The sequence below is a fragment of the Piliocolobus tephrosceles genome, chromosome 3 (assembly GCF_002776525.5).
Source record: "Piliocolobus tephrosceles isolate RC106 chromosome 3, ASM277652v3, whole genome shotgun sequence".
Classification (NCBI taxonomy): domain Eukaryota; kingdom Metazoa; phylum Chordata; class Mammalia; order Primates; family Cercopithecidae; genus Piliocolobus; species Piliocolobus tephrosceles.
Genome location: NC_045436.1, coordinates 95,456,099 through 95,528,187, shown reverse-complemented (window position 1 = coordinate 95,528,187; position 72,089 = coordinate 95,456,099).

Sequence of the window (72,089 nt, the reverse complement as noted above, 5' to 3'; positions counted from 1 at the left end):
TTAAAGACTTAATTGTAAAACCCAAAACCATAAAAACCCTAAAACCCTAAAAATCTCAGCAATACTATTGAGGACATAGGTATGGGCAAAGACTCAGTGACAAAAACACCAAAAGCAATTGCAACAAAAGCCAAAAATGACAAACGGGATCTAATTAAACTAAGGAGCACAGCAAAAGAAACTAACATCAGAGTGAACAGGCAACTTACAGAGTGGAAGAAGATTTTTGCAATCTAGCCATCTGACAAAGGTCTAATATCCAGAATCTACAAAGAAACTTAAATAAATTTTCAGCTATAACAAGTCCTCTGTGTCAAAGTCCTGAAACCCTGAAGTGTGTGATGACGACATCTGCTTTGTAGCAGCCCAGAGTCCCCTGAACTTTCTCAGTTTGTAGAAATAGTCCCCTTCACATTGCTAGAGAATAGTGTTCCCCATACTCTTGCTTCTTAATGGTGACTGATACAGAGACCTCTGCCTTGCAAGGCAGATTCTTCTCAGAATCTGCTCCAAATAATCCTCCTGTTAGCAGACCAAGTCTTACATATTTTCACTGGAGAGATTAGTACCTAATCATGGAAAAAAAGGATTATACCTCAAGAAGCTATAGAAACTATTAATACCAGCAATAATACAATGCATAAGACTAGATTTTGAGGATATAAACCCAAAAGAACAAGAAAACAGGAGTCAACAAAGGACAGTTTATTAATATGGAAATAAGATATGGTTATTTCATAGGATTTAACACTTCAATAATAACACAGAAACATTGTTAACACATCCCTAGGTTATCTCTTAGAAGCTTTGTGAAAAGCAAAGTTTCATGTTAAGTGAATAAAATGACCAGAATAGCTGTGGCACATTGTAAAGGGAGAAAACAAAGGCTCCGAGATTGAGCATACTAGGAAGTATAACTATTACTGGAGACTCATTATAGAATAATAGTGTCACTAGAGAGTCTGATAAGCACTCTATTTTATAAGACTGTAAGAAATATTCTAGAATCCTATTGCTAAGCATACATCCAAAGAATATAAATTATTCTACCAAAAAGACACATGTACCCATATGTCCATCACAGTACTATTCATCACAGGAGAGACATGAAATCAACCTAGGTGCCCATCAATGATTGAATGGATAAAGAAAATACAGTACATATACACCACAGAATGGTCCACTATGTAGCCATAAGAAAAGAATAAAACCATGTCATTTGCAGAAACATGAACAGCTAGAGGCCATTAAGCAAATTAAAGCAGGAACAAAAAAGTAAATGTCACATGTTCTCACATACAAGTGAGAGTTAAACATTGAGCACAGATGAACACAAAGATGAGAATAATCAATACTGGGGACTACTAGAAGAAAGAGGGAGAAAGGCTGGCAAGGGTTAAGTAACTATTAGGTACCAAGTGTGCTCAGTATTTGCATGACAGGACCAATCATACCCCAAACTTCAGCATCACAAAATATAGCCAGGTGACCAACCTTTATATCTATCCCCAAATCTGTAAAAAGTTGAACTTATAAAAAATAAACAATTAAAATGAGAATAATACTTTTTAAAATGTGCCAGAGTTCTTTGAAATTTCTGTGGCTGTCATCTGAAAGCCAGAAGTGACAATTGAATATACTATTATGAAACTAGCCACTTTGTGAACAATACAAACAAAGACTCCTAAATAACTGGATCTAGGTATTAATTCTTAACTTTTAGAGGTCAGTTGTTAAACTTATTGTAAAGAAGAGAGATATCAGAATGGTGGCTAGAAGTCCTGAACTCAGAAAGCTATGGTTATAATAATAGAATAGTGCCCCTAAAGACAGGCTCGATAACCATCCAGCAATAATGCTGGTCAATTTACACAACCAAAAATAATTAAACATGAATAAACATAAGGCTAGTGGTAGTTTTATGCAGTTTCTAGATCTAAGCTAGTAATTATACCCAGAACACACTGACTATCCGGGACCCATCAACTAACAGAGAGACCAAACTTCAGGAATCAAAAATACTTGGTAAGGATAAATCTGCCCTTCCCCCAAGAGAATTATGATCATTTATTTATGTAACTTACATGATGAAAAAGGAAATACACAGATATTTCAGGCTCCAAGAGAATATTGACATTCAAATAAAAACCTGACACATCATCATAACCACACTTAGAGTCAGGACGTATCTGGGCCAAGGAATAAATGAGTTTCTGTCAGTTCATGTGTTCACCAGAACAAAGAACCACTCTGTAGTTATTTTCCCAGTCCATGAACGTATAATTGGAATGAACTTACCTTACAGTGGGCAGAACCACCAGTGTCAGCTCCTGGAACTACCTTCCAACCTCCAGATAAGATAGTAAATTGCAAGCAATATCACATATGGATATGATGAAAAAGATAAATTCCACTCTAAAAGATCTGCATATATAGGATGCTAGTTTCATTTATATCACCATTTATCAGTCTGTTCTTTAGAAAATCTGAATGGATCATGCAGAATGTTGTTAGAGGATCTAAAACTAAAGCAAGTAGTAGCAGAACCAAATTCTGATTATTTTTTACATGTCATATTTTTGTCAATGCAAGGATATACTGCCTAAGTTCCATGGTACGTGTGATGGTTAATACTGAGTGGCAACTTGATTGAATTGAAGGATGCAAAGGGTTGTTCCTGGGTGTGTCTGTGAGGGTGTTGCCAAAGGAGACTAAGATTTGAGTCAGTGGGCTGAGAAAGGCAGATCCATCCTTAATCTGGGTGGGCACAATCTAATCAGCTGCCTTCACAACCAGACTAAAAATCAGGCAGAAGAACATGGAAAGATCAGAGTGGCTTAGCCTCCCAGGCTACATCTTTCTCTTGTGCTGGATGCTTCTTGCCCTTGGACATAGGACTCCAAGTTTTTCAGCTTTGGGACTTGGACAAGCTTCCTTGCTCCTCAGTTTGAAGATACTTATTGCGGGATCTTGCGATGGTGTGAGTTAATACTCCTCAGTAAACTCCCCTTTACATATACATCTATCCTATTAGTTCTGTCCCTCTAGAGAACTCTGACTAATACAGTATGTTACCATTAATCTGACTAATTTTTCCACACAAGAAAATGTCTGATTTTTATTCAAAATTTTATTTATTTTATGTAATATGCTTTCTTCATTATTTATTAGAAATGTTTGGTAATAATTAGTAGTTTTTGTGAATGCAGTGAATAAAAAATTCGATTCCATTACATATTATAACTCTTGGAATTTAAACAAGAAATATACTATCTTGGGATCTTCTGTTTACCTTACTGACATTTGTTTTTGATCGAATAATCATGTTTACATTAATTATTTGATGTCCTTAACAATCAAATCAATTGATTTGCTTATAATTTTGCAAAATAATGATGCTTTCTGTCCCTTCTGTCCAATTGTATAAATTTTGTTTATGTAATTTCAATTAGTTAGAATTTCAATACAATATAGAGTTGCAATTATGATAGACATCCTTGATTTTTGTGCCCTTTAATAAAATATTCTAATATTTCATCATTAGTTATATATTTTCAAGTAAATATCGTCTATCAAATTACAGCAAAATTATTTGTTTCCATATTCCTACATTATTGTGAGTTAAATTTTATCAGAACGGATTGCCTTTAGTAATGTATAAATTTGTACATATGTATATACACATATACACATATACACACATACATATATACACATATATACACACATATATATACACACACACATATATATACATACACACACACATTTTTTTCGTTTTTGAGATGGAGTCTTGCTCTGTCACCAGGTTGGAGAGCAGTGGCGCGATCTCGGCTCACCACCACCTCTGCCTCCCAGGTTCAAACGATTCTCCTGCCTCAGCCTCCCCAGTAGCTGAACTACAGGAGCACGCCACCATGACCAGCTAATTTTTTTGTATTTTCAGTAGAGACAGGGTTTCACCATGTTGACCAGGATGTCTTGATCTCCTGACCTTGTGATCTGCCCACTGCAGCCTCCCAAAGTTCTGGGATTACAGGTGTGAGCCACCACGCCCGGCCTAAATATATTTTTTCAATTTTTTTTTTTTTTTTTTTTGGAACAGCGTCTCACTCTGTCGCCCAGGCTGGACCAGATCCACCTCCCGGGTTCACATCATTCTCCTGCCTCAGCCTCCCGAGTAGCACTACAGATGCCCACCATCACGCCTGGCTAATTTTTTGTATTTTCAGTAGAGACGGGGTTTCACTGTGTTAGCCAGGATGGTCTCGATCTCCTGACCTCACGATCCGCCCTCCTTAAGCCTCCTAAAATGCTAGGATTACAGGCATGAGCCACGGGGCCTGGCCTCAAAATCTGAGCAGACCATGGTTGATTTAAAAATTGCCATTTTTTTTTTATTGTGGCAGTATTTTTAATATTTATTCATTTAATGTACTGATAAATTTGGTTGCTGTTATTATATTTAGAAGGTTTGTATCTGCTTTCATGAGTATGATTAGTCTATTATACTTCAATTTGTAACATATGTTTACTTATTTCTATCTTTAAATAAATCCATTGTGAAACTCTCTTATCTTTCCTGTGCTTTACAAAAATTATACAATTTAGTAAATATCTATTTTAGAAAGATTTGGTGAAATGTGAACCTAAGTACTTTGGATCTGTTGATTTATTAGGCAAAGACATTTAGACTATTCTCTCAGTTTCTGTGATCTTATTTGTATATTGGTCTGTTATTATTTTACTAAAAAACATCCTTTTTAACTATATTTTAATTCAATAATAAAATTTAACATATTCTATCTTACTGTGGGGGATGGGGAACAGAGGCTTGCTCTGTGACCCAGGCTGGAGTGCACTGGCACAATCACAGCTCCCCAAGTCTCAACCTCCCAGGCTCAAGTGATCCTGCCTGCTCATACTTCTGAGTAGCTGGAACTACGCTTGTGCGCCACCATGTTGGAACAATTTTTTGTAGAGATGGGGGTCTTATGATGTTGCTCAAGCTGGTCTTGAACTGCTGGGCTCAAGTGATCCTCCTCCCCTAGCGTCCCTAAGCGCTGGGATCACGGATGTGAGAAACTGCACCCGGCCAGTTTTTAAATTTGAGTTTGTTTGTTGTTGCTGTTGTTTAAGTAGGTATGCTGTTTTAGTGTGTTCATACTGCTTTAACAAAATATCTTAGACTGAGTAATTCACGAAGAACAGAAATGTACTTCCTACAGTTTTGAAGCTGGGAAGTTCAAGATCAAGTTGCCAGCAGATTCAGTGTCAGGTGAGGGCTTCTCTCTCTGCTTGGAAGATGGTGCCTTGTAACTACATCCTCAGGGGAAAAGTCAGGTCACTTCAACCTCTTTTGTAAGGACACTAATCGCATTCATGAGGACTGCTGTCATGACTTAGGCACCCTTTAAAGGCTCCACTTCTTATGACTACCATATTGGTAAGTAAAGTTCAACATATGAATTTGGGGAGGACACAATACACCATTGCGTATGCATAGATATAAAAAGGTATATACATAACAATGAACATGTTCATTTCTTTTGTGTCTTCACCTCAGTATCTATAATTGCTCTGTAGGGACTACAATTAGTCAATTCATTCATTGTATACAAAGGTTTTTGAAGTGAACAAAACTTCATACATTCCCTTTTTATTATGTTGAATCATATCCATCTATGATGCCCAAAATGTTAATCAGATAGTATTATATATTAACCTAGATGGAAAGTTGAATATTACCTCAAATTATATTTTAGATAAAATAATGGTAATAATATTATTATATTTAATACTATATTAATATAATATATTAATATATTAATAATATCTATAATGCAATAATTTGTTATAATTATTGTATTGTAAAATGTAATCTATTTCACCTTTTTCTAATAGAAATTATTTTTTAAGTTAAGAAGTAAAAAATCTAAATATCACAGTCGTCAATGTCTTACCTTCATTTTAACTAAGAGATATTTATTTGAAATAGTTTTGGTTTGAGTTTTAAGGTAGGAGCATTATTAGTAGTTGCAAGGGATGGTTTTCACCTATCCATGTATCTATTCTTAGGTAAATAGCTCATATCTTTATGTTTCTGTAGGCATATATTTGTGTATATATATATGTGTGCATGTATGTATATATGTATTCAGTATTCCAAAATTAAATTAAATATATACATATTTAATTATATTTAAATAACTAAATGTTATTTAATTAAAATTTGATTATTTTAATTATTTTTATGAATAATATGAAAATAAGTTAAATATATACATATTTAATTTAATTTTGGCAGTACTGAAATACATATACACACACAAAATATTTATTTCTAAAATTAAACTAATCCAGTTCTGAAGTGTGTATATACACATACATGAATACACATATATACATATATATGCATATATATATTCCTTCTCTTAACTATTGAGAGATGAGTATTAAAATCAGCTATTATTAATTTTACATGTGTAGTTTGCTTCAGATCTAACAGTTTTTGTTCACTAATTAAAAGAAAGAAAAGATGGAAAATTTAAAAAGGAGGAGAATAGTTGAATAATAACATCCAGTAACCCAAAACAATTGACAAATATAGAATATTTAACACAATGACTACAAATGCCTATGATTTTCAATCATAAAGAAATTCTCCAGGTCAAAACATATTCTAGGCCATAAAATACATCTCAAAAATAATTAAAATCAAATAAAATATGTTCTCTGATGACAAAAAATTATATTAATTTAGAATTCACAGCAGAAAGAATTCTGTGAGACATCCCAAACTACAAAAAAATAAACAGCACATAACCCATTCATCAAAGAAAAATCCTGAGTTATTAGAAAATAGTTTTCAACAACAAAAAGTAAAACTTCATATCAAAATTTGTGGAATGAAGTTGAAACAGTCCTTACAAGTAATTTTATATGACAGAAAAAGAATGGTTTCAAATCAGTAATCTAGGGAAAAAAAAACAAAAACAAATAAATCTAAAGCAATCTGAAAAATTTATAAATTTTCCAAAGTCTCATGGGCAAACGAGAATATTCAACTTCATTTGAAATTGTTAATACAGAATTATTCAATTATATGGCCAATGGGGCTACTATCTGTATTAGTTTTCTATTGCTGCTGTATAAAATTTCCACAGACTTATGATTTACAGTGACACAACTTTGTCATCTTACACTTCTGTAAATTTTAAGTCTGATATCGGCTTCATTGGGGTAGAGTAACAATTAGTTAGCAGGGCTAAATTCCATTCTTGGAGATAGAGGGAAGAATCTATTACCGTATCTTTTCTACTGTCTAATTGTTGACCTCATTTTTTAGTTTTAAGACTCCTTCTTCCATCTTTACGGCCAGCAATATTGCATCTTTTTCTGACTATTCTCTGTTTCATATAGCCCTCTGATTATCTGTTCTGCTTTTGAAAGGAACTTCTGGTTGCATGGGGCCTATCCAGGTAGTCGAAGATAATCTCCCTGCTACAAAATCAGCAAATTAGCAAATTTAAAACATCTGCAATTTTCTTTTCCCTTTGTCCTGTAAGGTAACATATTTACAGATGAAGATCTTAAAGAGAGCATTATTCTGATTATTACACTCATCAGCAAACATTACTCTCTTCTACATGGAGGAGTACATTTTCCTACTCTATTAATGTTGGGTTTTGTCATGTGATTTCCTTTGGCCAATAGAATGTGGGCAACAGTAACAGATTGCCAAATCTGGATTTATCCTTGTCTCTAAGAGCATTTGAACTCCGTTAAAAGATCATTTGTCTGCACCTCGAATCAGAGGAACCACAGCCAACCTAAAGACCCAAAAATGCAAATACTTAGTTTCAAGTTAGTTTTTTATGCAGCAAAGGCTTACTAAGTACATATTAATTGGAGCCCCAAAGCATGATGCCCCATTTTGCCATTGCCAACTGGGAACTATAGCAGAGGAACTATCTCGTACAACTCTGCAAGACACATGTCATTCACAAGATATTCTGCATGAGTGAGATTTCCAGAGCAGTGCACTTGGTGGGCCTGAACTATTAGTAATTTTATATGTTCTGGGAAAAGCTGAATAGACAATAAAACCTGAGAGAAGTAAGCATTTCATTTCATTTAATCTTCCAGTTTGTAAATCCATCTCTGCCAGCTCTTTGAGAACCACAAATCTATGGACTACTCCAGTTGTAGAACCTGTCCGTATGAGTTCTCTGAGACATTTGCTTGCTTATAGGGCCTTTTTGCATCCTACGTATTTTCTTATCGAGTAATATTTAAAACACATACATGCACACACATATGCACACACAAAGAAAGAAAATGGTCTTAAAGTTCTTTATTCTATGAGCTCCTTGTGTCTTGGAGTTCCAAAAGCTGAATTAAGTGGATGTTTTGTTGTTGGTGATGATTTATTTGCTTATTTGTATTCTGTTAGTTTCCTCTGTCTCCTGAACATAACAACACTCATTTCATTCACAACTCAACACTCTCCATATGAGCCTATGTTTGTTTGTATTCTACCCAAAATACAATTCTTGCTATTCCTCATGCATTTTTATCTCCAGTAGGATTCCAAGAATTCTTTGAATCAGTGTCCCAGTGGATGTTTCAGCTTTTTATGAATCCTCCTTTCTAGCAGTGCATACCATCAACTGTCAAGCTGAAAAATCAGCTTTAGCAGAAAACTCAAATTTAAGTTTCTGTTGTAAATATTTCCAAAGTCTGTGCCTATATTTACACTGAAGATCAATGGACTCTATGCCTTGTGCTGTTCTCTGTCAGCATTTGCATTTTCCAGGCTTCAAATAATTTATATCTGCTTCTAAGTGCTCATTCCTGTTATTCCTCTATTCCTTTTAAGCAGGTCGACTTAAATTGTTCAAAGTTTTATCTACTTTTAAAAATAAGTTTGGTATATTTTTCAACAGAGAGAACCAAAATGTTCCCTACACTTCAGTGCCATTCCATTATCCCTTGATATTTCTTGAATTGTTAAAGGTTCTAATTTGTTCGTAAATGTTAATTTGGAATCTTTTCCAACAAAGAGAATAACTCAGTTTTTTACATTTGAGTGTCATTATTCTTTGATATTTTCTTTAGCCTTTGGCCAGACCTTTATTGTTTTATCTTAGTATACTCACATATATATAAAGCATATATATATGAGTATATATTTGAGTATATACTCATATATATAAGTATATGTATATTTCATATATGAGTATATATTTTATATATATGAGTATATATTTTATATATATATATAACTTTTTTGCAAATTTCCCTCTATAAGGTATCAGTGCCAATGGTTCTGAACCTGCCAGTTTTTTTGTTGCTTAAACGTATCTGTTGACTCTCACTTTCTTATTTATAGTTACTTATCCAGAATATATCTTCCCAGCATCTAATCAAGGTCTAGGAGGAAGTTTTTGCAGTCACATTTATGTAGCTATATCTCTGTATCTTCTTTTACAAAATAAATACATTCTCCTGACACAGACACTCACATACTCAAAATGCTGTTATTCTGAAGATTCCCTGAATGTATGTACTTTCTTGTCTCCAGAAACTGTGCCATTCTCTGAAATTCCAGGACTTTTCCATCAAATTATTTCAAATCCTATATAATAACCTACAATAGCAGTGCAAATATAGGAGAGAATCCTCAATTGCTCTTACAATCAACTTACTCTCTACCAGTTTCAGAGCACATCTCTTAATTGATTTTCTTGATACAGCTTTCCTCCCGGTAAGCAATTCTAGTCGGATCACTAAGGTCTCTACTTGGTTAAACAATGTTGAGTCTCAGTGGTCCCTTTGACCTAATAATAGCCACAATATGCAGTGTTTTCTAGTCTCACCTTTAGCAGCAATTATAAATTTTTTTATATTCTTTTAACTTTTATATATCTCTAGATACTGAATTTTTAACCTTTTCTCTAAAGAAACCCCCTTTTTTCCCTCCAGTGTTTTCTCCTGTTCAATCTGTGTGTGTGTGTGTGTGTGTGAGCGCGTATTTCTCATTTGTTTTTTATTTTGTTATTCTTATTCCCTTAACTTCGGACTGCCTCTATTTGACTTGTTTTTTGAGAGGATTCTCTCTGAGTCTCAAATCAAATCTGTCACCCTTAGACAGATTTTTCTAGCACAAATCACTATAGTGGTATTTAATAAGAGGCAATATATTTTTCATTTACATTTTAATTCTCCTCATGTGATTTAATGAAGAGATCAAATCTGGAAATTTTCTTTGAATTAAGTTAGATTATTATGCAGTATCCTCTGATAAGCTGCATAGAATGCACTAAACATTGAGGTACCAGACACAAACAAACACCGTCCTCAACAATGGAAAATGTTCACAGCCAAGCAGATAAGAGGACAAACAGATGGATACATTATCATAGTCATGGTGAAAAATTAACCAAGACACCTGTAAGGAAAACTCATCTTTCTAGAGAAATGAAAAGTTGAGATTGTAAAAAATATAATAATTGAATTAAAAAGTTTGTAAAATGAACTGAAAATAGGAATAATTGTCCAAATAAATGGATATGTGGATGGTCATTAGTAGTGGATTATTCTTGCTTTGCTGACCATGATTTCACCCTTCCTTGTCACAATGCCCTGAAGTTTCTCTACTATTCTCAGTCTTTGTGGCTCAGATCGGTTTCTAGCCAACAACAAGCCTGAATCTCGAACTAAAATGATTGATCATTCATGGATATGTGATCCCTAATTTGCCTAGTCTAGGTAAATACAGAAAGGTCTGACAGATTCTTCCCATCATTTTTACAGGTATCTCGTCACTTCAAAAAATGGCATGATGTGAAAATGGAATGGAAGTCAGAATAAAAAAATACTTTTATAATAAAATCAGTTAAGTGTCCATTTTCAGCAGTTTCTGATAAAAGCAAAATCTAACCTGAACTTTTCAATTAGGTGAACCAATAAAAGCTATTTTATCTTGGTATTTCTGCCCCTTGCAACTTAGTGAATCCCTAGAGCCTCCAAGATAAAATTCCTTTAAGAAGTTGTGCAAGAGAGGGGTGTAGCATCAGATTTCCATGGAAACAAACAAACAAACAAACAAACAAACAAACAAACTGCATCCTGGTGTTGAACAGGCCCTGTCAGAAGCTTGTCTGCTATAATAATCTTTGGCTCCATTTCTTCTATAGTGGTCTCATTCTCAGGAGATCTTTCCTGACATTGTGACACCAAGAGTATATCAAAGAGATTTGTTTCCAAAGGAAAGACATCTTATTTTTCCCCTCAATAATTTTGGGATAAAGCTTCAGGGTTTTGGCTTTGTGTGTATAAAAACTGTTATTATATCAAGAGACTGTGCTGTTATGGTCATTGAAGCCAGGAGCATACACCTGACAATTGTTATACAGTTGAAACGTAACTCTAGTCAGGCTCCAGTCAAGGAGGAGTGTCTTCTCAGAAAAAAACTGAATGTCATTAATAAAATAAGTAAGAGTAGAGACTAGGCAGAAGAAAAATTATAGGTACTAGAGTTAGTCTGTCTTTCTCCAGCATCCATGTACATCCTTCTTCTCCATAGATGCATTTTCAAAGATTGCATCACTGATATCATGCAATTGCACCATTTCCAACCAAATATTCATTCACCCTATATAAAAAAAGAAATAATGACTTAACTAGCTATTAAATCCCTTTATAATTTCAGAGCATCTACATAATATAAATTTCTCAGTGAAATATTTAATATGGTTTCTTCTAGTATATAAATATAAGGCTATAATATGAATACACTTACTCCAATACACTCATCACAAATTAGAAGCATGAGAACAACATAATCACAATTAATGAAAGGTTAAAACTCCTATTGCAAATGAAAAAAGGTGAACAACTATTAGCAAGTTGGAAACAGGCATGAAGCCTTTAATTTTAAAATGTATTGTAAAAATTAAATGAATATCATACTTTAGCAGCATTTGATATCATTGATTACTTATCAAACCTTTTTTGTTTTTAATTTATTCTGAGGATTCAATTTTTTGGGGATTTCCTTCTCCCTCACTAGCCACACCTTCCTGATAACTTTTGTTCTTCATCTGCCATACCCACATGTTACCAGTGAAGTCCCTCTAAGCGTAGTTCTTTTTCCGCTTCTCTTTACTCTCTACATTTACTCCTTTGGTGCTTTGAGGATTTCCTTTTGAATCACTCAGTAAGGTCTTTAATTATTATCTATAGAAGAGCAACACTCAAATTTCTATCTCCAACTGTGACCTGTCCCTTAAAATGCCAAGCATATATACAACGGCTTTTTCAAAATCTCCTCTTGCATATGTAATATTTTTCTCAAACTTCATGTTCCTAAGTTGTTTTTCCTATTTTATCTCTCAAGGCTGTTCTTCCTGCATTCTTTCCTATCTCAATAGTAAATAATTTCTTTTAGATACTAAAACCAAATATTTGGGCTCCTTTCTTTCTTTTTTATACCATAGCCAATGCATCAACTTGACATATTGGCTCTACCTTCAAAATTTATCTCAAATATGGATGCTTCTCACCAACCAACCACTGCTACCCTGGTATAAGTCATTCTCCATCTTTGTCTACATATAATTAATTCTCCATAATGCAGGTAAAATGACCTTGATGGAATAATTTAGTTCACATTCCCATTCTGATCAAAATCCACCAGTAGCATTATACATCAGTGAGAATAAATGCATATCCTAGGGCAGAAAGTTTGTTTGTCTCACTTCCAGCTCCCTCTCTGAGCTAGTCTTCTGCCATGGTTATTAAGTTAACACTCTACTTCTGCCTCACAGCCTACTTGCTGCTTTTCAAAATGATCACATAGCATTTTCTTTTGCCACTGACTTGAGTGTTCTTCCCTTCACATATTCTCATTGACTCACTTGTACATTAGGTTCAGGTGTCTGCTAAACTTAGATGTCACCTTATCAGAGGAGGAAGCTTAGATGTCACCTTATCAGAGGAGCCTTTCTCGGCTTCCCTATAAAAAAGAGAAGTTCCTAATACTGCAGTCCTAGCGTTCTCTACTTCTATAACCCTGATTTATTTTGCTTGATAGCACTTGTTATCATCTGCAATATATATATTTGTGCATAATAGTTATAACTCTGTAAAAATATAAGCTCCTTTGAAGTGAGAATTTTTATTTGTGTTTTGATCATTGATGTATCTTTAGCATATCAAATATGTATCTACATGTAATAGGTTTTTAATAAATGCATTACATTAATAATTGAATGGTGACCCTCCAAAATAATTAAATCAAAATAAGGAAGTTAAACTCATTCTCAGTATTATTTTTCTACATTGTATCAGGAGTTCTAGCAATTAAATATATTATCAAATAAAAATAAAGCATAAATATTAGAACTATTATATTTTAAATTCTTATTATGTACATATTTTATCTGTCAAAAGATCCACAACTACAAACTGAAAGATTGTTAGAAATAATAAGCAAGCTAAAAACTGTAGATGCCTAATACATTGCAATTAATGGGCTTAAAACTGTTGTTTCTCAATCAACACCCTTTGCCATGTAACTCTGTAGTTCTTGCAGCTCTTAAGGTAGAGTATGTTATTCCACTTCTGTTTGGTTTTAGCCATGCGAGTTACTTTGCATAACAGAACATTATCAGAATTTACTCAAGCAGGGGCTTGAAAAACATTTGTAATATTGGGCATGTTCTCCCTGCACTCATTTCTGCCATATCAATGAGAAGAAACTCTCCTAAGCGAGTTGACTATGAAAGGCTGAGGATGGGAAGGAGAAGATGCATTCCTAGAGAAGTCAATTCTACTTTAGCTGACTTCCAGCCAGGCTCAGATGTGTGAGTGAGACTAGATAAGATCAACAGAAGTGCCTGGCTGGATTCAGTCTAGGTCAACTGACCTCAGGCCAAAATGTAGCCTCTTGATCTAAATAAATGCTTATACAGATCACTGTATGCTGCTGATACTTTGTGGTTATTCATTCTGCATTATTGTTGTGACCATAGGAAACCTAAATTTACAATAGTCTCAATAAACAAAAATCAATAATGTGTTTTACACAAGCCGTAACTACACTAAACCATCTAACAATAGCTATGTGAACAATGAATTGTCCACAAAATATCCCCAAGTATACATATTTACTATGTTTGTATAGAATGCCACAAGAGCTTTTAGTGAACACAAAAATGAATATAAACATGTTCATGCCTAGAAAAACTCAATGATATAGCACTTTGGTTCTTCTCTAGTTAATATACACATTAGAAAACAGAATCTGTATTACAATGTCAACATTATTAGTCAAGTAATTTGAAAAGCAGATTCTAAAGTGAATATTAAAGAATAAATGCCCAAAATGAAGCAAGTCAATTTGGAAAAGGATTTAAGGAAATATAACAGGGTATATTTGCACAAGATTAAATAAATATATCAATTGTATCAAAAGGAACATTTGAAAATTTACTCAAGTATGTAAAAGATGTTGTTACAGGATAATGGCTGATTTTCAGGTAACGGGGACTGAGAAATAATTCAAATAGGGCTGAGACAATTTTTCAAAAAAATAAGTGTCATTCTTAGAGCATTCACAAAAATATGTACCATTAAAATTAATCTATCACTCTAAAATGTAAGATAATATGTTTTATAATTTTAAACAAATCTTTTAAAATAAAACATGAACATCAAGAGCACAAAGATAAAGATGAATATAATTTATACTTCTTGATTAAATATTTCTGATTAGCAGAAATACTATAAGTAAATTTACAGGCAAATTACTGACCCATGATTCTACATGCAATGTATGTCACAAAGGAATAATATTTGAAATAAGAACCCCAATAAATTGATATGAAAAAGTCTAATAATTCAATATAAATATTTGTGGCATATGTGAAAATCAGTGATAGTGGAAACGTGAATCATCCGTAAATATACCGACAATATTCTTACTCTCATCATTAATAATGGAAATACAAAAGTAACCGCAATTTAATAGTATTCTTTAATTATCCTCCTGAGAAATATCAAGAAATTGAATAATTTCCACAGTGTGTAAGGGTATAAAATATAGGTATGTTTTTGTATTTTTTGTCATAATATAAACTTGCATAGGCATTTCCTTAGAACAAGTTGAAAGTATGTGATAGAATTTAAAATATTCTTATTTAAATCCATGCTCTGGTTAAATAAATAAATACATACATACATATAATTAGAAAAACACACACACACAAATAAGAAGTATTTTCTCACAATTTTAGTTTGCAACCCCATGGAGAGGATTGACTTTAACTGTCTGTGATGCTTAAATTTTCCCGGTCAACTTCAGTGGGCCACAGGTGCTTGGATTGAACACAATTTCTGAGTGTGTCTGTGAGGGTGTTTGGATGATATTAGCATTCAAATGGTGAACTCAGAAAGCAGACGGTCTTACCCAATGTAGCTGGGCATTATTCAATCCATTGAGCGCCTCAATGGAATAATAACAAACAAACAAAACAGAGAAAGCAGAAATTTTCAGCCTTACTTTTGGAGCTGGGACTCCTTACCTCATCTTCTCCTGCCCTCAGACTGGGATTTACACAATCAGTTCCCCTGTTTCTCTGGTCTTTAAATTCAAATTTAATTATGCCATTGCCTTTCTCTCTGGAGAGCCATGACTAATAAAATATCCTTCAGTGTAGGATTAGTTACTTCATGTTTCACACTAACTATAAAATACTATCCTGGTTATGACAAGGCAAGTGACTCCAGGATTTACTTGTGTAGAAATATTTCTGAAATAGGTTCATATAAGAAAAATGTTTCAGAATAATACATGCAGAATACTGCTGTTTGTATAAAGCAGCACATAAAATAACAAGTAAAGCAAAGTGTATATGCAAACATTTAGCATATGTATATTTTAATACACAAATGCATAAATTTATAGAAAAGAGGTTAGGAGAATACAATCGTATTGGTAGGTAACCTTTGAGAAGGAGGCTATTGGGGGAAAGGAAGAAGAAAAGGTGAAAATGTCACAATTTGTGCTCTATCGTAAATGAAAAATTTGCAATTTGATTGCCAGGCTATTCAGGAAGTTTGAGCTTTGTGGAAGAAAAGGAGTGAAGGCAAATAAATATACATTAATATTCTAAATTTTTGAGGTGATATAAATTATGATTAATGCAATAAATAATTAGAAATGAAGCATATTTATATTCTATTCACAAGAGTCAGGAGATAAAACAGTAAAGAAAAATTATATAATCAGAGATTAATTAAATGCAAAAAAATTTATGTAGTTAAAAATTTTAAGGACAAAAATGTTAGAGGGAAAGATATTTCATATTGACAAAATTTTAAAAAATCCATTTAAAATGAAAATGATAGTAATGATTTCAAGTACCTAATAATATTCTTTCAAAATATATATTAAATATAGAAAAAAATTGCAAAAAAATGAACAAATGCAAAATACTATTAGGACTCTTTAACATACTGTTTTCAGTGGTTATAGAATGTTTATAGAAGACAAGCTATTGACTTAAGAGATGTATACACATCCTATTAAATAATAATACACTATTTTCAAATGCAAATGCAACACTCTCTACTACTATCTTCTCCTAGACCAAAGAGCCTAAATCAACAAATTATTCAAAGTTGGTATTACCTAAGCTACATTCACTGATTCAGTGCAATTTAATTGTCATAGGCCCAGTGACGCATCAAGGTGGAGTTGATTTCTTGGCCCTATTCTGTATTAGAGGCACTTATAAAGGTGTCTGTGGCCGGGCGTGGTAACTCACACCTGCAATCCCAGCACTTTGGGAGGCTAAGGTGGGTGGATCACGAGGTCAGGAGTTGAAGACCAGCCTGGCCAAGATGGTGAAACCTCGTCTCTACTAAAAATACAAAAAAAAATTAGCTGGGTGTGGTGGCACGCACCTGTAATCCCAGCTACTTGGGAGGCTGCAGCAGAGAATTGCTTAAACCCAGGAGGTGGAGGTTGCGGTGAGCTGAGGTCATGCCACTGCACTCCAGTCTGGGTGACAGAGTGAGACTCTGTTTCAGTTAAAAAAAAAAAAAAAAACAACAACAAAAATGTATCTGTATCCCTGTAACAAGCAAGCTAATAGAAAAACGTATCTCAGTAGTACTCAGTCTAGGTCAAATCAAGGCATTGGGGAAAGTTAGAAGATGCAGTAGAGATAATGTATATAAAAAACAAAAAAAGTTTTAGATGTTTAAATATTTTTGTATTTTCCTCAGCATATAATTGTGTATTCTGGGAATTACTATTTAAAAATGAAGAAATTTAAAATCTGAAGCTATTTCACATTAAGATTTTCTCTAGGGATTTAGATAAAAAAATATATAGTTGAAAGAAATCTCTACTGAAAAACAGGAAAGTTTAGATTTGATGACTTACAAATAAGCAACTCTTCAGTTTCTCAATAATGTGAAAATAATGAGCTGTATAGTGTTTGCTTCTTTTTCAATCTGATATCAATATAAGAGAATTCAAACAATAGAGCAAAAGATAAAATATTTTTTGCAGCACACTAAAAAGATAAATATAACATGTAAAAAAGTGCAGAAATAAAAAGGGTCATTCCATCAATAAAGAAAAGATTAATCCATTAATTTTTCAATGGATTAGAAAAAATAAAACATAAGATATTGTAGTATCATTTTATTATACCATAAAATCAGTTAACATTTTATTTAATATTACTAAGAGACTAATATCAAGTTACAGCAGGTGTTTAGAAGTGAAATACTCTGCCATGATAGAAGCAGAGATCTATTTTTTCAACTATAGAGCATATTTTGTTTATATGAAATTAATTTTAAGTAAGTTACATTATTTAAACATTGAATCAATGATAATGTGAGACATAGAAAGTCTGAAAAACTTCTTCAAAAATTATGTTTGGATGTTATTTAGAGATGCAATTATTATTCTAGAAATTATTTTTCAGCTTTTATAGTAAGTCAAAATAAATTATCTAAATAAACTTTCAGAAACACTGTCTTAAGTACTCTAACACTCTAAAATATACTACAAATGTTGTTTCCTGAGGTAATTTACTTACCTGAAACTGCTATTATTCCAACATAAAAACAAGCACTCCCAAAATAAAACAAGATGACGTGAAGGACTAATAATAAAAAGATTAGCAACTTATTTTTGTCAATTATAAAGCATAAAAAATAAGTGACACACGTTAGCATTAAAGTATTTTAAAAGAAGTTATAGTTGTAAACATCAACATGGACTATTTGAAAACATGTTCTCCCAAGTGGAAATATAATCATCTGAATTATGTATTCAATATGAAAGCAATTAAATATACCAATACTAACGGTTAAAATGTATGAAAAAATTAAGGAAAGGTGACTGTTGAGACTTAATACATTGACATGTGTGTGTGTAGTGTGTGTGTGTGAGTGTGTGTGTGTGTATGCTTTTTTTATAGGCCTTTTTAGAACATTTTTAGGCTCATAACAAAATTGAGAAAAAGGTATAGACATATACCGTATACCTCCTGCCCCAACACATGCTTAGTATTTCCCATTACCAACATGTCATACCAGAGTGGTACATTTGTTATAACTGATGAGCCAACATTGATACATCATCAACCAAAGCCCATAGTTCGTAATAGAGTTCACTCTTGGTGTTGTGCATTCTATGGGTTTCAATGATGACATGTTTCCACCATTATAGTATCATATAGAGTAGTTTTACTGCCCTAAAAATCCTCTGTGCTACACTATTGTCAGATTTTTACAAATTAAATTCAACAGTGATCAGTAGATAGTTTAAAATACAGCCAGACTTACCTTCTTGGATATATATACACATATATATCCAACTATATATATCTCCAACTACACATATATGTATATATATCCAACTATATATAATTATATATATTCATTATTAAATAAGAAAATAATCACAAAAATGAGTACAAATTAGACACAAACGTCTGATAAATGAAAAACCCAAGGAACGTGAAAATTGATTATAAATACAGAAGTAGAATTCTAGATTTTCATTGTGTCTGTGAGTTCAAATTTCTTTTCAGCCTCAACACCTGTATGATTTGGAGTTTTGTTCATTTCTGCCTTTACTCATTTACTTGATGTATAATGGTCTAAAATAGTGATTTTAATTTGCATTTCCTTGAAAGTTAATGAAGTTGAGCAAACTTTCTAATGCTTTAGTCATTTTAACCTCTTCTTTTCTGTGCCTGTGAAATATTTTGCACATTTTTTTTCTGTTGGTTTACTTGAATTATTCTTATTTACTTTGCAGGGGTAAACATACAATTGATTAATTGTGTTACCTGTAATCAGCACAGACCAAAATATTAGATAAAAATCTCGGAAATAATCAATTAATAAATTGCAAGTTGCACTCCTGTTCTGCATATTGTGATGAAATCTTCTACTGTACCTGTCTGTCTACTGTCTACCTCTCTATTAATCACTTAGCCTTCTTGGTTGTTGGATTCACTGTCAGAGTATCACAGTGCTTGCATTCAAGTAAACCTTATTTTACTTTCCAATATATTATTATAACTGTTCTATTTTATTAATGAGTTACTGTTTTTAATCTCTTACTGTGCCTACTTCGTAAGTCAAACTTTATTGTAAGTATGTATGTAGAGAAAAAAAGAGTACATGTGAGGTTCAGTACTACTCAGTTTCAGGCATCCACCAGGGATCTTCAAACATATGCCCCACTAATAAACAGTATTATTGTATAAATTTTTTCTCTTATATATTGAAAAGATCTTTTCTCACCATAAATATTTTATTTTTACTCTTTAAGATTTATCTTTCCTGATTTCCAGAAATTGTCATTTTTAATATAGTCTGGATTATAATGTTTTTTCTTTAATGGTTAGTGCTTTTTTGTCATTTAGTAAATATTTGCCTATCCCATATAGGTTCTCATATAAAAAAGCTTCATTGTTTTTTCTTTCCTTTTTAGATCTACAATCCATCTGAAATTATTTTTTTCATATAGTGTGAGTTGGAGTTCAAAATTCATTTTTAATATGGATATCCAATTAAACTAACACCATTTGTTGAAAACCATTTATTTCTCTGTTGCATGATAGAGTCCTCTTTGTCATAAATCACATAATCATATTTGCATGAATATGTTTCTGGAATTTCTGTTGTATCCATTGGACTGACTCTTCCAATGGATTATTCATTTTAGTTATCTAAGAATTGTTGATATTTAGCAGTATGTTCACCTAATATTTTATGGGAACAATTATTAGGATGCAGCTTGATAATGTTCTCAGAATGAACACAAATTAGTAACTAGCAATATGTAAAATAAACATTACGCAAATTTCAGAAACTCCCTCATTCATCTTTCCAATTAGGATTCCTGCCCAAAATTTCACAGTATCCTGACATCTAGAGGCACTTGGATAAAATCATGTAGTATGTACTTGTCTATCTTTGGCTTCTTTTATTCGACATTTTTGGTGTGTGAGATTTGTTATGCTATAGTATAAAGTGGCATTCAGTTTGTTTTCACTGCTGTATTTTATTGCATCATATGTTTATGCTGGAATGTTTGCATTCATTCTACTTTAGAAGAGAATTCGAGTTGTTTCTTTTTAGTCTGAAGCTGTAATGAATAGGTGTGCTATTTTTCTTCACTTCCAGAACAAACTAACAAATTTTGTGGATTGAAAAACAAATCAGTTATCTCACAGTTCTGTAAGTCAGAAATTCAGGTTGGCTCATTCGGTTCCTTTGTCCCAAGTCTTATAAGACTGAATTCAAGATGACAGCCAGCTGGGCAATATCTGGTGGTCCTGGGATAGAAGCTGCCTCTAGACAAACGCAGTTTGTGGGCAGAATTCAGTCCCTTGCTTGTGGGGCTGAGTTCCTTTTTCCTTGCAGGCTTTCAGCCTGAGGCTTCTCTCATCTCCTTGAGATAATCCACATTTTTGTCAGGTTGTCACTTCCAGCTTCAAACCAGCAGGAGCACATTAAGTTCTTGTTACGCTTTTAACTGCTCTTTCATTTATGCCACATTTTTTCTCCTTCAGCTGGAGAAAGTTCTCTGCTTTTAAGGATTTATGTGATTAGATTAGCCCACCCAGATAATCTAAGATGATCTCTTTACTTTAAAGTCTTTAACGTTGATGATATCTGCAAAGCCTCTTTATCACAAGATAATTATCACAAGATAATTATAGCTTTTTAGAATAAAGAATGGGTATCTTGTGGGGCCAGAGTAGGGAAACACCATCCTGCTTGTCACAATACTGCTACTCAGAGCCTTGTTGTAGATGGTTTTGTGAAGACACATAGGCACTTTAGTTAGCAAATCCATTGGGATATATGTTTTAGCCATAGACTATCAAATTGAGTAGGTACTGCCAAATGGTTTTTCAAAGTTTGTACAATCTACCATTGTATAACATTTCTGATTATTCTATTTTCTCATTAATAAAAACGCTTTCTATCTTTTCGATTTTAGCCGTTCTAGTAGTATGCAGTATTTCACATTGTGGTTTTAATGAAGATTGTAATGATAATTAAAAGATTGATGAGCTTCTAATAGGTTTCTTATCTATTTGGGTTTCTTTTGTAAATTATCTGTTCAAGTCTCTTGCTAACTTTTAAATTTTAAATTTTATTCCATTAATTTAGATGATTTATTGGTATCCTGTCTATTCATATTTTGGGGGAAATACATGAGGGAAATCATTTTTCAATCAACAACCTACCTTTTCATTCCTTTTTGATATCTTTGAATAAACAAATTTTTAAATATTTTACATAGTACATAGTATCTTCTGGTATTATTAATTATTACATTTTTGCTCATGAAACTTCTGATAATGTTAGTGTTCATAAAGTTATTTTCTATATTGTGTTGTAATAACCTTACTATTTTATTTTTCACAGAGACCTATAGTGAATCTGGAATTTATATGTATATGACATGTCATATAAATCCATATTCATTTTCTCCTACATAATAACCAATTGACCCAGCAAAATCTATTGTGAAGATTATCCTCATTCAAATATACTAAAGTGTCAATTTCAATTGTCAAGCACTGAGCATGTGCGGGACTACTTCTAAACATGTTTTCTTGCTCTATTGGTCTGTTTTTCTGTTAGAGTGCCCATTCCACACAGTCAAGGTTCCTACAGCTCTTTGATAAATTTTGACATCAATTGTATAAACCATCTTTAAGTTTTCCTTACTTATGGTCTATTGCCTGTCTATTGATGATTCATTTTTCTAACTCTTTTTCTTAAATGAACATGTGTTTAAGTCAATTTTTCTTTCTCTAAACACTACTTTATCTATCTCTTGAAAATGGAACACGTCGTGTAAAACGTTTAAAAAATTGTAGCAATAGTAAGAAGTAAAGCTGCTTTTACTCTCAGAGAACTAGAAAATGCACAGAAAATTGTTAAGAAAACTGCAAAAAGGCTAACCTTAACAAATGAATTTAGTAATATCACATAATAAATATATTAAAATCTGTACATTAACATAGGCAATTGGAATATAATTTTTTTAAAGATTAACATCAGCAATAGCATCCACAGTCACAATATATTTAGGACTAAATTTAAGAAAAAAAGTCTATTGACAAATAAAATTCTCTGCTGAGAGCAATTAAAGAATACCTAAATAAATGAAGAGATAGAGCAAATATATAACTTGAAAGAATATGTACTGTTAAAGTAACAATTCTACCCACATTGATGTATAGATTCAATGCAAGTCCAGACAAAATTTCAAACAAAATTACCAACTGCTTCTAAAATATATAAGCATTAAAATACAGAACACCCAGTCTAACCAAAACCTTTTCTTTAAGGAACAACAATAAAATTTTTAATGTTTGAGTCTGTTGACTTTAAAATTTTGTAAAAACTACGGTGTTCATAAGAGTGAAATTTGTGAAACAATAAGCTTTTATGTTAAATTATTTTTAAAAAGAGTGCTAATGCCATCAATGAGAAAAATAAAACCTTTAACAGTAGTACTGGAAAAATGAATATCTATGTAGGAAAATAATATGTCAATGCCTGTTTCATACTATATACAAAAATTATTCATGATAGATCAAAAAAAAAAAAAAAAAAAACCTTAAATGTAAAGACTAAAAGAACACATAGCAGGATATTTCATTGATATTTCTTACAGAGATCACAGAAAACTAGTAACCATAAATAAAAGTGTGCTAAGTTGGACTTCATTAAATTTAAAATATTCTTGCCATCAAAAAGCATTGTTAAGAAAATGAATATGCAAATCACAGACAGAGCCAGTATATTTGAAAATCACGTATCTGACAACGGACATCTTCCTTCTACCTCTCTTTGTAGATCTTCTCTCTTCAAATGTCCTTTAAATGTGAATTCTTCCAAGTAAAATTTAGATTGCAAGTCTTTCTGGATCTCCTCTATATTTCACCAACTAAAGCAAACTGACATTTAACTAACATTCAAATGGGCTGAAGACTCCAGCTTTTCATAGTGGAGTAAACATTTGAAATTTGAAACATTTTAAAAACTTGAAAATTTCAGTAGTTTCTTCCTTCCCCTTAACGTCTCTAAGAATAAGATAATTTAAACACTCTTTTCACCATTCACAAAAATTAGATTTCTAACCTTGAGAAAACAGAAGTGGGCTGGGCGCAGTGATTCATGCCTATAATCCCAGTACTTTGGGTGGCTGAGGTGGGCGGGTCACAAGGTCAAGCGATGGAGACCATGCTGGCCAACATAGTGAAACCCTGTCTCTACTAAAATACAAAAATTAGCTGGATGTGGTGGCACGCACCTGTAGTCCCAGCTACTTGGGAGGCTGAGGCAGAAGAATTGCTTGAATACGGGAGGTGGAGGTTGCAGGGAGCCGAGATCATGCCACTGCACTCTCCAGCCTGGAGAAAAAGTCAGACTCCATTTCAAAAAACAAAACAAAACAAAACAAAAAACAAAGAACAAAAACAGAAGTGACCTGTAAGTCTTGGTTTTCAATAACATCTTTCCCATCACACATATTTTAAATGTGTCTAGTAAACATATAAAATCGAGTGAGATACTTTAAATAAAAAATAATCTGATAGGATTTTTATCTGTTAAACTAACAAAAATGAAAATCTTTTGAATGCTCTTTCAACAAGTGAGGGTGATAAGTCTCCTCAATTATTGCTCTGAGAATAAAAACCTTTACCAAGTTTCAATGTAGTGATATAAACATATGTAACATAAAATTTACCTTTTTAATAGTTTGTCCCTATAAGACCACTATGCAAATGATTAATTCTGAAAAATAGAAACTCTTTCGAAGATTTATGCAAAAAAAATTTTTAAGATTACTGAAAAAAATAATGTATAATTACTGAAACTCAACAACCCAGCAATAAAAGTAAAATAATAATGGCTAGTGTTTATTGAGTATTATCTACATGGCAGTCACTCACTAAGCACTGTAACAGAGTTAACCTACTGAATATTTATATAAATCATATAAGAAATTTACTTTTATTACACCAATTTTATATCCAAGAAGTGTTTAATATATGGGATCTTAGCCACATAGAGTGCTTTGTGAATTAGAAATAACTGTAAAAGTGTTTGAAAATATTATTGTGCTAATTTGTTTTTGTTTCTCCTTCCAAGTCTATTTTCATCTCTGTGTTTGCCCAGACCTATATGGGAGGCTGACCTAAATGATCAGTTTCAATGGGCTCCCTTGGTCTTTGTATTTATATTACTTCTGTCATTGTGAGTCCCAGTAAGAGATTGGAGGTCGGGTAGGTAATTAGGTCAAGGTCTTACTTTTCAGGATCCCTTTTTCTGGAGTTGCTAAGGGCTGACATCTCCAAACTAGAGTCATGTCTCTTTTCAAGTTGCTTCCTCCAGGTATTGCGTGCTATCTCTAGTTCTAGAAATGGCTTCTTCCTCTTGCAGTTTCCTGCTTTTGCTGTGTCGAAGATTCTTTTACGGTTACAATATGTGTTGCAACTTGCATATTTAAATTTCAACTTTTGGAGAGAGGGGCAGGTTAGAGATGTTTATTCATTCTACAAATATTTGCAGAGTATCTACTACTTGCCCAGAATTAGTAAAGACAGGAAGGATTCAGTAATAAACTAAGTGGAGAAAGTATCTGTTCTTTAGGAGATTAAATTGTAGTTAGGGGCTACATATAGAAAAAAAAGATAAATATATAAATAAATAATGAAAGGAGGTATAAAAGAAGGGAAAAGAAAGGTATTGGGATAAGGACAAGGTCATGCTGCATGGGAGTGAACCAAGAACCTCCTTGGTAGAAAGTATTAAGAGTATAAGGAACAATAGGAACCATAGCTTGTGCTGGTAGCCTGTTTAGTATATTTGAAGAATAGTCAGGAGGTCAGTATGACTAAGTGGATGACAGAAGAATTTCTTCATAGTGCTTTAATAATTCATGTTATTTGTAATTCATATGTATTATATTTCTTACATAAAATTAACACTAAATTGTACATGTAAATTCTGGATGTTAGCAACGTGATCACTGGTCCATTTTTGCTGCTATGTATCTTGCTGGTAAGACCTAAGACCGTTATTGGGGTTTTTTATGGCTTATGTTAGTATTCTGTTCAGAAATTGGACCACATAATTTCCTCATACTTTTATATGAATATGCAATATCAAAAGTTATTGTGTAACATCTTCTTATATATACAAGAAACACCAGGCTCTAGATCTTATTCATATTTCAGTAGATCATTTATTTGTCTATCTTTGTATTTCTTAGCATTGTTAAAACTTTCTACTCTATTTTTGAAACCAAATTAAAAAATAGATCAATATTAATTATAATATTTTATTCATAATAGAAACTAACAAGGCAGCTTAAAAATCAAATGAAAGTGATAGTAAGCATAAAAACTACAATTTATAATATATAACCAATATATTTTATGCGAGTCTGGGTTCTGAATGACAGGCACCCTGTTTTATATTTTTATTACATATCATGCACTTTGATCAACGCACACCAGAAAATCAAATTTTTTTAAGCAGAATATTCCAAAATCATTAAATTGGTTGGTTACGTCAGACTACAAAATGTGTTACTTATGATATGATGTTTTATGTTTGCAACACTTCTTTATAAAAATATAAATAAAAATAATAAAATATTTTATCTTATAGTAATATAAGAAAATAACTTAAAATGTTGTTAAAATAATATTCCATAAAAATAAATCTGGGTTAAAATTTTTCATTTTTATTTATTTATAGAGAATACATCGTTATGCTAAATTTTAAAGATTCTCTTTTCGTTTACTTTGGAATTATATTTAATGTGCCATTAATATTTACAAATTAACAATTGAAACTCACTTCTGATGAAATATTGGTTGAAATTTATACAACTGTTTATTTCACCATAAATTTTAAGAAGATTCTTAAATGTAGCATTTAGATACAGTAAGCTTTTATCCAATTTTCTAACCTAAGTAAATCTTTTAAAACTCAGTCAAGACCAAATAGAGCTGTTTGCTCTCTCACAAACTAATTTGAGCTAGCATTTTCAGCTCTGTTTGCCACAGAGATTTGATAGCCAAAGACATATTTTACAGCAGGTTTCAAACTAGAAAAGCATGACTGCTCTTGGTGAGATTGATGAAAAGTCATTTTCGTTTAATATTATTGATTGATAAAAGTAAGTATTCCTATATGGAGGACTGCCATATTCCATAGTTAATGATTAAATATATCAATTGCAATAACAGTGTGGTTTTGATATATAGTTTCATTCCTTTCTAAGGCTATAAAGTCATATATTTTTAGTATCTTTTTTTAGGAGCTAAACTAGTTCATAAAGTCTAATTCATTTTAAACATTTTTACTATGCTCCAAAGGCTTTGAGAAATCCCAGGGCACTTTTTTTTTAAGTATATAATCCAATAAAACAACTTATTTTGGATGACAGTGTTATTCATTAGATAATTTAATGCTTAAAATAATATACTGTATATCAAAAACTATGACCTTTAAAATGACATTATAGCAGACAAAAATGTTACTTTTTGAAATTAAATGAGTAAATGTGACTGAAGTGAACTTTGAAAGTTATAGGGATTCTCTGGGCCACTCAGCTTCAGTATTTAAACAGATCACATCCTTGATACTTTGTAAGTGAAATTAGAATAGATAATTTTAATGTTCCTGTTAAACAAAATCAATCATTTAAGAACTTGAGGTATGCTATTCGTTGAACATTTAAGAAATGTAATGTTTATGCTTGTACAAATGTCTATAAATATATTAAATATATTGTAAATTTTGCCAAATGCAAATTGAAGTGTTTTAATGATACCTAACATTATTGTTGATAATCATTGTTAATGAGAATATTTTGTAATAGTCATTAGCAAAAAATAATATGAATTGATTGTCAGAAAATACAGTTGTGTTTATAAAGCCATCGGTCTCCTTGTATATAATTCATTCAACACATAATTACCATTACTTTTGGAATATTTCAATAGTTATTGGGGATTGCTATGCAAATTATAAATAGATGCTAGAGAAATGCAATGTGACCAATTCCCATATTAATGAAACTCTTTATTGGGAAAAGATAAATATGGATTGAAGCAATTATCTAAATATAATTGTAGAAAGTATTATTTAAGTGAGTTTATGTATAGTAGTTTATAATAAAATTGCTTATTATTTTATTGGGAAAAGTTAAATATGGAGTGAAGCAATTACCTAATTACAACTGTAGAAAGTATTATTTAAGTGAGGTAATGTGTAGTAGTTCACAATCAAATTATTATTAAAGGACATCTTTTCTTATAACAAAACATTAAATTTGAAGTAGAAATTAGCTACGTGAAGACGGCATAAGGAAGAACAAGAGAAACGTTGCTAAGGAACCCCCCTGGAAAAAAATATACATATATGTATATATACACTAGCATTATCTGTGTGCTCAATTTGTTTCAGAACCTGGGTTTATGAATAATACTGTTAACCTAGCAGTCTCTACATGTCAGTGAAGGAGAGTGAATTATAAAGTTTATTTACCATAAGAAAATGATGTTGAATAGCTATAGACAAGATTCATATTGCCTAAAGAAAAGCAAATACTTATAAAATCATTCCACTTAAAACAATTGGTTTACTCAATTAATGCAGCAAATATGTGTTGAGTACTGACTAGGTGCCAGATATCCAACCTTATCTCTGTTAAGCATACATTCCAAAGAGGGAAACAGTGAATAAACCACAAACAGCCTATATTAAATGGTGACATATAAAATTTAAAAATAAATTGAGTAGGGTGTGGAGGATTTGCACGCATAAGAGAGATTTGTGCAATTTAGATAGGTTGATAAGTCACTGAGAGTATAACCATTGAGAACAGACATAAAGAATATAAGGAAATAAGTCTGCATATAACTAGGGAAGGAGTACACCAGGCAAAGGGAAAATCCATTGCAAAAGCTTAAGGTGGGGACATAATCCCAGTGGTTCATGGACTGGCAGAGAGGTCAGTGTGCCAAGAGAAAAGTGACTGAAGAGAGAGTGTAAATAAAGTCAAGGAGGTTATAAAAGGCTAGAGAGTCTAAGGAATTGGAAGACATTGTAAGGATTATGATTATAGGCTGAATTAAAGGACAGCCATTTAAGAATTTTAAGCAGAAAAACAGCTTCACCTAAAATACATTTTAAAAGTATTTCTCAGCTGGAGTTTAGAGGTTAGACTTTGAAAGGGCAAAGGTAGATTTAGGATAACTTATTGATAGACTATTCTTACAATGCAAGTGATAGAGGATGGAACCAGAACCATAGCAGCTGAGGTGGTGAGAAGTGGTCAGATTCTGAATCTACCTTGATGGTAGAGATAGGAGGATTTCTTGCTGAAATAGATGTAAGTTGTGAAAGAAAACAAAATGAAACGTAAGTTTTTGCCTTAGTAATTGGAAGAAAGTAGTTGCTATAAATGACAAAGAGGGAGACTGCAAGAGTGGGGGTCATAAAATTCATGTCTGGAAGAAAAGGAGAGACCAGAAGGAGCCAGAAAAATAACCTGAGTTGTAATAATCCATGAGACATGATGAAAACCAACAGCACTTCAATTATGATTGATAATCAGATCTAGAGCATGATCATAGGAATGGTTTGCTAAGATTTTTGGAAGAGAGCATTTCAAGGACAGGAGAGGCCAGGATATTGAAGGGATCTTCAATATATTATTAATTAAAATCTCTAAATATTAAAATAGGCTCACTGTTGGAGAAAATAATAAGTAACCAATAATTAAATTCACAGAGAAATCCAAAGAGTGTACAAAAGGGTTGATGGAACAGTAATGAGAAGTTCTGGATCATACAATCTGATGACATGTTTCAAAACTGTCATGAAAGAGGAAGAATGGTTGAAAATTAGCAATAAAGAACAAGAACAATTCCTATCAACCTCCAGTCCCAGAGGCATGAGGACTCTAGGAGAAAAAGAAACAGTAATATATGAGAGGTCTGCCAGCAATCCAGTGTCTTCAGACAAGCACAGGTTTTTGTCAGAATGAGAACGTGAAGAGACAATTCAGTGAAGTTGAGGAGGCAAGCAATTTTCTTGTTGATAGACTGTGAGTTCCAGAGTACCAAATGAGAGTTGGAAGGAGTGGATACTTAATGATACTTAACACTAACAAGTTATCTTTAGTATAAGTGTATATGAAATGTAGATATTTAACTGAATATCTGTGTTTTATGTGGAAACCTTATGTATATGTCACAGAAATGCCTGCACATGTGCACAAAGATAAATGTATAGCAATGTTCCTAACATCATCAATAATAAACAGAACCTGAAAATGGCCCAGTATCCATCAACAGTAGAATGGAAAAGGTAGAAGGTGATAATTTGTGACTGTGCAGAGCTTCATGAGATGTAGAATACAGTAATAAGGAGTGACCTGGGAGTAAGAGGCTTTCTTGAGGTAAGTAACAAAGACATAGAAAAGGGAGAATGAAAATAGTTGTAATAGATTCAAGATAGATAGTGGGTGTAAAAGTCAAGGTGTCAGTGGAGCCAAGGAGTGTGGAAAAGCTCTAATTTACTTCCATAATGAGAGCCCCTCTGGTTTTTGTTGGCAGAAATAAACCCTGGAGGAGATGTGTTTTATACTAGGAGTGTGGGTTCACCTTGACACATTTCAAGAGGAAAATAAGCCTATGTAAACCTGGTTTATGGGTTTTGCCTTGTACATTTTTGATGGGTTGAGGCTTCTGAAGATAAGAGCTTTACACTAAGACTCAGGCTTCCTCTTTATCCCTGAAGAAGGAGATAGAAGGCTTAAGAAAGCATTATCTTTAGATCTAGGGCAATGGTTAATTCTTGACCCTTGTTAGACAAAAGGTGAGTCTACTATTAACATGCAGTTTTACCCTTTACCACTTCTAATAAGATTGAGGACATCTGGGGAATTCTTCACCATTTTTTTCTTCACACTGGTAATAGAATGATTTTTAAAACTCCCTCCCTTTATGCAACAGTAGAATATATTTAGGGCATATATATATATGCCATATATATATATATATATATATATATATATATATATAGAGAGAGAGAGAGAGAGAGAGAGAGAGAGAGAGAGTCTCATATATAGACACATATATAGTCTCCCAGATTGATCACATCACTAAGTTACAGAAGGAAACTATGCATGGTTACCACCTGCAAACCTGTAGAAGTATTTTATTTAGTTGTCCTTTTAGCCTAAATGAATTTCTTTTCATGTTTTATTCTCAAATAAGTGGTTAAGGATTACCTAAGTTATTTTGTTTTTGTTTCAAATTCAATTAAGAGGGACATGAGTCAGAGTGCCCCATGCCTAGCTCGAGTCAATTATTGGTGATGACTTTGAGTCGGATAAACTTTAATCAATTAAGATTACCAATCTTAAATCCCAAAATCAAGATAATCTATTTTTTGATAAACTGACAGTTTAAACCTTTTTTCTTTAAATGCTTTCTTCTGTGTAGTCTTTAAACACTGTATGATCAAAATGTTTGTTGTTTGAGTTTAATCTCCTTATTTCTTATTGCTATAGTCATATTGATGATACAATTTTCTTAAATCCTGAAATTATTTATCTTTATTAAATTATTTTAAAAGTCAAAAATATTTAATTTTTTGTGTACCTATCTTCATTTAGTCAATGGTATATTCAATATTGATCATCTTCTATATACAAAGTTTCTTCAGTAAATAGGGATGGAGGGAAAATTTGTTCTTTTGAAACTTACATCCTAATGAGATGAACCTGATGAACAAAGCAGAGCAGGGGTTAGGAAATGCAGAGTTTGAAATTGCTTGGGACCTATAAATCCTTTCTTCTTTACTATTTCTCCTTTTGAAAAAAGAATATATATCCTATGTTTGTCCCACCACTTTATTTTGGAAGTATGTAATGTGTTTGATTTCAGGAACAGGAACACAGCTGAAAAGAAATTCTGCCTGAGGATATTTGTACCTTGAGTCTCACCCATATCTATTTGAGATGAGATTTAGATGCGACTTTAGGTTTTAGACTTTAGACTTCATGCTGGGATGAGTTAAGAGTCTGTGGGCTGTTGAAATGGAATGAATGCATGTTTCATATGAGCAAGGAATGAGTTTTGGGGGACTGGTGTGTGGCATGTATTGGATGGTATATGTGTGTTCCCCCAAAATTCACATGAGGAACCACTAACCCCCAATAGTATGGTATTTGGGAGTAGGATGTTTGGGAGGTTATTGGGTTTACATGAAATGATGAGGGTAGAGTCCTCATGATGGGATTAGTGCCCTTATGAAAAGAGAAAGAAACTAGAGCTTGCTCTTTGTCAGGTGAGGATACAAGCAGAAGACCATCTTTTGCAAACCATAAAGAGCCCTAATTAGAAACTGGGTCTGCCTAAGGCTTAATCTTGGACTTCCTAGTCTCCTGAGCAATGAGAAATAAATGTTGTTTAAGCCACTCAGTCTTTGGTATTTGGTTATGACAGCCTAGACTGAATGAGATAAGAGAGAAAAGCAAATGCAAAATTTACTTGATGGAGATATTTTTGGTACCAATGAGGATGAGAACAAGTAGGTACTTAGAGCAAAGTAACAAAAGAAATGTAGAAAGAAATAAAGTCAGAGAAGTAAGATATTTAATATCAGAGACAAGCAATATGGTGCAATTTGTAACTTGAATGGTTTTGAGCAGTGGATATAATTTATAACACCAAAGAACTCTGTTTAGCTGTATTGAAGGAACTACAGAAGGGAAGCGGAAAAACAAACATAAAAATAGGGTCTAAAGATGACATTAGTTTGAATCAGAATGATAGCAATGGAGATGATGGGAGGTGGTAAAAGCCAAAGAATTTTTTGACGAATTAAATAGTCTACGAAAAAAATAAAGTCAAGGATAGTTCCAATATTCTAGAGTTGAAAAACAGAAAGGAGGAGCTTGGCAATAACTGATATGAAAGAGGATCTCAATAGAACAAGTTTGATGAGTAAAGACTTGGAGTTCAGTTTTGGACATTTTGAAGCTTGGGTTGCCTGTTGGGCATCCAAGTGAAGGTGTTAAATATAGAGGTAGATTTATAATCTGATGTTCATGGGAAAAGTCCAAACTGAAGATAAACAGCCTATTGTAAGATTGAAATATTCCTTAAAGTCGATAATAATTACTCTTATTAAGGGAGCAATCGTAGAGATGTGAAGTCCAAGGAGATGCTTTGTTTGAAGGACAAGACATTTCTGAAGTTAAAATAATAACTGTTTTAACTTGAGAATTACTTTAAGAGAATTTCTTTAGAATAATTCCACCCAATTTTATCATGAAAAGAGACACATGTAGAGTTTTTCTACTGTAAATAATAATATCTATTTATAGTTAAAGTACTGTCATGTGTTTCACATTATAGGATTTCTTCTTAGGTAAAACTGACCTGTGAATAAGTTGTTCTTCAGCTCTTTTTAACACAACTTCTTAGAGTCCAACACTTATCCTCTATAAAGAGAATGTTGTGATACTGTCATTTTCATTAGTGCTACAGAGTATTTACAGTGTTCTGCTTAATGTTACAAAAAGACTAACCATAAACTATTCATATTCTATATTTGGGAGCCACTGACAATGTACACCTTTTAGTAAATAAATAAAAAATAATTTCCTCTGTTAAAATTTGTGTTTTTTATGCTTTCATGGTAGCATCCAGAAAAAAAAAAGTTAGTTCCCTGTATTTCATTTAAGCAATATGTATATTTTTAGTTATTAGTTTAAATTCAAATGTAAATAGAATAATTTGTACATACAAGAAAAAGTCAGCTCTCTCAATAAATGTACATTGTTAAATCAATACATTATTAATGAAGCCATAAAACAGGCATCCATGCAAATGAGGTGTTGAGAACATTATTCCTCCTTACTATTTTCAATAACACATAAATGATATTTCAAAGCACTTTTGTAACTTATTTTAATGTTATGTAGTACAAGGAACATTTTCAAATTTTCCTTCGAAAAACCAGTTTACTGCATAATTTGCTCTTACACTGAAGTTGTTTTTACTTCATTGAATGTTAGAAGTGCTATATTTTATATCCATAAACAGATTTAATTTATATAAGGCATTCTTGTTAATACCTTCAATTAAACATCTCATATAGAATAATATACAAAATTTAAAAACTAAAATAACATTTAAATGTAAAATTTCTACATTTAATTTTACTTTACCAAAAATATTGACATTAATATAAACAATTTTTACTAAAAGTTGAATGTATTTTTAAATAAAAAATGCAAGTTTGTTTTGAGAGCTCTAAATTTTTTTTTGAAATTCGACATATTATCATGAACCCTAGGTAAATAAAGATAATATTGTACTATACAAATGTATTAATTCCATTTTTTTAAATGTTAAAAAATTTCCAGCCAAGGTTTTAAAGGCACATATATTCCATAAAATGAATTATTATGTATTTCTAATTTAGTAAAACCATGTAAAATTATGGTAAGGACAACTGAAGACTAACTGATAAGGAATTTGTGGCTCACAGGCAATTAATGGGATTGTAAGTACATCCTTTTCCCCCTATGCTCTCCTTATTCATGGGTCCAGAAGTTGAATCTCTTCCCTTACAAGAAATTTGGGACTTGCCAAGATGTAGTAATTATTAGTGGAAATGCAGAATCCTTGAATGGAATACAAATTTTAACAAAATGATTTTTTAACAGTAGTTCATGAGAAGTTCAAGATGGAAGACAGAAAAAAAAAAAAGATTTGTCTTCCCTCATCTGAGACACTAGTAAAATTAGAAAAGTAGTTTAAAAATCAAAGGCATTAAGAATTAAAAGTTAAAGAAGAGTGTGTTTGATAGTGAAATTCAATAAATTTGTAACAAATAGCTTGCAAAGGGGTGAATTCCAACTTAAAAAAAAAAAGTAAAGAAGTAAAAAAGTTGCAACGAGACTACAGAATGGAATACCTTATACAGAGTGTTGGGAACCATCTGCCCCATGAAAACAGATGAGGTTCTGTTGTTCTTAAACAGAACGAGGAGGTTAAATAAAAGGAGATAAAATTTTTAAATGTCTTAGCACTTTTTTTCACTTCCGTGCAGAAAGTCCACTATTTTCTCTGAGATTGGTGGGGAGACGGGATGGGAATCTATAACTGTTTTTTAATAAAGAAGCAACATCAATTCATGGGGAAAACTCAGTCTACCAGCATAGATTTTGAAGTAAGAGTAAACATCTTTGGATTTTGTCAGTTCTCAACTCACTTAGTCTCCCAAAAAGTAACTCTGCTAATATATAAGCATGTAACATTTAATCTTTCTGAAATTTCACTGATTTATGTTTTGAGTTAAGTGTACAACTTAATTCTTTTTTCAAAGATCACCTAAATATGGAATGGCTATCTAAATGAATAAACAGCTTAATTCTCACTGCTTGTTGATACTTTTCTTAGTTTATATTAAAGATATATACAGAACAAAGATCACATTCTAGAATATCAGTATTTACGGAAGTGACATACATTAAGAATTTAGGATAAAAAATGGCTTTGAAATAGTGTTTTATGACCTTTTTTCCTTATTACCTCCTAGAAGATTTCTAGATACTTTTTCCTAACCCCATCCCCATAAAATTTTAATGTCACAGATATGTGATATGTTTATATCGCCCAGTAGGTTTCAGCTTGGGAAGACCACAAACTATTACAATGTCTAAGCCTTTTTTAGAGAACAAATTTGCTGAAGTGGTTGAATTCCCACAAAAGAAAAAGAAGAAGAAGGAGAAGGAGAAAGAGGAAGAGGAAGAGGAAGCAGCAGAGGAGGAGGGAGAGCTGTGGTGGGAGAGGCAAATGGCCAGAAAAAGGATTAATTATTAAAGGGGCTTTATTTACTTAACAAGGCCACATTTTTTTTGCTAGCCAGGCCAAACAGAAAGCAGTGACTGTCACCCCACACTTCAGTTCCATAGCTAAGATTCTGCCTTCTTTTTTTCCCACCATGACAGCCTGAGTTTGGTTCCTAATTCAAGCCCTTTCTGGTTTGATACTTGGTACTGATGAAATAGCAGCAATTTGTCCAGCTGAAATATGGTAATGAGATTTACAAAGATTTATTTTAAAGGAACTCGATGATTAAAAGCCAGTTTAATTAAAAGCTAACATTCAAGATGTGTGTGTGTATGAGTTTGTGTGTGTGTGTGTGTGTGTGTGTGTGTGTGTGTCTATATTTAGCAAGCCTTCATGTTTTTGTTTTTGTTTTTGCTTTTGTCTTTCCTAAAACCTTTTTTTTTTTAAGCAAATTTTTTTTTTTTTTCTCAGTTGGCTGAATTATGTTTTCTTCATTAACAGCTATTGCAACAGACCTAGAGTAAAATGAATGGTTGTTTAAGAAAGAGGGATGTTCAGGACAAGCTAGGGAGTCCAAGCATATCATAAATGATCTAATTCACAATAGATTTTTTTAAAAACACAAACTTCTATATGATCAAGTTATTTATAATTAAAGGGAAATTATAATGGTCTTTCTAGAGATTGGATTTAATGTAAAAAATCACTTATACACTAAATAATTAATTAGAATAATAACTTAAGAAATTAATGTACTCTTAATAAATTATAAGATATTTTAATTTTTTACCCAAAAGTTCAACTTTTATTGCATCTCACCATTTTTAGTTTTCTCTCCCCTTTTAAAAGGTGCTAAATAATAATGCTGTCCTTCAACTCAGTTTCAGGTTATATAAGTTTTTTCCTTAAGTTCTGCTTGTTGTGGCCTGATTCTAGTAACATTTTTCTTAAAGATCTAAAGAAAAGGTTTTCTTCCAAGATAATATTTTGGATACTGCAGAATGTCTTTTTTGTTTTGTTTTGTTTTGCCTTTTGGTAACTGACCTAACAGATTTTATGTTTTATTGAAAAAATTACTATGCCATTATTATTAAGCTTTGGTTTGCTTAGGAAAAAAAAACACTGAGATAAAATTTTTTTTAATTAAGTTTATTACATCCGTTTATCTTTTTGTATGTGCTTTCAAAATACTTGTGACATAAAGTTATAGAGCTTTGACCCCTGGGTCTTAAAAGGACACCAAGTCCTGCTAAATCTTAAACACTGATAGCAATTAAAGCCTCATCTTCGGGGTCCATAGAAGATGCCAATCAAATGAACTGCATTCCTGAGACCCAGGGCCAGAAATTAAAACCATTCAACTCTTCAAGTCCCAGGGACTATTGCAGAAGAGGTGGGCATGTAAGATTTTAAGGGTCAGTTTTAAGAGAGAAAATAAGTTCAATTTATCTATAAATTAACCATTAATGGCAAAGGCACACTGATGCAAGTCCAGCATATGGGCCCCTGTGTCAGATTAACACATTTTTCTTGAACCATTAACCAACTCCTTATTAAAGGTTATAAAATGCTTATGAAAGGTGTATCTTATGATCAAGATTAAATTTCATAGATTGTTTATAAAATTAGAAAAACAAATTTAACTGCCTTCATGCTGTTTTTTATTAGGACATATTGTTTGGAAAAAATAAATCTCCCTCAAAGAATGAATGTTTTGCCTTTGCTTGAAATCCTTGAATTATGAGTTTTGTGAATGAATGACTTATTTTACAATGACCTATAATCCTATTTTGTGATATCAAGTGTTTCAAACTTTGATATTTGATAAACTTTCCAAAATAAAATTATAAATTATGATTTTTTTCAGATATAATTAATCCTTTAAGATATTATTAAAAGGTTCCTGGCTGGGTTCAGTGGTTCATGCCTGTAATCCTAGCACTTTGGGAGGCTGAGGCAGGCAGATTGCCTGAGCTCAGGAGCTCAAGACCACCCTGGGCAACATGGTGAAACCCCATCTCTACTAAAATACACAAAATTAGCTGGGCGTGGTGGTGTGCGCCTGTAGTCCCAGCTACTTGGGAGGCTGAGGCAGGAGAATTGCTTGAACCTGGGAGGCAGAGATTGCAATAAGCCGAGATCATGCCACTGCACACCAGCCTGGGTGACAGAGCGAGACTCTGTCTCCAAAAAAAAAAAAGGTTCCCTAAAGTCCAAAAATGACATATTTGGTATAAAAATTATACAGGAAGCATTTTCAAATATGAAATGGTGTTTGATTTTCTTTGGGCTATATTTGTATAAACATGTTATTAGTATGTGTTCCACAATTATGGGAAACGCCGATAAATTTAATATGACTCAGTGTACGTTATCAGTAATAATTCTAATTGTTATGTTAAATTATTTCGTGCCACAGAGGTAACAACTTTTCTTATCAATTGTGTCTTTGACTGTGGCTGCCCTAAAATTTCTGTCATCCTTGAATAATTGTTGTCTTGTTTTGATCCTCTTAGAAGGTGGTTTCATAATCAACTATAAAATTCTAACAGATGCTCTTGAAGGCAGGTTTCTGATAACTTTGAAAGTTGTGACATCAGAATAGCGGAAAACTTTTCAGGACTCACGGATATCTGAAATGTTCATGAATATCAAGCAGAACAGGGATTAGCTATATAAACTAAATTCACAGAAGTCTGAGGTAGTCTTTTTAACTTTTTGCTTAAAACGTTGCTGATCGTTTTTTTTTTTTTTTTTTTTTTTAGAGTTAAAAAAACTTTTCTTTTAAGCTATTTACAGTTGTTAACAACTGAATGAAATATACTCCTCTGAACAGAATTTGGAGCTTTCTTATCTCTACCTGATTTCTACAGAATTTGGAAAATATTTATGAGTATTTTTAACTTATGACAATACAGTTATTTGTATAAGTGCAATAAGAATCTGTGTTTATTTGTAACAGGACGCAACTGGAGAAACTGGTTATTTTACCTAGACTTTAACCGGAATGGTGTGCTTTCCTTTAAGGAATCAAACTTGACTTAGGAGGCCAATAAAGCCCCTTGGAAAAAGTAGCCTCATATACTTATCTACACAGTTCCTGTACAGGGTTCCTGACCTGTGGTAAGTAAATAATGTCACTTTCTGACAGGCCCAGGAGCCCAGTTTTATCTTGAGAATTCCTCTCAAGAGGGGAGGGGAATTCATCCAACTCATTGGTATTTAATGGTACAAATCCATGGCTGGGTTGGACTTTAAAAAAGTCTTATCTGAGATTCCTTCTCTGGAACAAATTTCCATCAAAGCCAATTTGAAAGCCTATGTAAAATAAAAAATTATTCTTGCTGCACTGTATACAAATAATCAGGCCAAGTATAATAAGGCAAATCAGTCCTACCAGAATTTGTCTGTAGTAAAAATGGGATACTGGAGAGAGAAAAATTATGCTTCAAAAACTATAATATACCTGTTGTTAGATTTTAATTTTGCCTGATGTTTTTCAGTTCTTATTATTTTCTACAGCTTGAACCAAATTCTAATTTTTCTTGGCAAAATACCTACAAAATAATATTTTCAATTTTTTTTTTCCTTCTTTTTTCCCTTTTTAAAAAAAAATCTGGAGTAACTGAAAACTAAGCTGTGCTTTCATAAAGCCCTGGGAACTGAAGCTAGACAACTTCAGAATAAAATAGCAGCAATCTATTTACATATATAAGTCACATTCATACTTGCCTATTGATGTATGGACTTCAGAGTAACGTGGCCTATATCAATTTTTCAGGATTATTCTTTTGTTTGTTGTTGGTTTACTCCCTTCCTCCCCCTATTTTCTCTTCACAAGACATGAGACTTCACAAACTTCTAGAAAGGAGCTTTCCTAATAACATGGGACTTACCTGTCTGGGAATAAACCATCCTAGCCATGACAGATCAGACAAAACCTGAAATCAAAGACTAATTTTCTTTTAAAATGCTTTCTCCAAAAGACTTTTAATAAAGAAAAGGAGGGGAATGTGAAAGAAAAATAAAACTTGGGGCTCCCAAATCACTAAACTAAGGGGAAAAGTCAAGCTGGGAGCTGCTTAGGGCCAACCTGCCACCCATTCTATTCAAACTCACCCCTCTGCTCACTGAGATAAATGTATATCTGATTGCCTTCTTTGGAGAGGCTAATCAGAAACTCAACAGAATGCAACTGTTTATCTGTAATTTTAAAGACCCCTCCCCACTTTTAGTCTTCCTACCTTTCCTTCGTGTTGTCCAAACCAATGTTCATCTTGCATGTGTTGATTATGTCACATGTCTCCCTAGATTGCATAAAACCAAACTGTGTTCTAAGCACCTTGGACATATGTCATCAGGACCTCCTGAGGTTGTGTGATGGACACATGTCCTCAAACTTGACGTTTGGTAAATTAACTGAGATCTCTCTCATATTTTCGGGGTTCACACACTTAACTCACTTTTGTAAGAGCTAAGATGAATATCTGTTGAAGACTCAATAAATGGAAAAGTAGATTTCCTATTTCTGTGTTAAATTAAAAAGATATTTTACTTTATTAAAACAGACGCCTACTTGTCTAGTGTTACTTAAAACTTTTTAGTCAGCCTAAGTATTACCTGGGGGAGCTGCTAACATCCCAGAGACAATGTCTGACTCATCGAGAGCCAGGATATGCATTGTTAACAAGCATCACAGGCAACCCTTTTCAAGTTGTTGTCACAACAAAGCTTGAGGAAACCTATCCTATTCCAGTTACTTTTTCACAGAAGCATTTTCTCTGGTTCATTTAATTTATATTATACCTCTCTTCTAATTCCTTGAAAGAAAGTGCAAAGATAACTATTACACACCATAAATTGAAATCAGCTTAATATCCATGAGTTATTTATTCAAAATTCATTACTAGAATTTCAAAAAATGTGAGGAAAAATATTAGAATATAATGTATTTTATATTCATAATATGTTTCACTCTTCTACTAGAAAAAAAAAGCATACTAAGAATTATTTAGGCCATAAAAAAGGTAAAAAGAAATAACAAAGCTATATTTAGAATTTCAGTAATGTAATCAAACAGAAACAATCATCTTTTGTAAGCTAACATGAAGAAAGTTTATTTCTATAGTTTCATCTGTTTAGTCTTTCCCATCCACAAAATAATTCACGTGGTGGATTTTAAAAGCACTTAACACTTGATTTTAAAATATGTTTAGTAAGTTGTAGACACAATACAGTTAACATGTAATAAAGAGGCACATTAACCACATCTAAGGTTTTGATTAAAATATTTTTGAAAAGTTTAATCTGCAGGCCCTATTTTTACTTTCAAAGTGAAAGTTGGATTTTAGAGATGTGTGTGTGCATGCGTGTGTGTGTGTGTGAGTGTTTGTGTGGTGCTGGTGATGATAGTGTTGCTAGTTCTAGTAGTATAGGAAGTTTGGAATCAATAGTATAAGCCATTTAAACCTATAAAGCATATGTTATGAAAATACAAAATGTAACTATGTTCTTCCTAGTGCTATTGCTTTATCAGATGTTAATATTCATGGAATCTCAATTAATTTTATTATATATTATTTTTAAGTAAAAATATTTGAAGAATATATGGTAGCTACCATTTATTAAAAGTTTTATATGCATCCAACCTTGATGGATTTCTAGGATATAGAACACATTACTCTTACATATGACAACATTAAGGCATAAGTAGGTTAGTCATTTTTCCTAATTTGCTCAGTCTCGTACCCAGGCCTATACGGCTCTTGAGATTCAGCTTGTAGCCAGAGATATAATGTTATATATTAATCATTAAATGTTTAGAATGAAAGCAATATTAATGTGATCAAATATTCTTATGAGGAAAAATGTATTTGAAAATTAGGAAGGAAACAAAAATATGTACAGAACACCTTTACAGTATCCCATGGGGCAAAGGCTTCCCAGGAATAGTTTAGAAGAAAGTAGTTAGTCCTTTCTTTGTTAACTATTGACTAAAGATCTCAGAAGTTGCAGATTAATTTGTAAAGAAATTTTATAACTTTTGCTCTTAGCTAATACAAATAGTTTCTGAAGCCCAGTAAAAGAAACAGCCCCCAAAATACATGACCTATTGAACACTGACAGTTTTATATCTAACTTAACAATCTTATCCTAAAAATTCATTGTTAAATTCTCCATAAACATCTTAGCTCTCAGGTGATCTCTGATCCAATAATAGCATTGTAGTGGTTCCAATATTAATACATAAATTAAATAAAATTATTGAAAATTATTTTATATTTTAAAATAAAATCTTCTTGGAATTACACTTTTTCTTTTTTGTGATTACATATAGTATGATGAGTACTCTGATACCAGTTCATTTATTTATTAAATAAATATTAATTCAGCACTTACTAGATATCAAGCTCTGCAGGGTCAGAGGTGAACAACACAGAGGTGATGGCCCTCGTTCCAGTGGAATTTACAGCCAGGTCGATTGACTAACATTACAGTAATATCATCATTAATTAAGTTTGAGAAACACTATGAAGGAATATAGAAGGACACAGAACATTTTATTGGACAGCACTGATCCAAGAAATTAAAGACCAATGATACCTATTTTCTGTACAATATAACTACCAGTTGTTGAGTAACATGACTTCTATGTTCCTTCAATATATTTGTCTCTGGTTTTCAAAATGTTCCTACAAAGGATATAGTCACTCTTAAGCCTAACATAAAATTGAAACTTAGAAAATTAAATATATACCCAAGTTAAAACTTCGAACCAAATAGTCAAAATTTATTCTAATTTGATGTGGAAAATATATTGCATTGTTTCCTCTATAGTTGATAGAATAGGACTGATCAACAATAATATATATAATGTTCAGGGTATTAGTAGAACAAGAAAGAATTATGTTTATCTATCTATCTATCTATCTATCTATCTATCTATCTATCTATCTATCTAGTGTATCCAATGTTCAGGGGCATATTCTAAGTCAATAACATGAAAATTTTACATTAAATTTACCATAAAATATGTAACATGAAAATTGGTAATCATATAGCATACTACTTTGTTATAAAAATAAATGTAAAAATTATTTTGTTGAATACAAATAAAATAGACGAAAATCTACTTTAGACATGACATTATTTAAAATAGTCTTAAGCATATTATACACGCAAGTCCTTTACATAGAAAACTACAAATCGCTACTGAAGAAAAGCTATATAAATGAAAAATATTCCATTCTCATGATTAGAGATCAATATTGCAAAGATGCCAATTATTTTCAAATTGATTGTTACAATTATATCTTGTTTAATGTATCTGCACAAATTATTACATCTCTAGTCTAATTTTAAAACTACTGAACATAGACAATTTTGATCAGCCATAACAGAGAATTCAAAACCAAGCTCTTACAATTTTATGTAAAATTAAAAATTAAGAACAATGGCATTCATTATTTATATGTGTCTATGGGGATATACATATGGATATTTAGGTACAGTTATGAATATAAGTGTCAATACAGATCCAGATATGACAAATAAGGTATAAATTTGTGGATATAAAAACCTCAGGATCATCCAAAGCTATCCTATTTTACGACCTTAGGCATATATTTACTTAAGTTCATGGTACCTTCTGAAATTGTTCTGGAGCTTTATCCCACCAGAAATAACACTCCACCATTCTCTACATTTTCTGTCTCACCTACAGAAAAAAAAAAAAAAAAAAAAAAAGGCTAAGGAGTACTTGTGCAGGTTACAACCCAGGGAAACTGGCCCACTAACAGATGTAGATTTAATCATAAAATCATAGAATGCTGCCTCTATAATAATGGTGGATTATATTTGAAATAGCTGCAAGACACATTCCACCTTTCATAAGCATATGTAGGGAATCCCAAAGTCAGGAGTGAAGGCATAAACAAGGATTCTAAAGGACGCTGAAGCCTCCGATACCTGTAACCAAAATAAATGTTAATTACAGAACAAATCCTATCCAGATTAACATGAATCCTCATAATAAAGACGTATTTACCCTGCTTCCATTTGCTCATTTGCCATGTTTGGTTTTCAAAAAACATTTTATTAAATACCAAAAGGCAAAAAAAAAAAAAAAAAAAAAAACCCTCTGAAAAGACAAAGAACTAATTGTAATTAACCTCATATATGACACAAATGTTGTAATTAACAGACAAGATAGGTAAAAATATTGACTCCTGTCAAAAGTCTAAATGGAAAAGTCAAATAATAAGCCAGAATAGAGAGATAATATAAGCAGAAAGATGGAATCTCTAAGACAAAATCAAAAGCAAATGCTGGAAATCACAAACACTGAAGCAGAACTTAAGAATGCCTTTGATGTACTTACCAGTTGACATAATATGGCCAAGAAAAGACATGTCAACAGAAACTTAACTGTTTCTATTTCCTAAACTGAAATAAAAAAAAAAGAATACAATATCGAAGACAGAAAAATTATGAGTGTGTAACATTTGCATAATTAGAATACCAGAAGCAGAAAGGAAAAGAAGCAAAAAATCTATTTGAACAATAATGACAATTATCAATAATTAATTATAGAAATCAAACTACATATCCAGGAAGCTCAGAGAACACCAAGTAGAATTAATGCCAAACCCTCTACATCTAGTTGTATCGTATTTAAATTGCAGAAAACCAGAAAAGAACATATCTTGAAATAAGTCAGATATAATTAAAACAACTTACCGTTAGAGGAATAAAAGAAATTGTCATTGTTCTACAAAACACTATTGAATGTGAAGCACTGTCCAAAGCCCGTTTACCTAAACATTCCACAGACAAGTGTGGGATTTCTTAAATTTAAATCTGATTATGAGCCCCCAATAACTAGAGTAAAGGAATTGAAAAAATAAGCCTTTATTAAAGTATCTTCCCTTTAGGTAGAGGCTAACAACAAAGATATGGTTTCTGTTTTTTTCTATAGCTGACTATTATGATGGCTACTTTTGGTACTCCCAACTGACCACGGTCTGTGTAAGCACCGAAAGATGAACAGCTCTACTCTTCTGTATCAGCATTCAGCAGGAGTATTTTTATTTTCTCTAGTTTCTCATTAGTGAGCATTTCAATCTCTTCCTCTTCTTCCAACATGCAAGCACGCCTGTCCTCAAGTGCGCGCTCGCACACACACACGCACACACATTTTACTAACCTACCATAGGTACTGCAACTGAGCAGGTCCCTGCCAATCAGGAAATTCATCCCCACTCTCAAATTTCATCTCTCTTCATCTTGGGGAACTTCTTCATTAAACTCAAAGCATCAATACTTCTCAATACATCTTTTCCTCCTCTATACTTTGATGAATTATTGTCAATGAGCCAATGGCTTTTACTATATACGAGCTTGGTTGAGGATAATCTTCAGGAGTGCCGTTAACTTCTTTGACACTCTGAAACATCAAATCCATTAGTATACCTTAGGAAAAATGAGGCCCAAACAACACAAAACAAGTTTTTCCATTCTACTTATTTGTTTTTCCTGAGATTCTCCTTCAGCCACCAGAACAAAGAAATTAATACAATACGGTGTCCCATTACGTTGATATTCCCCTAGCTAGCAGAAGCATATGCTCAGAGAATATCAAGAGCTGATAAGACTGAAAAGGGTTATTGACTCCAATCCCCTTATTTCATAGATGAAGAAACAAAGCCTCAAAATAGTTAAAGGACTTCTGAAGGTCTCACAGTAAGTTAATTCCAGAAATCTCTTAGTGAAATGCTTTTTTAATAAATATCCAGTCATTTATGTTTGTAGCATATTATTACATAAACTGTTCAAAACAGTTGGATATATTCCATATAATTAAGTAATTAAGAGAAATTAAGTCAGGGTAAAGTCTAATAATAAGGTGTTTCCTTATTTAAATAGCTTGTTATTGAAAAAACTGTGTGATTGTGGTATGTCAAAATTCATTTTCAGGTGGTATGTCAAAGTTCATTTTCAGGATATGTTGAGTTCATGGAAACTAAACTTCAAAGTAATTTACAAAATTTTATACTCTCTCTTGCTTTGTTTACTTGTTTTAAAGTGGAATAGAACATAGTCTACATTTAAGTTCTGTTCAATTGGTATCAACCAAATTAACATTTCAGCAACTTTCAAATCACTCCTGGCAACTCTGGCAAAACATGGTTTATTAGGTCAGGAACATATATATGTAGATAATTGAGAGTTTTTACAGATATACGTGTGTGTATGTATTTACACACTTTGTTTCTTCTGAAGGAAGAAAAGGGAGACTTTAAATAATTTTGAAATATAATCTCAGTGAAATGAGATAGAATTTGATTGACAGGTTAATAAATATTTCAATATTTAATGGATTACTGAAAAAATAGGTCATCATGATTATATAGAATTTTCTTACCCCACCTTTACTTCTAGAAACTGTTTTCCTATTTTTATCAGTTCAATGTATGGTAAATACCGTAGCGCAATATTAAACTTTGCAATAAATAAAATACCAATGAATCAAAATACCCTGAATATGAAATAGTTTGTAAAAACTAAAGTTGTGAATCAAATGCAATTGGTTCAAATAGAAATTAAAGGTGTTGAGTTCCATATTTAGTTGCTTAGGAAAAAAAACAAAAACAAAACCAAAAAAAATAGTTAACGTTCCTGCCAATATCCAGTTAATAAAATTAATAGATTAATAAAGTTTGTTTAATGTCACTACCGTTTCCTATTTGTTTCTTCTTTTTTTCTATTTACAGTTATTACATACTAAAAATTATACTGGTTTTTGAATATTGTCTTTGTATGGTTCAAGTCAGTTTCAAATCTTCCTTCTCTATACTGACTTCAGTGCAAGTAAATTACCTCAAAGTAGAAATTTCTTTTCTTAGGCATAAAACCATCTAATTTAACTTATTTAACCAATAGACCTTTTTTATAATTTAAAATACTTTATGCAATAATTTATGCCAGAAGGTGGCACCAAAAGACTCAACTTTAAAATCCCTTTATTAATAAGTGCATACGATTATTCTATTTCTAAAGGCAGAAAAATACCATTGCAAGTATTGATTAAAATGATAAAGACAAAACGTACATTTTGAGGTTCTATTGGGCACTGACCAGGAATACTTATTTTTGACTTCAGTTACAACACAGCAGTAATAATTCTAACAGTTTATGCTTATTTTACAAATTTATATGCATTTCTGAGCTTCTTAAAAATGGTTGCTTACAGATTATCAAGTGGATGTTTCACATAACAAGAGAAAACAGCATATACTATCTCCCAGTAAAGTATGTTTCTGATATGTGGTTTAAATTTCCATCCTGAAACTTGGTCCTAAATATTTTAGTTAGTTTTGTAACTTTAAAGATAGATCCAGCCGGGTGCGGTGGCTCACGCCTGTAATCCCAGCACTTTGGGAGGCCGAGACGGGAGGATGGCGAGGTCAGGAGATCGAGATCATCCTGGCTAACACGGTGAAACCCTGTCTCTACTAAAAAAATACAAAAAACTAGCCAGGCGAGGTGGCGGGCGCCTGTAGTCCCAGCTACTCGGGAGGCTGAGGCAGGAGAATGGCGTGAACCCAGGAGGTGGAGCTTGCAGTGAGATGAGATACAGCCACTGCACTCCAGCCTGGGCGGCAGAGTGAGACTCCGTCTAAAAAAAAAAAAAAAAAAAAAATAGATCCAATGTCTGATTAAGGGCAAAAAATTTCCAAGCTCCGTTAGTATTGTCAATAATATATAATTCATTTTCGTTTGTTTTTGTCTTGAGCAGGAGGTAAATTCAGTAATGTGAGCTCAAACTCTGGTATCAAAACGCATGATTTTGAGTTCCTGTTCTACCATCTTAGTAGCTGTGTAGCATTGGGCAATTTAAATAAATCTCTTGCCACCTCTTATTCTCTGTCTCTCTTTCTCTGTTTAAATTTAATTTGTTAAACTTACTTTGTCATAGGGTTGTAAAGTTGCATTAGAATTTAAATACGATATACACATAAAGTGCTTAAACAGTTCTTGGCAATTAGTAAACTTTCAAATATATTTTACATTAATAATATTATTTTTAAAAAAGTTTTCTCTTTTGATAGTTACCTCTAAAGATCTCTTCGTCTTAAATTTCCAAATAATAAAAATCCTTGGAGTTTGATTTAGTTGGGAATCATGAAAGGACACATTTAGCTGATGAATTATTCAGTACAAAAAACATACCAATTTTTAACATTTTATAAAACTGCCAGAAATATCAAGTTGTAAATATTTTAACCTGTTGGTACGAAGAATTTTTTTGAAAATACTTATGTCTGAGCAATTCTTTATAAAACAGAAAAGGAGAAAATATATATTGAATAAATACAATTTAAGCAATGAAAGTGTATATGAGATTTAAAAAATAAAACTATTCTGCTAAATCAGGCAAAAAAGAGTAAATTTAGTGAAAGAAGTCACACTTAATAATGAGTTAACATGCAACATGAGTAACGTTCTTACTAAATTTTATCCACACACATATATATGACATATATATTTATATTTTGGGGTGGTAACTGATATGTGTCTGCTATAAAACCATAGCACATTTATCTTTGGGACACAAATACAAAAAATTGAAACTGAAATACCAGGTGAATATGCTATAATAAGATACAAAATCTACAGCTACTCTAAGCAATGAAAATAATGTGTGCCCTATTAGTTACTTAGTCACTGTTTGCAAAACAAAGGCCTACAGAAGTAACCAAAATGAAAAGAATCTAATTTTCTAATTGATTTATCTCAGAAAGAATTATTTTATTTTGCCTCAATAAAAATGGATGTTAATAATAAAGGAGTAGATAAATGACAGGAACTACATACATTCTAACTACAAAGAACTTAAGAACGATTTCTATAGCAAAAACATAATGATTTCTAACCGAAGGAAACTATCACCTCCTCAATCTTTCTCTCTGTTCTAGAAAATTCTAAATTCTTCACATCTTTATTACTATAACATAGAAAACCAAAGGTTATAGTTGATTATTATATTACTTATAAACCAAGTTTATAGTGTCTTCATTTTTATCTATAAGACAATAGAATCTGAATTAGGCTAATCTCAAGAGGTGTTTAGATTCATTCCAGATAAATATTTAAATTGGTTTTGGAAGCTTCTTGAAACAGTCACATTATTCTTCCACTTTATAAATTACAGGAGGTTTGCACATGTGCACATGTATATGTTTAGAACACACTTTCATATATGCCTCGCAAATATTTTAATATCCTTTATAGTTTTATAAAAATCTTATTAACCTCTGTCCCTTAACATTACGTTTTGACTATAAAGTAAAAATTTTCAAGCTTATTTCTTAACATCTACATTTCAGTTGGTCATGGAGGTACCTCAGTTTTAAGAAAGCTGAAAAAGGCTTTGAACATTTTCGTTGAAAGGTAAACTTCTTTTCAAAGCAAAATTCACCTTACTTTTCTGGTAAACTTGCAATGTTTGTTGTTGGTGGTAGATTCCTGGGTGTTGGTTGGATATTTGCTATATTTTTGTTTTGTTCTGAATTTAATGCAAACAAAATGCTACTATATTATGTTAAAAATGCCAGTTTATGGAGTATTTCCTAGATACAGAGACATATAATAAATTTTAAAGCACTGAATTGATGTCAACCTTCATAACTGTTATATTAATATAAATGTTTGATCCCATTTATCAGATAAAAACACCTGAAACTGAGAGAATGTAAACAATCTAAAGTCATAAAGATGATAATAAGAAGTAGACAAAGAATTCATGAGTGGAACCTTCTGATATCAAAGCATATATTCATAAATCACACTACTAAAATATCTTGATCTGTTAGATATTGCTTTACTCTCTTTTCAAATATAAATTCCTGTTTATGGGTCTGATTCATGAAAGAAATATTAAAATACCAGTTCTCGATACTCTTCTACATTTAATAAGGGGGTTCAAACAGTCAAAGATACTGCGTATACATGCCATGGACAAAACTAAAGGGAGGAACAAAAACAAAAGTGCATTAAGTTATTTAGTTGAATAATCGGATATAATAACCAATTGCATTGATTGTAAGTCAGACTCAAAAAGTTGCTTAACAATATAGATGCTTTATTTTCTTTTTCCATTCAGTGTATATTAAAATAATTGTACTGCTCAGGTTAAAATGAGATGTTAATTACTATTATAAAGATATGTTATTTCTGTATCAACTGCCCTAAATACTGCAATTTTAATGCTTAAAGCTTTACCTAATTTTTGTATTTTACCAAATTTGTTAATATGTAATCAATAAAGGATAAACTGTTTATAAAGCATTCAATTGAAATTACACAACATTTCTATCTTCTTAAAAGCTTCCTCACATCTTTCTGCTAGCTATCCTTCCTATAGTATCACATGTCAATCATAAGAAAAGCCACATGATCTTAAATAGTAATGAAATATTTGCACACTTCTCATACACATAGAATATTTACACACTTCACACATACACTTCACATACACCTAAATGGCCAAAAAGCACATGGAAATATAATTACTATTATTAATCATCAGAAAAATGCAAATTAAAAATAAATACAACACACACTATAATTGTGAAAATTAAAAAGAACTATAATAATGTTGTGAAACAAATGAAACACTTTAGCTATTTTAAAATTTGTAAATAGTTAGGTATATTCCATTAGTTTTTCTCTTTATTGTTTAACATGTGAATTATTTGTTACATTTCTGTTCATATTTTGTGGCACAAATAATTCAACATTTTGTCATGTACATATATCATTCAGAGAAAAACAGCATAAAGTCATTTATTATGTTCTACTGTTGGTTTTGCCTTTTTATTTCAGAAAGACCATATGAACTTACATGATACAACTGAAAAAGTTTATGAATGTGTATATATACATAGGTAAATAGATAAGCCAGTAAATAGATTAGATAGGTATAATGAAAGATATCTTACTCTAAGGGTAAGGACATCAAGGTTAAAATATCTTCTCAATTTTTGACTACTCTTTATTTCTATGTTCCTTTATTATAAGTTTCATTGCATATTATCACACTCTTCAAGTTCATTTTATACATTTTTTTAAAGTCCTCTTTCTGTCACCTATACAGACTCTTCTGCTCAACAAGTCTAAGAAATGGACAAGGTGCTGGTCTTTTCTTATTTATTTTCATTATTTTCCAGGAAATGTTTAGGTATTTTAGTTAATTCAAGGTTTTAAGCATCACATCTGCATATATAGCTCGTACCTTCCTTATGAGCAGAGACACATAATTCAATTGGATTGAACCAAATTCTAAATTCTAAAGCTGGCCAGATGTGGTGTGGTTCATGCCTGTAATCCCAGCACTTTGGGAGGCCGAGGTGGGTGGATCATCTGAGGTCAGGAGTTCGAGACCAGACTGGCCAACATGGTGAAACCCTGTCTCTACTAAAAACCAAAAACTAGTCATACGTGGTGGCATGCACTTGTAATCCCAGCTACTCAGGAGGCTGAGGCAGGAGAATCGCTTGAACACGGGAGGTCTAGGTTGCAGTGAGTGGAGATTGTGCCATTGCATTCCAACCTGGGCAAAAAAAGTGGAACTTTGTCTCAAAAAATTTAAAAAAAAAAAAAAATCTAATGCAAAATCCTGATCTGCTAACTAGTATATCCCAAGAAAATAGTAAATTTATTTTTCACTTGTAAAATATCAATATTTAAATTATTATTGTTGTTGTGATTGTTATCATGATTACAAACTTTAATGCAGAAAAGAAACATGTGTTATTTAGGTGGAACTTTAATAACGTCCTGAACTAAGAGTATTTGTTGTTAATTTTCACACACAAAAAAATCAGAGTTTGTAATTGCCTGAAATTTCGGTTATAAAATACCAAATCTTATGTTCAAGATTTGACGTTGTAATGTTAATGTCTTTCATTTTATTACTTTCCTTTTATTACTCACTTCTCCCATTTAAACATACAATGCTTTGATTCTAATTGACTACTTATTAAATTTTTCCCAAGATAGAAATAATCTCTACCTTTCATTTTACCATTGTAGAATGAATAAAAGAAAAATATACTATGTCAAAAACTACTTGATAAAATCTACCAATTAATCAAGGCAACAATGGAAGTAATTCTTTGTTCTACTATGAATTCTAATGTCTTTTTTTCTGAAATTTTATATTTTGGAGAATAACATAAATTTGATATACTTTTATTAAATATGCATATATGGCACAAATATTCTATTTTTAGTAACTATGTATGCAGCTTTTCTATGTGAATAACATCTGCCAATTTAAAGCAGCTTTATTGAAATATATTTCAAATACGATAAAATTCATTTATTTAAATTCTACAATTCATTAGTTTTTAGCATGTTCACACACACGACTGTCTTGTCAGTTTAAGCAGTTAAATTACTTAAACCACCAAGTATGCTTTACTTATCAATCCGATATTTCACCCTCATTCACTACCAGTCACAACCAACCACTAATTTATTGTCTGTCTCTATGAATTGCCGTAGTCTGATCTTTAATATGAAAGGAATCATATGGTATATAGTCTTTTGTGATATTTCTTTCACTTTAACATGTTCTCAAAACTCATTCATGTTGTATCATGTATCCGTATTTTACTTTTTATTGCTTAATAATAGTTCACTGTTCAAATAAATAAATATGTATCTATACCATATTTTGTTTATTTGCTTATCTGTTGATGGACGTTTGGGATATTCTAAACAGTACCATTAAAAATATTGAGGTGCAAGTTTGTTTGAACAATAAGACTTTTTTATTTTTAACATTCTGTAAAGACCAATACTAGACTATTGAACTCATACAACAACAGTGTTTAGTTTCACTGTTCAATATTTTAATTCTGATTCACTGTTCTTTTCTTTGACAGGACATTTTATACCTTCTTTAACTACCTAAAATTATATTGATACTGATGTTTATCTACTTAGATAGTTACAAATAATGAATGATATATGTCTGTACCTTTGGATCTTACATAAAATGGTTAGGGGTTTATTTTTGGGTTTTCAATGTTATGGCTGATGCAACATTGACCAAGTTACTGCAGTTTTATAATTACATCAAATAAATAATAATTTGAGAACTTCACATTCATTTTCTTCTTTTTCTTGATTAACCTTGACTCTTCACCTTTCCATAATATAATCACTTCAATTTGCCAAAAGTATGCTGAGATTTTGACCTGAATTTAAGTGAATCAATAAACAGTTTGAAGAGTATTGGCATCATTGCAATATGTATATACTTCACCATACAGCTTTTCTTCAATAGCAGTTTGTAGTTTTCCCTGTAAAGGACTTGAATATATATTTTTGAGACTATATAAAACACAGTAGGTAAATTCTTAATTAGATAGCTTTATTTTTATTCTTGGAGTTGCCACGAATTTATATGTTGTTGCTGGCAATTTTAAATATTGCAAATCTAGAATTTCTGACCAATGTACTTAATAAGAAGATCTGGCCAATATACTCCTCCTAAAATATCTAGAAGGCCAGACTTTCTCAATTTTTATAAATTTTCAAAATTATCTGTGACATACAAATTTATAGCAACTTGCTGCTTACTGTAAAATTATTTTTCAAATGTTTTTCCATCAAAAACCTTTAGGCATCACTAGATAATTTTGTTTTTTTCTTTTTTCCTCATGTTCCATGTCATCCTGAGGGATGAAAAGTGATGATGCAATGAATATACTCTAAGTGGGGTACCAAAGGCATATCCAGTTTAAGAAGATATTCAGCATCTGAATAGTGATTCAGAGTGAATTGCTACTGCATATTCTGTATTTAACCATTAATTGTGAGCACACTGTTTTATGCTTTCTTATTGGCTTACTTTGTTATTAAAGTCCTATAGTCAACTTCTTATAAACATAATATCTTCAAATAAATTTGCACATTCTTTTTCAGGAATTATTTCGAAGCCTAGGAAATAAATGTACTTTATAAATTCTTACTGAAAAAAATCATCTAGTTCTCTACGTATAATAAGATCTTTATTGTATTGTTCTATAATATCTTTTATTAGATTATTAGAATTATGCATTATGAGTACCCAGTTTCACTGTCCAATGTATTATTTCTGATCTACTTCTCTAGTTCTTAACAAGGAATGGACTCTGCATTTTTTTTTTTTTTTTTTTTTTTTTTTTTTTTTTTTTTGAGACGTAGTCTCGCACTTTTTCCCAGGCTGGAGTGCAGTGGCCTAATCTTGGCTCACTGCAAGCCCTGCCTACCTGGTTCATACCATTCTCCTGCCTCAACCTCTGGAGTAGCTGGGACTACAGGCACCCGCCACCACACCTGGCTAATTTTTTGTAGTTTTAGTAGAGACGGAGTTTCACCGTGTTAGCCAGGATAATCTCAATCTCCTGACCTCATGACCCGCCCTCCTTGGCTTCCCAAAGTGCTGGGATTGCAAGCGTGAGCCACCCCGCCCGGCCGGATTCTGCATATTGTAAGTATTTTTTGATCTACTAATTTTCTAAGAATTCTGATGGAATACCAATTGTGAGCTAAAAGCATAGCTTTATAAATTTCTTATTATGTTATTCCAAATTTTAGGCTTCTATAGATTATTGAGTTTATTAAAATTCATGTATATGTTCCTTATCTTGGAACATTCTTAGTACTGTTTCTGGCACACAGTTAGTGCAATCATTATTTCTAGTATTGATGATGGTAATGATGATCACCATCATCATTATTATTCCCCTCTAAGGTCTATGAGTTGTATAATAAGGATAAGATAATGAAGACTCAGAAAAGGTAACTTGTTTAAGGTCACCCAGTTAATAAGCCACAAACAAGGGTTCCAAACCAGGCTTTGTGATGCCATAGCATGTGATCATTAGTACAAATACTCCCGCAATAAATATTTTCTAATGTGAACCTGAAGAATGAATACATGAAGCCAATTATTTCTATCCCTTTCAACTAAGGGAGGTTTAGAGTGAAAAAACAATTAACCAAAAACATTTTCTTTGTCTAAGTATGTATTGTGCACTCAGCATTTCTAAGGTTTGTGACAGACGCAAAAGAAGAAAACACACCCATGCAGACACACATGTATATACGTAGAGACACACATGCAGAAACACATGTATACATATGAATATTGACTTAGAGATTAGATGGCAAGAAAGTAACAAGTCCTATAAAAATAAAATACATGATTTTTAAATATGACATACTTCAGAGAAGAAAAATGAATGACTTTTACTAAGTGAAAAAGGCTTTTGGAATAGAAAAACATTGGCTGTCAATCAAAAACAGAAACTCTGAAAAGAATGAATGCAATCTTGGGATTACTCTTGGTGAAAATGAATCTAACTGAAGCTTTTTTTATGTGCCTCAGGAATACTGGAAAATAGCATTGCTGAAATATAGTAAAATCATACTATACTAGATTATGAAGGCCAGAAGCGATGACTGGCTTTAATAAATTAAATAATAGGGTAAAATTTTATACATAAGAGAAAAATCAGAAGAAATCAATGATTTATAAAAGTTATTTAAGTCTGTAGACTTCAGGCTGAAATGATAACAGGGAATACTATAGCTAATAATCATGAATTCACTCAAAAATATTAAGAAACCTATTACAAGAGGAGAAATGTTTAATTGGCGAAGGATAGTTACTTTGGGGAGGAAAGTTAAAGGTCATGTTAGACAAGATTATGTGCAAACTTAGATCAGCATGTGGTTAAGATAAACCATTCAGTGAATGGTTAATATGCATGATAGAACCAAAACTCACAGCAATGAGACTGGTCAGTTGTACAGTGATAAGTCTGCCCAGTGCTATTTCTTCCTAACCACATTGCTCCTTTCATTGTGTAGAAGGAGAATAATTAAACCATTCTATCACTGAAACTAAAGAAGAATTTCAAGGAGTAGATGATTCACAGTATATAACTCTGTGTAATTCAAATAGTTTAGACATGGCATACAGTCACTGGTTTTATTGCAAATAATATGACCACAGTGAGTCTTAGAAACTTTATTGGTAAAAACTGTAAAGATGAAGAGTTGATTTGGAGAACATAATCACAGGAGTTTAGAAGAAAACAAGAAAAAAAATGATTTATAGCAGTCAGGAAGAAAATAAAAATTTTGTCTTTTGCATTATGTGTTTGCACCTGTGAGAATAATGCAATGAACTATTGGTATTCTCTGTCCTGCTTACACGGCTCTGGACACATCACGACTTTACACTTGCTATTCTCTCTGTCTGGAATAGGCCTCATCTTTCTGGTCTTTCTTCCAGTTTTTCTTCTAACACTCCAACCTGTGACAAGCAGGAATTTTACATTCACATGAACTAAGATCGTGGAAACTAATTTTTCAAGTAGGTGGCTTGGATTGATTCACTTTCTGTAATCAGAGTCGCTCTTACTTCAATCTCTTATTCCCAGGCCCATCTACTCTATCTGTTTGGGATCACAGAATTATACTATGTCCATTCATTTAAGGCATATACCAGGTCATGAAGGAGAGTGCTCCAGTCTCACTGAATACAGTCTCTAAACTTGTGCTTCTGCTTCATTTTCAAGAGGCTATCCCAATGTTCTTTGAGGAAACAAACTACTGAATGCTACAGTATGTACTTGAACCAGCTCAACTCATGATAGAGTACCCACTGCAACATTACATTTGCCATAAAGTAGATCATTACAACTTAAGCATATTATCAGGAGTTCACCTCTGTAAATGAAATTTCTGATAGCCTCTGATAGTGATGCTGGGTGAAACACTGTGAGCAGTAATGTCTAATTTATAACTGGAACACAGGCTAAACACAATTAAGACGAAATGTTATTTCCAGGGTGGAAAAGACACAGTTATCAACTTTCTACTAAGCCATTGCTTGATCTTCTTAAAGAAACATGGTGGGGCATTGGTTTTTTTGCCTATAGAACAGAGGCTCAGTAAGAATAGTAGTCAATCTTCTTGGCAAGAGGGGACGATTGTCATTATATTTAATAATACATATAGGAAATACTTGAATAATAATATTTTCAAAAAACAGGCTGGAGGAGAACATACAGATTATAAATAAGCATGAACACTAAAACATGAAAAGGTACTCATATACATACATATATGTATGTATATATATGTGTATATAAACATATGTACACACTAATGGGTAGTAAAACCACAAATAAATTCAAGAAAATTATAGGAACCAAATGTGGTGCAGAGTATAGAAAACATAAAGAAAAGTTTTGAATGTAATTATAATATGTTAATAACATTATATTACATCACACGTGTAGTGAGAGCCTGGCTGCTTTATGTGTAGTTATTTATAATTGTTTATGTCAAAAATAGTTCACTATATTTTGAAGGAATAATGTTTAATAAGCCATTGCAATTTAGACAACAATTTTTGCCTTGACTAGGTCTTTGTTTACAGTGATTTTATTATTTTTATTTTATTTTTAAAATTAAGCCTATCAGTAACAGTAATGAATAAATTTAAATAGAATTTAGCAAACTTTATACTTCCATATACAAAACTTCTGTGTAACCACAGAAGTAATATACACCAGATTTTCAGATCAAAAGAAACCAGGAACAGCAATATTTTGATGAGAGCATTAATATCTAAAGTGATCTTTATAGGCTGGAGAAGTAGACTGTAGCAAAAAGAAAACATATGGGATTTAGAGAGAAACAACTACCTTACACAAAGAAAGCATCATTATTTAATTAAATGCTCTCTGCGGAAAAGAAAACTAACGAGTTTACCAACAGACTGTATATTGGTTATCTATCTATCTATCTATCTATCTATCTATCTATCTATCTATCTATCTGTCATTTTAGATAAAATGATTGTTCTGTGTTTAACATGAACTACTAGCATGAAGAATGTATCAAAAACTGCTCTGATAGGTTTAGACTCTTTTAATAAGAATACAGATAAAGAACAGGGAACTAATAGTAACGTGTCTCTAGTCAGGCCCATTTGACTGGTCAGGTTGGACAAACCATGGGAAAAGCATAGTATCTGGGCGGCATAGCATAGTTCCTCACGGCTTCTCTTGGCTAGGAGAGGGAGGTCCCTGGCCCCTTACACTTCCCAGGTGAGGTGATGCCCCACCCTGCTTCTGCTCACTCTCTGTTAGCTGTACCCATTGTCTAACTAGTCCCAGTGAGTTGAATTGGGTACCTCAGTTGGAAATGCAGAAATGACCTGCCTCACCCGTAAATAACTTACACATCTGAAATATTGTGTCTGATTTTCTGAGTCCTATAGTAAGAAAAATGTTACCATTTTGTAGTACTCAAATTATGATATTTTGATAATATTTATTTGTCCAATTTTAGAAAATTTATCTTTAATGACATGGTGATATTTGGAATGTATCATTCTTTCCAATGCAATCTGTCTTTAAATAAATAGAAAATATTTTTCTAACATATTAAAAATATAACAGTTCAATAATACATCATAAGGCCATCACTCAGATTAAGCAATTATTAGGATTTTGTCATTGTTGTTTTATTTATTCCTCAATATTTATGTGAAGAACTAGAAAGCAAGTTATCACTTATTAGATAATTTTATTTATATACCTATCTAAATTCATTTATTTAAAGTATGCTCATTTCTTTACAAACATTTTTATTATTATAAATACCAAATAATAGAAATAGATAGAAATGCTGTTTGAAAATACTTTCAATGCTAGTAATTTAAAGAGAAATGACATAGAATTTAAATGTTTAAATGTTAACTCATAAAATATCAGATAATATGTTGGTTGGAGGGAGAAGTATGTACTTCTGTTGTCTCCAGACAGCATGTTAGGACCTAGACCAATGACCCTACTGTAACTTTCATCAGTTATTCGTGCCTGTGAATAAATCAGATTTTTTATTTTGAATGTGTATAAACTAAGATTGGCCAATCATGTAATTAGAAAGTTGAAAGTCTTCCATAGGATTTATGAATAAGAATGCATTGAACCAGGTCATATTTTCTAACCCAGATTTGAATATTGTATCTGAATTGAATATTTCATGACTATTATAATGTGAGAAATATGTAACAAATGTATAAATATAATAATTTTACTTATTTTTTTTTTCTAAATATCTAAAATTATGTTTTAGATAAGGTAATCTCAAAACAGACCAAAATAGGTTTAACAAAAAGATATACATAGAGTAATAGTCTGTTCTCAGATGCATGCATGTTTCTCACTTAATTCTCATTTCTGTTTTTCTGTGTGTACAGCATGCAAATACCAGTGTTTGTTCCGTAAATAGGTATCCTCAAACCAAAAAGTAAGTTATGATTGCCAAACTATAGCTATAATATTTTTCTTAAGAAATTAACATAATAGGGGGATCTGGCAAGATGGCCAAATTAGAATAGCTGCAGCCTGCAGCTCCCAGTCAGACCAATGCAGAAGGTGGGTGACTTCTGCATTTCCAACTTAGGTATCTGTTCATCTCTTTGGGTTAGACAGTAGGTGCAGCCCACAGAAAGCGAGTAGAAGCAGGGTGGGGCGTTGCTTCACCTGGGAAGTGTCAGAGGCCAGGAACCTTCCTCCCCAAGCCAAGGGAAGCCCCAAGGGACTGTGCTATCTGGCCCAGATACTACCCTTTTCTCACGGTTTTTGCAACCCGCAGAGCAGGAGACTCCTTCGTGTGTCTGCACCACCAGAGCCCTGAGTTTCAAGCACAAAATTGGGTGTCGGTTTGGACAAACACCAAGCTAGCTGCTGGAGTTTTTGTTTTTGTTTTCCCTCACCCCAGTGGCGCCTGACACCCCATTGAGACAGAACCGTTCACTGTCCTGGAAAGGGGGTTGAAGCTGGGGAGCCAAGTGGTCTCATTCAGTGGGTTCCACTCCTACAGAGCCCAGCAAGCTAAGCACAACTGACTTGAAGTTCTCGCCACGAGCACATCAGTCTAGTGGACCTGGGATGATCACACTTCGGAGTGGGAGGGCCATCCACCATTACTGAGACTTGAGTAGGCAGTCTTCCCCTGACAGTGTTAAGGAAGCCTCTGGGAAGTTTGAAGTGGGTGGAACTCACATCAGCATGGCAAAGCTGCTGTGGCCAGACAGCCTCTCTAGAATCCTCCTCAATGGGCAGGGCATCTCTGAAAGAAAGGCAGCAGCCCCAGTCAGGAGCTTATAGATAAAACTCCCATATCCCTGGGACAGAGCACTTAAGGGAAGGGGCAGCTGTGGACACAGTTTCAGCAGACTTAAATGTCCCTGCCTGCTGGCTCTGAAGAGACCAGCAGGTCTCCCAGCACAGCACTCAAGCTTTGCTAAGGGACAGACTGCCTCCTCAAGCGGGTCCCTGATCCCCGTGCCTCCTGACTGGCAGACACCTTCCAGGAATGGTCAACAGACACCTCATACAGGAGAGCTTTGGCTAGCATCAGGTAGGTGCCCTTTTGGCATGAAGCTTCCAGAGGAATGAGGAAGCAGTAATCTTTGCTGTTCTGCAGCCTCCACTGGTGATACCCAGGCAAACAGAGTCAGACCTCGAATGGATCTCCAGCAAACTCCAGCAGACATGCGGAAGATGGACCTGACTGTCAGAAGGAAAACTAACAAAGAGAAAGCAATAACATCAACATCAACAAAAAGGATGCCACAAAACAAACAAACAAACAAACAAACAAACAAACAAAAAACCCATCCAAAGGTCATCAGCATCAAAGATCAAAGTTAGATGAATCCACAAAGATGAGAAAAGACCAGCACAAAAGCACTGAAAATTCCTAAAACCAGAAGGTCTCTTCTCCAAATGATTGCAACTCCTCCCCAGCAAGGGCACAAAATTGTATGGAGAATGAGTTTGATAAATTAAGAGAAGTAGGTTTTCAGAAGGTGACTAATAACAAACTCCTCTGAGCTAAAGGAATAGTTCTAACCAAATGCAAGGAAGCTAAGAACCTTGATAAAATGTTATGGGAACTGCTAACTAGAATAACCAGTTTAGAGAAGAACATAAATGACCTGATGAAGCTGAAAAGCACAGCATGAGAACTTTGTGACACATATCAATAGTTAAATTGATCAATAGTTAAATCAATCAAGCCAAAGAAAGGATATCAGAGATTGAAGATCAACTTAAGAAAATAAACCATGAAGATTAGAGAAAAAAGAAAAAAAGGAACAAACAAAGCCTCCAAGAAATATGGAACTATGTGAAAAGACCAAATCTACTATTGATTGATGCCTGAGAGTGATGGGGAGAGTGGAACCAAGTTGGAAAGCACAATTCAGGATATTATCCAGGAGAACTTCTCCAACCTAGCAAGACAGGCCAACATTCAAATTCAGGAAATACAGAGAACACCACTAAGATATTCCTTCAGAAGGACAACCCCAAGACATATAATTGCCAGAATCTCCCAAAGTTGAAATGAAGGAAAAAATATTAAGGGCAGTCAGAGAGAAAGGTCAGGTTACTAACAAAGGGAAGCCCATCAGACTAACAGCATATCTTTCTGCAGAAACCCTACAAGTCAGAAGAGAGTGGGGACCAATATTCAACATTTTTTTTTTTTTTTTTTTTTGAGACAGAGTCTTGCTCTGTCACCCAGGTTGGAGTACAGTGGCGTGATATTGGATCACAACAAGCTCTGCCTCCTGGGTTCATGCCATTCTCCTGCCTCAGCCTCCCGTGTAGCTGGGACTACAAGTGCCCACCACCATGCCCGGCTAATTTTTTTCATATTTTTTTAGTAGAGACAGGGTTTCATCATTTTAGCCAGGATAGTCTCGATCTCCTGACCTCGTGATCTGCCCACCTTGGCCTTCAAAAGTGCTGGGATTACAGGTATGAGACACTATGCCTGACCTCAACATTCTTAAAGACAAAAATTTTCAACCCAGAATATCATATACAGCCAAACTAAGCTTCAAAAGTGAAGAAGACATAAAATCCTGTACAGAAAAGCCAATGCTGAGGGATTTTGTCAACATTGGGCCTGCCTTACAACAGCTCCTGAAGGAAGCACTAAATATGGAAAAGAAAGCCAATACAAGACACTGCAAAAACATAACAAAATATAAAGACTAACAACACTATGAAGAACTACATCAACTAAATGTGCAAAATAACCAACTAGCATCATGATGACAGGATCAAATTCACACGTAACAGTATTCACCTTAAATGCAAATGGGCTAAATGCCCCAATTAAAAGACACAGACTGACAAATTGGATAAAGAGTCAAGACCCATCGGTATGCTGTATTCAGGAGACCCATCTCACGTGCAAAGACACACATAGGCTCAAAATAAAGGGATGGAGGAACATTTACCAAGCAAATGGAAAGGAAAGAAAGCAGGAGTTGCAATCCTAGTCTCTGATAAAGCCAACTTTAAACCAACAAAGATCAAAAAAGACAAAAAAGGGCATTATATAATGGCAAAGGGATCAGTGCAACAAGAAGAGTGATCTTAAAGATATATGACCCATACAGGAGCACCCAGTTTCATAAAACAAGTTCTTAGAGACCTACAAAGAGACTTAGACTCCCACACAATAATAGTGGTAGATTTTAAGATCCCACTGTCAATATTAGACAGATCAACGAGATAGAAAATTAACAAGGATGTTCAGGACTTGAGCTGAGCTCTGAACCAAGCAGATGTAATAGACATCTACGGAAGTCTCCACTCCAAAACAACAGAATATGCATTCTTCTCAGTACAACACAGCAATTATTCTAAAATCAACCACATAATTGGAAATAAAACACTCCTCAACAAATGCAAAAGAATGTAAATCATAGCAAACAGTCTCCAAAACCAGAATGCAATCAAATTAGAACTCAGAATAAAGAAACTCACTCAAAACTGCACAACTACATGGAAACAGAACAATCTGCTCCTGAATAACTACCAGGAAAATAACGAAATTAAGTCAGAAATAAATAAATTGCTTGAAACCAATGAGAAAAAAAGAGGCAACATACCAGAATCTCTGGGACACAGCTAAAGCAGTGTTTAGAGGGAAATTTATAGCACTCAAAACCCACATCAGAAAGTGGGAAAGATCTGAAATCCACACCCTAACATCACATAAAAGAACTGATAGCAAGAGCAAACAAATTCAAACACTAACAGAAGACAAAATATAACTAAGATCAGAGCAGAAGGAGATAGACACATGAAAAAACCCTTCAAAAGAATAATAATCCAGGATCTGGTTTGTTGAAAATAGATAGACCACTAGTCAGACTAATAAAGAAGAAAAGAGAGGAGAATCAAACAGAAACTTTTAAAATGATAAAGGAGATATCACCACTGATCCCACAGAAGTACAAACTACCATCAGAGAATAATATAAACACCTCTACTCAAATAAATGAGAAAATCGAGAAGAAATGGATAAATTCCTGGACACATACTCCCCCTCCAAGACTAAACCAGGAAGAAGTAGAATCCCTGAATAGACCAATAACAAGTTCTGAAATAGAGGCAGTAATTAATAGCCTACCGACCAAAAAAAGTCCAGGACCAGAGGGATTCACAGCCGAATTCTACCAGAGGGTACAAAGAGGAGTTGGTACCATTTCTTCTGAAACTATTCCAAACAATAGAAAAAGAGGAACTCCTTCCTAACTCACTTTATGAGGCCAGCATCATCCTGATACCAAAACCTGAAAGAGACATAACAAAAGAAAGAAAAGTTCAGACCAATATTCCTGATGAACATTGATGCAAAAATCCTCAATAAAATACTGGTAAACCAAATCCAGCAGCACATCAAAAAGCTTATCCACTATGATCAAGTCAACTTCATCCCTGGGATGCAAGGCTGGTTCAACATATGCAAATGAATAAGCATAATCCATCACATAAACAGAACTAAAGACCAAAACCACATGATTACCTCAATAGATGCAGGAAAGGCCTTTGACAAAATTCAACAGCCCTTCATACTAAAAACTCTCAATAAACTACATATTGATGGAACATATCTCAAAATAATAAGAGCTGTTTATGACAAACCCACAGCGAATATCATACTGAATAGGCAAAAGCTGGAAGCACTCCCTCTGAAAACTGGTACAAGACAAGGATGCTGTCTATTACCACTCCTATTCAACATAGTATTGGACGTTCTAGCCAGGGCAATCAGGCAAGAGAAAGAAATAAAGAGTATTCAAACAGGAAGAGAGGAAGTCAAATTGTCTCTGTTTGCAGATGACATGTATATTTAGAAAACCCCATCTTCTCAGCCCCACATCTTCTTAAACTGAGAAGCAACTTCAGCAAAGTCTCAGGATTTGAAATCAGTTTGCAAAAATTACAGCATTCCTATACACCAATAATAGACAAATAGCCAAATCGTGGGTGAACTCCCATTCAGAAGTGCTACAAAGAGAATAAAATACCTAGGAATACAACTTACAAGGGACATGAAGAACCTCTTGAAGGATAACTACAAACCACGGCTCAAGGAAATAAGAGAGGACCAAACAAATGATAAATATTCCATGTTTATGAATAGGAAGAATCAATATTGTGCAAATGGCCATCTTGGCACGTGCAATTTATAGATTCAATGCTATTTCCATCAAGCTACCACTGACTTTCTTCAGAGAATTAGAAAATATTACATTAAATTTCATATGGAATCAAAAAAGAGCCTGTATAGCCAAGATAATCCTAAGCAAAAAGAACAAAGCTGGAGGCATCAGGCTACCTGGATTCAAACTATACTACTAGGCTACAGTAACCAAAACAGCATGGTACTGATACCAAAACATATATGTATAGAACAAGGAAACAGAACAGAAATAACATGACACATCTACAACAATCTTTGGCAAACCTTACAAAAACAAGCAATGGGGAAAGTATTCCCTATTTAATAAATGGTACTGGGAAAACTGGCTAGCCATATGCAGAATACTGAAACTGGACCTTTTCCTTATGCTTTATACAAAAATTAATTCAAGATGGATTAAAGGCTTAAATGTAAGACCTACAATTATAAAACTCTAGAACTAAACCTAGACAATACCATTCAGGACATAGGCATAGGAAAAGTCTTCATGACTAAAACACCAAAAGCAATTGCAATAAAAGCCAAAACTGACAAATGGGATCTAATTAAACTAAAGAGCTTGTGCACAGCAAAATAAACTATCATCAGAGTGAACAGGCAATCTACAGAATGGGAGAAAATTTTTGCAATCTATCCATCTGACAAAGGGCTAATATCCAGAATCTACAAGGAACTTAAACAAACAAATTTACAAGACAAAAGCAAAAAAACCATCAGAAAGTGGGCAAAGGATGTGAACAGACAATTCTCAAAAGACATTTATGTGGCTAACAAACATATGAAAAAAAGCTCATCTCATCACTGGTGATTAGAGAAATGCAAATCAAAACCACAATGAGATACCATCTCATGCCAGTTAGAATGACGATTATTAAGAAGCCAGGAAACAACTGATGATGAGAGGATATGGAGAAATAGGAATGCTTTTACACTGTTGGTGGAAGTGTAAATTAGTTCAAGCATTGTGGAAGACAATGTGGTGATTCCTGATGGATGTAGAACCAAAAATACCATTTGACATGGCAATCTCATTCCTGGCATATACCCCAAGGATTATAAATCATTCTACTATAAAGACACATGCACACATATGATTTTTGCAGCACTATTCATGATAGCAAAGACTTGGAAGCAACTTAGTGCCCTAATGGTAGACCTCATAAAGAAAATGTGGCACATATACACCATGGAATACTATGCAGCCATAAAAATGAATAAAATCATGCCCTTTGCACAGACATGGATGAAGATACAAACCATCATTCTCAGCAGACTAACACAGGAACAGAAAAAACAAACATTACGTATTCTCATTCGTAAGTGGGAGTTGATCAATGAGAACACACGGACACAAGGAGGGAAACATTATGCACTGGGGCCTGTCAGGGGGTGGGAGACAAAGGGAGGGATAACATTAGGGCATTAAGACAAATACCTAATGCATGTGGGGCTAAAAACCTAGATGATGGTTTGATGGGTGCAGCAAACCACCGTGGCTCATGTACACCTATGTAATAAACCTGCACGTTCTGCACATACATGTGTATGTGCAGAACTTAAAGTATAATAAAATTTTAAAAAGAAATTAACATGAGAGAGAAATGCATATTGAACTTTTACAAAAAAAAAAAAACCTCACAGTAGACAATGAGTACTAATATGTTTATTTTTTTAAGTGAGAAAACATTGAAATAAAGTCCTTCAAAACTTTAAAAGTTGTGTTTGCCTTAATGTGATTATATGCCTGCATGTTAAACTTTCTACTCATTAATACATACTTTAATTTCACATTCAAATCAGTAAATATCAAGGCTTTAACTCCCAAAGCTTTTACTCCCTGTGACTGGAACAGTCACATCTTTTTGTTTATGTCAACCACATGAAACCCTTATAAGACATAGTTGGTAAGGGCAAGAATAAGAGACAAGCGATGGCACATCATAAATGGTGAGGTATGCTTCCTAAGCATACCCGGGAAGAAGAGAAGGGGAAGGTGAAAGAATATTCCAGCTAAGTAAACATTCTTTATCAAAGACCTAGCCAATGACTTTGTAAGATATGTTTGAACACTTACATTTGACAAAGGAAGCGAATGTAAATAGCTGAATATATTCCTGTGTCTGCTCATAAACTGACACAAAAAGAGAGACTGAATTTTCAATAGATAATTAACAATTTTTAGCACATTTCCCACAGAAAGTTCCAAATACTCATGAATAAAATTTAACTAAAAAGTTTGGGAAGTAACATGCCAATTCATTAATATATTTTAAATTTTCTATTTCAACTCGCTCATGCTAATTTTTGCAATTTTTATTGAAAGCAAAAGTTGAGATTTTAATAATACATAATTTATTGTTCTATATATGTGATAAGAAATGTGCATTTCAATTCAAATCAGAATAATAGATCCTTGAATAATAAGTATGACCAATTTGAAATGACCTTTTATAAAATGATTTTATGTAATCAATAGTAATTTTAGGAAAATAATTGCATTTCTACCCCTTACAAGGAAATGCTATATTTAGCTTTTAGTATCTGAGTTTATGTTGTTGCCAAGAAAGTAATATGGAAAGAATTATTTTGTGTCTAAAATAGAGTGTAATTATATAAATTGCTATAATGGTATTTATTTTCTTATTTTTTATGTCTAAAATTGGTGAACTAGGCCAAAGATATATAGTTAAATCACATATATTTAGTACAGTTGTGCTAATTTAGATATGTTGTGTTTTTCATAGAACTTATTAATAAAAACTTTCATTATCATAATGCTTTTATTTTCTATTCTTTGTGATTCTATTAAAACTTTCTCATTTTAAACAATAACACTCCCTTTTAAAACATTAAAAAATTCAAGTCAGTACTTTCAACATGTCTAATGTCTCTAGCAGACAATGATATACACAAAGATGACATCGGCAACCATGGCTAACCACCTTACTCCCCTGGTCATCCCCTGGCCCCATCCAAGACCCAGTCATGTTTCCTACGGCCACAACACTGCTAGAAAACAAGAGATCTGAATGTTTGAGAAAACAGGAACTGATAAAGAAAAAGATAACTGATAAAAGAAGACTAGTAGTAGAATTAAAGGGAAAAAAGAGAAAAAGAAAAAAATATAAACGTTTCAAGTAAAATATACTGATTTCATCTGCATCTCAATTCTAATTAATCTATGAAATTAAGTTTTTATTATATCCTTAAAGGAATTTGGTAATAAGCCACAGTTTAACTTTCATTGCTGGAAAATAAAATCCAATAAAGAAAACAATGTCAGAATCCTTTTTATATATTTTAATAATAATATCACAGCCACTGCAAAAGTAAGTCAAGCACCTTATGAGGCCACAGCTGAAAATAGAGAATTAACAATGCAGCCTCAAATGCAGCCATAGGTAGTTTGCTTAATACATAAAGAGGCAAAGGAAGAAAACAAGCAACTAAATAACAAAGAGGCTGAATATTCATTCACTTGGCTCAGTCCCTCTCTAAGGTGTGTTTTTGAAGTCAACATTAATTCTCAATAACATGTACAGAGCAGCTGCTTGAAGGCATTGACTGGTTTCTGCACTTGCTGAGTTAATGTCAAAATGTTCATTTTGCTGTCCCTTTGCTATAGCAACAAAGTATTCTGCTATCTTGATAACTGGTTAGTTACATCCCCAAATCTACAGTTCTACCTTTTTTTTTTTTTTTTTTTTCTCTTGCTTTTTCTCACTTCTCAGTAATGGCTATTGTCATTTGATTTTAACTTTACCAGATAATTTCAGACGTATTCTCATGACTGCCTTTTCAAAAGTAAAGATGTAATATGTAAAAAGTCTGCTGCTTAAAAATAAGTCACTTACAGAAAACTAAACTGAAAAGTTCATGGAGAATCTATGATTATAAAAGCTGAGAAATTTATCATATCGTAGTGCTGTCTCTCTTTGCTCTTCATTTTGAATGAAATTTTTCATCATGGTTTTTGATTATGCATTCAATTGTAATTCTGCCTGAACACAGACCCATTCATTGCACACTGCAGACCACTCAGCTGAGGAATATAGAAAGAACATACACATGAAAATTTTCAATACAATATAAAGAGCAAATGTATAAAAATCTAAAAGGACAAAAATATTTCTTAAGAAAATCACAGATTTAAGGAGTGTTTTACTTGTAAATTTAACCAGAGAACAAAAATTTGTACTGATTCGGTGCTATTTGATATTTTATGTGATATATGCATAGCTGACCAGATTTAGATATTCAATTGCCGGTTCAGATATTCAGTGATATTCCATTAGGAGAGTATGATAACTTTTTATTAGATAGCCTTTAACCTGCTCTATAAAACCGTCATTTTGTTTTTATTCCTTTTTCTTAGATTCTTAGGTTTCTTCTTGGCTGGAGGAAGAATAATTGCATTGGCATTTACAATTATTAAGGTATAATCATGTTAAAATAAAGTTAGGTTGTATTCTGTCATTCAGTGTATCTGGCTTTAGGGAAATTGTGTTAAAAAAAAAAAAAAAAAAACAATAGAAACACCTTTCCTATTGAAAGGAGCTTGCATTAGCTCTTCTGTTTCATATGAAACACTGGTTTCTCTATTAACATAGCTGTAGTTATGGCTCCCAGCAACCAGAAGAGACCCAAAGGGAATATCCCAAGCAGGTTATCTACTTGACTGGGTTCCTTCAGGGTGGGTTCTCCTCTTCAAGAGTCAGATTACAAGCATGGCTTCAATTACACAACCACAATGTGAAAGTTTAAGAGCTTTGTTTTTTTTTTTTTTTTTTTTTCCCCTTACAGATTGTCAAGCTAAGCAGAGTGTCCAGATGTGTCAAACAATTCTTTATCCTCGGTCCTCTGTAGCAACAGCAACTGTACACATAAAAGAGGACTTCTATTTAAGGGTCATCTGAGTTGGGGTGTCCTAATTTCAAGGAGTAACTTTCTACTGAATATTTCAAACAACTCTGGCAGCAATGACAATTGAGCCGTTTGTCACCAAGCTGAGGTTAAGCAGCTGCTCCATAGAGGGACTTCACATCTATCTTGGTCAGCCTTGGCCAGACCTATGCCACAATAGACTGTGGTTTCCCCATTACTCCTAACGCACTTACATGCATACATTTTAGAAGAAGCAGTCTCTTTCAAAGAAAATAAGTGATACAAGCAGAATAACCTAAGACGTTTTAGGTAATGCTTGTGCTCAGTTGTTCAGATTGCTACATTGATATGCCATCTGTGATTTTAAATGAAATTGCTACTCTATGAGAACCATATGGAAAAACCTTCTACCTAGAGAAAAGGAAAGAAATCATTACTTCTGAGATTTTTGAAGTAAGTCATGTCTCAAAAATTTTGAGTGCACAAAGAGATAATTTTGACTACATAAACTACATTAATTTATATCATTTATTAATGAGAAGATATGCACTGAATTATTGGATAAATAAATGTGTCACTTATATGTTTATTACGTACAGAAATTACACTGAAGACAGTACAAAGGCTCTATTTAAATGTTCTTTCTTTACCAAAGCACAGTTTAAAGTAACCATTAATTTAATAAGTCAAAGTATTTACATGCCTGATGCAGCCCCTGGCCTTCATTAAATATTCTCACCAACACATATACTAATGTAGTGGTTCTAGACATTGAACATTAGAATCACCTGGGAAACTCTCAAAGCTTCTGATGCCAACTGAATCTCTATCTTTGGGGGGAATTACCCATGGACATTATTTGTAAGGACTCCCAGGTGATTATAATGTTACACCAGGGTAGAGAACTACTGTTCTATAAAATATCCTAACTGTGTCATAACCAAGGTTTCTCTGTTCTATCTCTATTTGACATAGGCAAATTCATCTGCCAAGTAAATCATCAAAGAATTCTAAAATTAGTAGTAGGGCAACATCTATGAAATTTTTGTTCTCATGCTACTCCAATTCACCGCTTCTGTGATGGTTTCACAGATGGCTGCAACTTTCAGTGACTTTTTCACTGGTCTGATCTTAAAGAACTTTATTTTCAACAAATATTCAATAAGTTTTTATGAGAGTAAATTATGTAGCAAGTACTGTGTTATATTTTCCGTACCCTAATTTTTTTCTATACACTAATTTACACCCTTTAAATTAAATATCTTACATTTACAATAAGATGACAGTTGCTTTTAAGGCATGGACTAGCATTACTTATCTCTGTAAGGTAGCATAGTCTTGTGGACATATAGATTTCGATGTGGAACAATATGAAATATAAAGCCAGATGTAGCTGAGTCTGTATCCAAGTTTTGCTACTGTGTAGTCTCAAATAAGTTAATTTTCTATGAAACACAGTTTTCTTGGCTATGAAATACAGGAAATAAATGACCTCATTGGAAAACTGTGAAGATTAAATAAGATTTAAAATGTGAAGTGCCTGTTATAGACCTTGGCATAAAAATAAAGCTTTTGCACATTCCTTCATTGATATAACAAATATTTAATTGCCTAGTCTCCAACAGTCACTTTTGTAGATACTAAGAACAGCAAGGTGAACACAAAACATACTGCCTCAGTTCTCACAGTGCTTGTATTAGGATTCTCCAAAAAGACAGAACCAATAGGATATAAATGTTGATTACATAGATAGATAAATGATAGATAGATAGATAGATAGATAGATAGATAGATACATACATACATACATACATACATACATACATACATAGATACATAGATAGATAGAAAACATATTAGGGAAACTGACACACATGGTTATGGAGGCTGAGAAGCCTCAGGAGAGACCATCTGCAAACTGGTGACCCAGAGATGATTGTAGCAAGTTCAGTCTAAGACCAAAAGCTTCAGAATCAGTAAAGCCAATGATACAACTCTCAGTCGGAGGTCATAAATCTGGAAACCCTGGGTTCTCAGGAGTAAATCCTGAGTCCACTAGAGCAAATACCAGAGTTTGAAGCCTAGAGAATCTGACATTCTGATACCCTGGAGATCCTGCTATTCTGATGTCCAAGGGCAAGAGAAGAAGGGTGTCCTAGCTCTGAGGGTGTGCCAACTCCCTCTGAGAGTGAGAGAGTAAGTTTGCCTTTTCTCTGGCCTTTTGTTTTGTTGAGGCTCTCAGCCTACTGGATTATGCCTGTCCATACTGAGGGCAAATCTTTACTCATTCGACTGATTCAAATGCCAATTGCTTCCTTAAACATCCTCACAGACATACTAGAAATAATGATTTACCTACTATCTAGGTAACCTTTACAATTAACTTCTAAAATTAACCACCACAGTACTTAAATTCTTGTAAGGGATACTGACAATAATTAAAAAAAGCTACATGCATATTATAAATAAATAAAGGCAGGGTAAAAGGATAGTGAAAGAGGATATTATATTTGGTAGGTTTGTTAGTGAAGGACTCTTTTGAAAAAAAGATAGTTTAAACAAGTAAAATGAAGCAGATTCAGGGTTGAAGCATGTATCTTCGAGAAGACTATGTAAGGAGGAGAGAAAAGAAAGGCCCTATCATTTGAATAAAATTTACATTTTTGAGAAAGAAGGAGTTGATCATGTCTTAGATGCATTGAATTAGATAGAGTGGTAAAAAGTAAAATTGGAAAGATGACTTGGAGCAGATTATGTGAAATTACCATAAATATGCAGAGTTAGCAGAACAGTGGTTCCCAGTGGTCCAAATTTTAATACATACTATTTGTAAATATCTTATAGTATATGGTATGGGAATTTAAAATTGTATATGAAATTGAGGTAGTTAATTAGGTGACCTTAGAATAAAAAGATTATGCTGGATTATCTGAATAGTGCTAATGTAGTCACAAAGGTCTTTAAATGTGAAAAGGAGAGGCAGAATAGTCAGTGTCATGGTGATATGGCATGAAAAACAGTGACTATTGCTTTCTTTGAAGATGAAGAAAGGTTATGAGGCAAAGGGTGTGAATAGTTGGA